This window comes from Hevea brasiliensis, chromosome 17 (assembly GCF_030052815.1).
Source record: "Hevea brasiliensis isolate MT/VB/25A 57/8 chromosome 17, ASM3005281v1, whole genome shotgun sequence".
Taxonomy (NCBI): domain Eukaryota; kingdom Viridiplantae; phylum Streptophyta; class Magnoliopsida; order Malpighiales; family Euphorbiaceae; genus Hevea; species Hevea brasiliensis.
Window position 1 is genome coordinate 11,749,423 of NC_079509.1, and position 71,381 is coordinate 11,820,803.

At 35.9% G+C, this 71,381-nt stretch overlaps 5 protein-coding genes across 10 annotated transcripts; 4 read left to right on the plus strand and 1 right to left on the minus strand.

The window, feature by feature from the left end:
- The first annotated feature begins 4,387 nt into the window (after window positions 1–4,387).
- LOC110659300 (agamous-like MADS-box protein MADS2) lies at window positions 4,388–9,345 on the plus strand. 2 transcript variants are annotated; one of them, XM_021817184.2, is made up of 8 exons: window positions 4,388–4,732; window positions 6,460–6,538; window positions 6,738–6,799; window positions 6,953–7,052; window positions 8,061–8,102; window positions 8,199–8,240; window positions 8,756–8,916; window positions 9,024–9,345. In XM_021817184.2, exons 1-8 carry the CDS (start codon window positions 4,548–4,550, stop codon window positions 9,103–9,105), a joined length of 753 nt encoding a protein of 250 aa, XP_021672876.2. In that variant the 5' UTR covers window positions 4,388–4,547; the 3' UTR covers window positions 9,106–9,345. The 2 variants fall into 2 exon arrangements, with proteins under 2 accessions (XP_021672876.2, XP_021672877.2); XM_021817185.2 differs by having other exon boundaries at window positions 4,392–4,732; window positions 8,780–8,916.
- Window positions 9,346–17,497: 8,152 nt separating this feature from the next.
- LOC110659332 (truncated transcription factor CAULIFLOWER A) lies at window positions 17,498–25,477 on the plus strand. The gene is made up of 8 exons (XM_021817209.2): window positions 17,498–18,090; window positions 23,867–23,945; window positions 24,245–24,309; window positions 24,415–24,514; window positions 24,609–24,650; window positions 24,751–24,792; window positions 24,872–24,972; window positions 25,131–25,477. Exons 1-8 carry the CDS (start codon window positions 17,906–17,908, stop codon window positions 25,219–25,221), a joined length of 705 nt encoding a protein of 234 aa, XP_021672901.2. The 5' UTR covers window positions 17,498–17,905; the 3' UTR covers window positions 25,222–25,477.
- Window positions 25,478–25,622: 145 nt separating this feature from the next.
- LOC110659333 (uncharacterized) lies at window positions 25,623–27,771 on the plus strand. The gene is made up of 3 exons (XM_021817211.2): window positions 25,623–26,624; window positions 26,723–26,808; window positions 27,310–27,771. Exons 1-3 carry the CDS (start codon window positions 26,309–26,311, stop codon window positions 27,595–27,597), a joined length of 690 nt encoding a protein of 229 aa, XP_021672903.2. The 5' UTR covers window positions 25,623–26,308; the 3' UTR covers window positions 27,598–27,771.
- A 454-nt stretch (window positions 27,772–28,225) lies between these two features.
- On the plus strand, window positions 28,226–33,703 carry LOC110659334 (hexosyltransferase GAUT11). 2 transcript variants are annotated; one of them, XM_021817214.2, is made up of 3 exons: window positions 28,869–29,007; window positions 31,008–31,117; window positions 31,822–33,703. In XM_021817214.2, the coding sequence occupies exon 3, from the start codon at window positions 31,921–31,923 to the stop codon at window positions 33,271–33,273; it is 1,353 nt and encodes a 450-aa protein (XP_021672906.2). In that variant the 5' UTR covers window positions 28,869–29,007; window positions 31,008–31,117; window positions 31,822–31,920; the 3' UTR covers window positions 33,274–33,703. The 2 variants fall into 2 exon arrangements, with proteins under 2 accessions (XP_057995593.1, XP_021672906.2); XM_058139610.1 differs by lacking the exon at window positions 31,008–31,117 and having other exon boundaries at window positions 28,226–29,007.
- A 150-nt stretch (window positions 33,704–33,853) lies between these two features.
- On the minus strand, window positions 33,854–47,098 carry LOC110659335 (uncharacterized). Of its 4 annotated transcripts, XM_058139612.1 has the most exons (6): window positions 46,868–47,098; window positions 44,663–45,967; window positions 42,660–42,773; window positions 42,319–42,468; window positions 34,244–34,328; window positions 33,854–34,154 (listed from the first exon to the last, which is right to left on the minus strand). In XM_058139612.1, the coding sequence occupies exons 2-5, from the start codon at window positions 45,656–45,658 to the stop codon at window positions 34,284–34,286; spliced, it is 1,305 nt and encodes a 434-aa protein (XP_057995595.1). In that variant the 5' UTR covers window positions 45,659–45,967; window positions 46,868–47,098; the 3' UTR covers window positions 33,854–34,154; window positions 34,244–34,283. The 4 variants fall into 4 exon arrangements, with proteins under 4 accessions (XP_057995595.1, XP_021672909.2, XP_021672908.2 ...); XM_021817217.2 differs by having other exon boundaries at window positions 33,854–34,328; XM_021817216.2 differs by lacking the exons at window positions 33,854–34,154; window positions 34,244–34,328 and adding an exon at window positions 34,353–34,705 and having other exon boundaries at window positions 44,663–45,673; window positions 46,868–47,096.
- Between the last annotated feature and the right edge of the window lie 24,283 nt (window positions 47,099–71,381).

Below are 71,381 nucleotides of genomic sequence, written 5' to 3' on the forward strand. Positions count from 1 at the left end.
ATTCAATTTTACTAAGTCAGGAATATTTTACAGATTTAACTAGCTAACTTAATCAAAGTACAAACTACCAAACTTGAGTTAGGGAATACCTTTGCAAATTCTGCTACTTGAAACGTGTCCGAAATTTGAAAATGCTAGAAATGATTGTAAACATGACCTCTTTCTGGGATAGCCCGTCGAGCACCCGAGACCGACCCAAAAACTTGGTCCCAAATGCTAGTGAGCTATCGGTGATTCAATTACATCTAAACGAAGCCTAAAAATTGTTAATAATTATCATAAAATCATATTTAATTTACTAGCATCAAAAAACTCAAAAATCTTATCAAGCGATCTGAACTGTCCGATTATCTCCTTTTTCATAAGGTGTCCGATTGGAGCAGGGTCAGCCTCATCTCAAAGGTTTCGTCATCCTGAGTTCAACGGTGGTCTCGGATCATTGATCCGACGGTCAGATTGGCCGAAATTTAACTGAAAAGCTCTAAATCATCCCATTTTCGCTCTCCTTGGTTCTCTCTCTTCCGGCCACCATTGGAGGTGTGGCTAGTCTCAAAAGAAACCTCTTATCAAGGGGAGTCCAACACAACTTGAATCACTAGAATCAGCTGAAATGGCTGCCTAAAAATTCTGCTTCGCAAGTCTCCCTTGCTCGCGTCCCTTAGCCGAATTTGGTGTCTTCATCACCTATCTATAGCTACTGGAAGGGTTGTCGAAGTCGCTGGTGTTGGTAAAGTGTCTCACCAACCAGGTGTTCAAGTTGCCGGAGCCTGAACAGAGAGAAACAGGAAGAGAGAGTTATGGGGAGAGAGAAGGCTGTGAGGGAGAGGGGTGCTGCACTGCGTTTTGAGATTTTGAGTTTTTATTTTAACTTTTAATTTCATATTAAGCCTTAAACTTTTATAAGCTTTTCAATTAGGTCCAAAATTCTTCAAAGGGGTCCAAATATACTTTAATTATTTTAAATCAAATTTTTTATATAAAATGCAACAACAACAACAACAACAACAACAACAACAACAACAACAACAACAACAACAACAACAATAATAATAATAATAATAATAATAATAAATCTCATTTAACAATGCTATTACTTTAATACTTGAAGTATTATTAAACTTTAAAATACTTCCATAAAATATGTTTGAATGAAATAACAATTAAAATATCAAATTTTGTAATTATAAATAAATTTTAAAATTTTTTAGGGCATTACAATATATGGAGAAAAGTTAATATATATGTGTGTAAATTGACCTTAAACTATTTTAACTATAAGCTAAAGTCTGTTAAGTTGTAATTAACTTAAGTCCTAATTAAAAATAATATTATAAAGTAATATATAATCATAAAGATAAAGTTGGTTTCCTTCTAGGCAAAAGAAAAAGTACACGCTTTTATTTACTTATTTATTTTAACATCAGATGATGCAGATGAGAATTGAAACTTTTGTTCTTTTTCTATAGGGTTTAATCATGTAACTTATAACGAACTTTTAGTCAAATTAGGGTTTCTTCACTTGTTTCCTCGGGAGACAATGCCTTGCCTCGTACACACGTGTCAATCAAATAACAATGCATCATCAATTTCCCCATAGGTTTTTTTAAGCTTTATCCCATCTTGTCACGTTTCCTTCCAGACGTTATTGCAGGTAAGAAACTCGTCCATAGTTTTTTATTTTCCTTCTCATTCACTTTCGATTTGACACAAATTCTCTCTCCATCTCCTGCAGTTTCACCAGAATTTGTCCATCCATCCACTTGTCTGCTGACACGTCATAGCCTGTACTGTTTCAAACTGAACTTTGGGTTTAATTGCCATCCTTAGCGGTGATCTTAGTAAAGCGATAAAAATGCCTATTTTGCTCACGAGTTTTTCACTGCTAAAGATTATGTTTGTTTAAATAATAATAATAATAATAATAATGTGTGAGGATAAATATATGGTTAGTTTATTAAAGTTGATAATTAAATTTTAATGAACGAATGAAATTTGATGAGAGAGATAAATTGAGGAGAGTAATTGAAGGGGCCTTCAAATAAAAATGGAAAAAGAAAATGATATGATCCATAAAAAAAAGAGAAACAAGAAGCAATACTAAGAAGGATAGAAACATACCCACAAGAAGGAAACGGAAGGATACGAAGAAGAGATGACTAATGAGTTACCAATGTTGGATAATACAGTGTTTCGTCCAATTTTCACTCCACACATGTCCTTCCGGATCGCTTTTAAGGTTAACGCCGACATCCATTAGACATATGGAGGTAACATAGACATTTCATAGAAAAAAAATATATAAAAAACTATGTATTTTTTTTAAATTAAATCATATATTATTTTTTAAATCAAAGATAATCGAATTTCATTTATTAAAAAAAAAAAACTTAAAGTCCAGTACAGATGGCGTCTCACCTAATAAAATAGAAAATAAACTGGCCTTAAACCTAGGTAATATTTAAATTCTCAACTAGTACACTCACTCTAGGACCCATGGATCCAAATAGAGAAAACCCTAGCAGAGGCGAGTTAGGGATTCTAACTTGCAGGCTAGTTGAAGAAGCAACTGTTGTAACATCGCCAAATTCTAAGGCACACCCAAAATCATTGTTGCGCCAGACATCCACCACCAGTAGGGAGAAGAAACAAACTAAAGAACATAGGCCCTTTCATGGCACATCATCTAAGGAAGGAGGACCATAAAATAGCAAACCCATACAGCGACAACGAAGTCGCAAGTTTCAAATAGATTTAGCACACAACTATGGCTCCAGGAATCGCATGACCCAAAGGAGCAGAAAAAGAGAAGGAAGAGAGAGAGAACCCTTATGGCATTTCATTATTTTTTAGTTGGAGAGAAGGCATTAGTATAGGACTGATCACCAAGCACTTGAGTTCTCGGGTTATCTCTTCCTTTGAACCACCTAAGAAAGTTAGGCTTCCTTGCGATTCAAATGGCTTACACATTACTTAAAAAAAAACCGTGACTCATCTTCGGCCATGCAGAACGAAGATCGAGCTGACTATGATCGAGCCTGAATATTCCCTCAAAATGCACTGTCGAGTACTCAACCAAAATAGACCAAAAATATATACAATCCAACCTAGCTGGAGGGAGGGAAACCCGCAAGCCGAGTAGGGACAGAGGAGCCTTCTTCTACTTGAAGGGGTAAATAAAGTCGATAAGGCGGCAATAACAAAAGCCTAGAGTTCTAGATTAAAGGGATCGAGAAGGAGAGAGTTTCTTTCTCTAAAAATAGAGAGAGTTTTTCAGAATGTGAAGTTAGAGATGATCAAATCATATATTATTTACTCACACCAATAAATTAATTTAGCAATATTCCAATAAATACCTGACAATACTCCTAAAATTTAAAAACTCAAACTCCTATTCTAACTTAAGATTTAATGCTATAAACATACTTTTTCTTTTAATTATGGATTTTTTTATTCAAATCATAATTTAATTAAAATTATGTGTTGTTTAGCGAGTCTGAAGAGGCTCCCAACATTCAATTTATATATTCAGCTATTAAATGCTGGCTATAGGAATTAAATCATATAATTAATTAAGGTGCTTCATAAATTTAATTATTAATATGTAATTAAGGTATGTTTCTTCCGTCTATCAGCAGCTAGGAGCATGCAGCATTTTGTGGGTGGGTTATATTGTTTCTGTGTTGTAGCCTGTGTGTTTTGAACCTCTTTATTGGCCTGTTTTTTGGTTGAGTTGTACCTTTGTATTTCTCTCTTCTTTTATTTAAAATTTTGCTTTGCTTGAAAAAAATTGTAATTTTTATTGAATGTAGATTTGGCTGGTGGTTTGATTCAAACTGGTTTTGAGTTAAAATTATTGTATCTGATTTAAGGGTTAGAGTTAGTTAGAATCAGACCAAAGGTTCAACTCATGCTTTAATTTTAATTTGGTTTCAATCATTCTAATTTTGATTAAATTAAATGGTTGAAGTTTTTAAAATTTTTCCTTTTTTAAATGAAAAAAAAAAACTGATTTTGATCCCAGTTGGATCAAGTAATTCTGATTTGATTCAAAGTCAAATTTAATCAATATAAACTTGACTGATTTTAATTATTAGTGAAATTGAATTCTGATTTCAAATCAGACTGACCAATGTAATCAAATATGCAGTTAATTTTGGTTAAATTAAAATTAAAAATTATATATTATTTGCAGAACACATAGAAAGAGAGAGATTAACAAAAATGTCAGTGTGGTAGCAGAGACTGTGTGGATCTAACAGTGAAAAACTTGGTTATGTTACAGCGTAACTGAGCAAAAGGACCTAAAAAGGGCAGATAGAGAGTTATAGAAACAGTACTATATACATAAAAATAAAATTATATATTCCAAAAAATTTAATACATCCCATTGCCAGGTTTCCCATTTATCTCTTTTATATCTTTGAGGAGTACCCTTAAAAATCCAGGCCCTTGAAAAGTTTTCTATCTCTTAACCCAGACTAGAAAAAGCAGCTCAGGTGAGAGAAACTGTTTGCGCTTCTTCAGTTGTTTTAGGAGAAAGAGAGAATATGGGGAGAGGGAAAGTGGAGTTGAAGAGAATAGAGAACAAAATTAATAGGCAGGTCACATTTGCTAAGAGGAGAAACGGATTGCTCAAAAAAGCTTATGAACTCTCAGTTCTCTGTGATGCTGAGGTTGCTCTCATTATCTTCTCCAATCGTGGCAAGCTCTATGAGTTCTGTAGCACCTCTAGGTATACCTGCACCATCTCTCTCTCTCTCTCTCTCTCTCTCTCTCTCTCCGTATACACACATATATTTAATACACAGATATAGTATGCATACATATAGTATGCTTCATGGGGTTTTATTTGTGTGCAAGATCTGTGCTTCTTAAGATCCCAGTTCTTGTTTTGACCTACTTCTAGGGTTTCAGATGTTTTCATTTTCAAGAACATGTCCTTTTCATCATCTTCAATCGACTTGTTCTGGTTCTGATTTGTTCAATTGTGTCTGGTTTTGATGATTTAGGCTAGCATTTGAAAGAAAAAGTGGTGGTTTGTGTTTGTGATCTTTATTCTCTCTCTCTCTCTCTCTCTTTTTTTTTTTTTATCACATTTAATTACTTTCCAAATTTGGGAACAAAGTACAAGATTTAGTTATAATCTAATTGCTGTGTTTTCAGTGATCATCTTTTAACCTGCGGATTACATCTTTCTGCGCTTTTGTTGTTTATCGATGTTTGATTTCGATTCGGCATTTTCTCTTCTTATGGGTTAGAATTGAATTTAGATTGATTAATGGAATATCACTTGATTTGTGTTGTAAATCCTACCTTGTGAACCAGTAAGATCCTAGCTAATTAATTACTATTATCCTAGATTAAAAAAAAGCCAAAGCACTGGATCATCGCTGTTTAGATTTAGTGCAGGCGATGTGATGTTTTGCAGTGTGGAAGTCTGCTGGACTTTGTTCCGCAGCAATAAAAAGTGTTTCAGAGATATATATATAGAGAGAGAGAGGTTTTATTTGTTCTAAAGCTGTAAATATATGAAAAAGAAGCTGCTTAATCATAATTATCTCTGGTTAAGGACAAATTTAATTTTCTTTTCTGCAAAATCTTTAATTCCGATGATAATTTATTTTTAATCAACATGTTTATAGAGGTAGCGTTAATGTAGTGTGAAATCCCTTGATTATGCATGCCATACTGGAAATATTAAATCTGCAAATATATGAGCAGTCAAAACCTTCAAAATTGGTTCAGAATAACTTGGAAGACATTTTCTTGAAGAAGAAGAAGAATATATAATATATTTTGTTTCTTGATTCTTTCTTTCTTCTTCTATAGCAGCATATTCTTACATTTGAGAGGTGCAGGTCTTCGACCTGCCAGCTAAAGCTATATGTATATATATATATCTGACAGAAACCCTAATATAATACAACAAAAACTGAAATAGCATACCAAGGCAAGACCTTTTTTTTTCACAGTTTAGGCTAGCTACCTACACCTTCTTCTTTTATTAATATTTGTGGCCTTATTATAAATCTTTGTATCCCAGATAAATTTTATTAAATTATTTTTTTTGTTATGAAATTATTATTATAAGGAGAAGGTTTTTATATATATATACACGACTCCGACTGAAAAGTTCGATATATATATATATATATATATATATATATATATATACATATATGAAATTATAAATTGGAGATATATTAGGGTTTAAAGCCCCAAGTTCATAGCGAAATACATTCATTAGGAAACATGAAAATATTACACTTGAGAAATTCTCCAAACTTAAGCCTAGAAATTGAATTGAGGTCGTTTGTTTTTATCAATGTGCATAATCAAACACTTTATTCACCTTTTGGTTTGGAATATAATATTCAAAACGTTTGGTTTAATAAATTATAAATATTAATTCAGTTAATTTGGCTTAATAATTTTTCTCATGATAATTCTCTCTCTCAGCATGATGAGAACTCTTGAAAGGTACCAGAAGTGCAGTTATGGTGCATTGGAAGCCAGCCAACCAGGCCACGAGACACAGGTACGTATACATCTTGACGGTTCTTTTATTGTGATATTTCATTGAATCAAGTAGCATGAATCATAACCATGGAAGAAATTAAGAAAAATCTGAATAGTAATGAATCATAACCATAGAAGAAATTAAAGAAAAATCTGAATAATAATTAGGAAAATTGTAATGCTTAGAATGTTTGATTGAGCTTGATGCCATTGTGTAGAGCAACTACCAGGAGTATCTGAAGCTGCAAGCTAGAGTTGAGGTCTTACAGCGATCTCAGAGGTGATTATTTACTACTTGTCCCAAACTAATAGTTTCCTCTTAGCTAAATTAGATTAATATATAGTTAATTGATGACCATGAACGTGTATGTATATATATATATATATATATATATATATATATATATATATATATATATATGTATGTATACAGGCACCTTCTTGGGGAAGATTTGGGCCCGCTAAATACTAAGGAGCTTGAGCAGCTTGAGCATCAGCTGGAAACATCCCTCAATCAAATCAGGTCAAAAAAGGTAATTATTATATAATTTTCCTAAAAAACATACTTCAAATGTCATGCATGTTGTTGATAACCAACTTGTTTGATAGATTTCATCGCTGTTTGTAGAGATGGCAATGGGATGGATCAGGGCCGGATTATTCCTCCCTTTTTCTCTCCATAGCCAATCAAAGTTGGGCATAGGAATTTTTTAGCCGGAAATGAGTGGATTTCTTCATGGAATTTTTTTTTAATTTTAATTTATTATTATATAATATAAATTTATTTTTTAAAAAATAAATTATAAGTTAGAAAAATCTTAATAATATATTTTTATTTAAATTAAAATATTTAATTATTTAAATTGATACAGCATACACACAAATTTAAAGTACAAACAATTACACAATTATATAATATAAATAAGAGAAAAAAATAAATATAATGAAAAAAATAATATATAATTATTCAAAACTCTTAAATCTTAATTTCAGAATTTCTCAAATATCTCATCTACTGCAAAGGACGAAAAATACAATATTTACCACTTCAATCCTCACTGTCGGATTGAGTCACAATTTCAATACATAAATAAATTTTTAAAATTGAAGTCATATCAAACAACAGAAATACATGAAAATAAATTAATTTATTTAATAATAATAATAATAATAATATATAATTATTGGGATGAATTTGATGGTTTGAACCGGAGAAATCTTCTTCCTGCCTCGTGTAGTATCGAGGACAATATAAAAGCGGACAAAAAATTAGTTGAATACAGAACGAATCGCATCAGGGTCAGATAGAATTGCCATAACTAGCTATTTGGCCAAGTTAAGCTAATTAATTAAGTGTGGAAGCCTTGTTAAACTTTACCCCTTTTTTTTCTTTTTTTTTTCTGTGACCAATGATAAGACCATTTTGGCCATTCGTTTCATCAAGAGCTGTGGTTTCATCCAGCTTTTTTATAATTTATTGCTATCTTAATCTGGCTATATAAAGTTATTTTTATTATTATTTTTTTTTCCTTGCTTTTCAGACTCAGTTCATGCTTGATCAACTTGCTGATCTTCAAAACAGGGTACACATAACCTCCATTTATATGTTATTAAGTATGATCTAAGAGCTTTAAAATTATAATAATTTCTTGATATGCTGTGGCATTCTTCTTATGCAGGAACATCTGCTACTTGAAACCAACAAAGCGTTGAAAAGGAAGGTATGTAGGTGGCTAGCTAACCGTATAAGTATTAGAGTTACATCTAAGTGTTTGTTTGGCATTACGTTTAGATGGCTGAAACTATTTTTCTGAATAAAAGTATCATTTTAGATGCTATTGAAAAAAACAGTTTGAGAAAAACCATTTTTTTATTTTAGTGTTCTTATGACTAAAACTTATCAAATTTAATTTTACATTATTTTTTAATACTCTCTAACTAGCATATTTAAAAAAGTGATTTTCTTAACAATAATTTCAACAGTAATATCAAACAGACTCTAAAATTGAGATAATAATAATAATAATAATAATAATAATAATAATAATAATAATAATAAAATTCTCCATCCATATGGGCTTAATTTCCTCTACAAATTAACAATCAATTGCTTAGCAAGAAGTTGTCCTTTTTTTTGGTTATTGATAAATTTCCAGCTCCACAGCTAAGTTTTGGGCATTTATGGAAAATTTAAGTATAGAGGTTGTTGAACAACTTTCCATTTCTGCTGACTTAGTTACTCCTGCACACTAATTATCAGCTGGAAGAAGGTAGTGGGCAAGTTCCACTTCTACTGGCATGGGAAGATGGAGGACAAACCATTCCATATAGCCGCCTACCAGCTCATTCAGAAGGGTTCTTCCATCCCCTCGGAGGAAATTCCACCCTGCAAATTGGGTACTTAATTAATTTTAACTACCCTTTAAATTCTACTCTTGTACTTCAGCATTTGCCAATGACCCAACATTAATCAATACTAATATTGCATTTTTCATTGGTTACAGATACAATCCTGTGGGTGCAGATGAGATTAATGTTGCCCACACTCAACATGTCAATGGATTCATTCCTGGGTGGATGCTTTGACTTGGGTCATTAATTCATAATATAATATCAAAATATTAATTTCCATGATTGTGTTTGGCTTTTTTTTTCCCTTCTAATAATATTATACTTTATATCTGATAGTGATGCAGTATTATGTAACCTGTAATTATCATTATTGAAGACAATAATTAGGTAAATGGTAATTGTAATGTTTCAAAACATCAAAGACAGATGCTATATTTATATATATGATGCATTATGGCTTGTATTTTCATAACACCTACTTTCTCGACTCAACTAAACTAAGTTTTTATCCCAAAAATTTGGAGTCGGTTATATGGATTCTCTTTTTTCACTCTAAATGATTTTGGATTAAACCCTCAGAAATGTGTAATACTTCTAGGTCATGTTGTACTGTTCTCCTCCAAATCAGTTTAGGTCTACCCCTTCTTTTTTTCTATCCTCTAACCTAATGTGCTCTACTTGTCTAACTGGAGCCTCCGTATGTCTATGCTTTACATGACCAAACCACCTCAATCTCCTTTCTCTCAACTTATCCTCAATTAGCATTACTCCTATCTTTTTTCTAATACTCTCATTACGGACTTTATCTAGTCTAGTATGGCCACTTGTTTATCTTAACATTCTCATCTCCGCAACTCTTATCTTGGACACATACGACTCCTTCAGTGTCCAACACTCACTACCATATAATATAGTTGGTCATATGGCTATACGGTAAATTTTCCTTTCAACTTATTGAAAATCTTGCGATCACATAAAACTCCCGTGGCATGTCTCCACTTCAACCATCCGGCTTAAATCCTATGACTAACATCCTCCTCATATCTCCCATCTATTTGAAGGACTGAGCCGAGATATTTAAAGTGATTACTTTGGGACAGTACCACTTCATCCAAACTAACTCCTTTCCTATCACCAGTTCAGCCTTCACTGAACTTGCAATGCATGTATTCTGTTTTCGTTCTACTTAATTTAAAGCCCTTTGACTCTAGGGTACTTCTCCAAAGCCCTAACTTTCTATTTACTCCTCGCGTCTCATCTGTCAGAACTATATCATCTGCAAACATCATACACCAAGGGATACTCTCTTGTATATGTTTTGTCAATTCATCTAAAACTAATGTAAAAAGGTAAGGACTTACAGCTAAATCTTGGTATAATCCAACTGAGATAGGAAAATCTCTCGTGTCTCCTCCCACTGTGCGCACAATAGTAGTTGTTCCTTCATACATATCTTTCAATATTTATATGTACCTAATAGATACCCTCTTTTGTTCCAACACTCTCCATAAGACATCTCTTGGAACACTATCATAAGCCTTATCCAAATCAATAAAAATCATATGTAGATCTTTCTTCACATCTCTATATTTCTCCATTAAACTTCTAATGAGAAAGATCGCTTTTATAGTTGAACGACCGGGCATGAAGCCAAATTGGTTGGGAGAGATAGAAGTATCATGACGTAATCGGTGTTCCACAACTCTCTCCCATAACTTCATAGTATGCCTCATGAGTTTAATTTTCTTATATTTTGAGCAACTCTATATATCTTTCTTATTTTTAAAAATACGTAATAAAATACTCATCCTCCATTCATCAGGCATTTTCTTTGAGTTTAGAATTTTATTAAACAATTTAGTTAATCATGCCACTCCCGTATCTCCCAAACACTTTCACACTTTAATTGGTATTCCATCAGGTCCATAGGCTTTACCCACTTTTATTCTCTTAAGTACTTCCATTACTTCTAAAGATCTAATCCTTCTAGTATAATTCACATTCTTTTCTATTGCTCTGTAGTCTATATTCACGCTATTATCATTTTGACTATTATTAAAGATATCATCAAAATAATTTCTCCATCTTTTTTTAATATTCTCATCTTTCAGTAACACTTTTCCTTTTTTATCCTTAATGCACCTAACTTGATTGAGATATTGACATTTATTTTCTCTCCTCCTTGCTAATCTATAAATATCTTTCTCCCTTTCTTTAGTTTCAAGTTTCTCATATAACTTGTCAAAGGCATGCGCTCTTGCTTGACTAACTGCCTTTTTTGACTCTTTCTTTGCTATCTTGTACTGTTCATATGCCTCATTATTATCACACTTAGGTAATTTCTTATACCATTCATTCTTTCTCTTCACTGCCTTTTGTACTTCCTCATTCCACTACCATCTCTCTTTTGAGGGTGGTCCATGTTCTCTAGACTCTCCAAGTACTTTTTTAGCTATTTCTCTAATATTTGATGTTATCTTTATCCACATATTATTGGCCTCCATATCCAGCTTCCATACTTCGGACTCGAGAAATTTATTTTTGAACTTCACTTGCTTTACTCTTTTGAACTCCCACCACTTTGTTTGAGCTACACTATTTCTTCTGACTTTACTTAAATTGTTCTTAAACTTAACATTCAAGACCACTAATCGATGTTGACTTGTTAAAGCCTCTCATAGAATGACCTTACAATCCTTGCATAGAGCTCTATTTGTCTTCTTGGTTAAGAGAAAGTCAATTTGGCCTCTATGTTGCCCACTTTTCAAAGTCACTAAATGTGACTATCTTTTTATAAAGTAGGTATTTGCTAGTATTAGGTCGTATGCCATAGCAAAATCCGGGTTACTTTTTCCCTCCTCATTTCAGCTGCTAAAACCAAAACCTCTATGAACATTCTCATAACCTTGCCTATCACTTCCTACATGTCCATTCAAATCTCCATCAATGAATACATTCTCTTCATTCGGTATGCTTTGCATTAGATCATCCATATCTTCCCAAAACCTTTATCTAATCTCACTATCTAGTCCTATTTATGGGGCATAAGCACTAACTACATTTATTGTTTCTCCTTCTAGCACTAGTTTTACTAGTATAATTCTATCTTGTACTCTTTTCGCAGCTATTACAACATCTTTCAATGTTCTGTTTATGATTATGCCCATTTTGTTCTTGTTTCTCTCATTTCTGATAAATCACAGTTTGTATCCCAAATTATCCACTTCCTTGCTTTTCTCTCCTACCCATTTAGTCTCTTGAATGCAAGCAATATTCACCATTTTCCTTTCCAAAGTATTCACAAGCTCCATTAATTTTCCTGTAAGTGATCTAACATTCCAAGTACCAATTCTTATTCTCCTCCTATCCTATCCTATCCTTCCTATTTGACCTCCTTATATGATATTTTCTATCATTCTCTATGCTTATATTGTGTTCTGTTTTACTATCTGTTCTATGGATTAACTTCTTTACCTACACCGTCCATGATGTGGGAACCCTTGCTCATTTAACACCACACTCGGGCACTGGCATGGTGCGTCGCTTTCGGTGAACGCCCTACACCCTTGCAAAGGATACATGACTTCATCCAAAAGTTGCCTAAAAGACATAACTATTAACAAATGTGGCCTTATCTTCTATGCAATATACCAAGAGTTGTAATATAACCAAGAGTTGCAACACAAAACTATATAAGATCAATCGGTTTATTCTCTCGATACATTTTTCTTTTTAGTAAATTACAAGAAAGAAACGTGTAGGATATGCACCATTTTCCAAAGAGAAAATAATGGCTATAGGAGGGAAGACTGCAAGTATTTTGATTTCTTGGTTCTTAACTTGTTAGAGACTCTTCTATTCAATATTCAATTAGAGCATTTAAACTGTGAACTAATCTATATAGTTAATATTAATTATATAATTATATAGTAGACTAGTGAAATAAATATGATGTAGATTTTAAGGTCTTATGAATTTGAATCCATATATTGGATCTTTATTTTTTCTTCACATCCTAAAAGGGTTTTTTTTTTTTTGGGGGGGGGAGCGGGGGGAGATTATTTGTGGCAACTCGAACTTGGCACTTACTAAGTGAGTAACATATTGTTATCTACTGAATCAAGTCAAATTGGACAAATTTTTTTTTTAATTATATATGTATGTTTACAAACGAACAGGTAAATCAGCCATCTGACCTAGGCCTAGTAGGACTAAATATAAGTCGCCCTCAATTTAAATCTCAAGGTGAATATTACTATTGGAATGTCTTTTTTGTCGGCACAGAAAAAAAAAAAAAAAATATATATATATATAATCATGGCTACCATTGGGCTAATAAAGAGGATGAACCATTGGGCTCACGATGACTTGTATATGGACTTCTACCATCAGCCAGAACAGATTTTAACTATGAAGTAGGGGTGAGCATTCGGTTCGAACCGAACTGAACCGAACTGAACTGAATTAAATTATCAAAACAGAATTTTAAATTTTAGAAATTGAACCGATTTAAAATGGGTGAAAAATCGAATCAAGTCAAACCACTTTATTTTGGTTTGGTTCGATTTAAATTGATCGATTTTAATTTTTGATTGATTTTTTAATTTAGACTTGATTTTCAAGTTATTTGGTCTAATTTTGACTTTGGTTTGAACCTAATAACCATTAATAAATGAAATTAAACAATTAAATATAATTCATAAATTTCCCATAAAAATAAATAAATTCAAAAATTGATTCAGTTCGATTTGAATATATAAATTACTATTTGCTTCAGTTTAACCGATTTTTTTCTCTTCAAAACCGAACCGAACCGAAATAACCGAAATTTTTATAATGTAAAATCGAACCGAATCGATTGAATTTTAAAATCAAACAAATTAAACCTAATTGACTCGATTCGATTCGATTTTTCATTTGAACCGAATTCTGCTCAGTCGTACTGTGAAGCACTAGCCCTTTTTGACTTAATATAGCAAAGAATTTCCTCACCAGTCGCCAACTCACTATGGAGGCCCTTTGTTGGGGTGCCCAAAATTTGATTTCAATTAAAATTTTTTTAGTTTATTTTATTTTAAAATTTAATTCAATTTTTTAATAATTCGATTTCATTCAATTTTCACTTTAAAAATTTTTAGTCTCTTCATTTTGGTTAATTTTTTTTAAAATAATAGAATAGAATTGAATAATTTATTTATTTTTTAATTAACTGTTATTAAATTTTAAATTAAAATTAAAAATAAAAAATATAACTAAAATAAGATGAATTCTTTCCAAATTAAATTAAAAAAAAACCAATAAATCAAATTGAATGAATTTGATTCGATTTAATCTGTTCAAAATTTTAATTTATTCAATTTATTTTAATTTAATTTTTTTAATTCAATTATGTTGGATTTAATTTACTAAAAATTTTATTATGGAGTAAACGTTGCGTGTTGGAAAGCTCCTTTTAAAAAATTTTATTAATTTTTTTATTGATAAAAAAAATTCTTTACTTATAATTTTTTTATTACTTAAAATAGTTTAAAGTGCATAGATCTAAAATAAGCCTATAATGAGATATTTATTTACCACCTTAATTAATAATTACTCCATCAACTTTTTTTTCCCCCTTTAAGAAAGTTTGTTTACTTGTCCACATGCAAATTCATAATCCAATTTCAAACCATTCCACATACAAAGAATCTTATCTAAAAAGTCAAAAATGTTAACCCTAAGTTGATCAATTAAGTAATCATCTCTTTCTTCTAATCTCACCTAATTCATCAATCGATATTCTGACCCCATCTCCTAAACAACTTCCTTTCCTTAATCAATGGGCTTCTGTCAAATCCTTTCCTTAATTTATCCTGCTCCTTATTACAAGGGCTACGCTAACAAAGGATTCATCATTTGCCTTTGTCTGCCCTAGATTATCTAGAACAAAAATGCTTTGTTTAGAGAGTTTAAAAATGAATACCCCATTTAATGATATTAATTAAACACTAATTAAAAAGGTAATCCGTCGATATAATTGTGGGAGTGAAAAGAAAAAGTGAAGCATCATTATACAGTGAAATAGAAGAAAGACAAAGAGCAAGAGCGAATTGAATCGTGGATGCATTACAAGTAGTTATCACCAAACGGAGAAGAACCTTAGAATTGAATCACATAAAGGGAAAGAAAATATGACTCAACAATTAAGACAAGCTTTTGTTTTCAAGAATTCCAGAATCGGGCAACCAAACGGAGAAGAACCTTAGAATTGAATCACATAAAGGGAAATAAAATATGCCTCAACAATTAAGACAAGCTTTCGTTTTCAAGAATTCTAGAATCGGACAATCAAATGGGTCTAGGGTTTCATGAAAAGACAATGTACCTAACCTATTTATTTGCTATTTGGGTTTGGGCCAAGCAGCCCACGTGAAATTAACGCTTCCATCATATTGATGCCTTCACCGATGCAAAATATACACAAAACTGTGTTTCGCTCTTCTTATTATGTTTTTTTTCTTTGTCTTTCCTTCTACTATTTGGTCTTTTTCCTTGTTAAGTGTTTCCCATTTTAGAAATTCTGCATTTGCCTTCCATTTCTTCTCCTTTTTTCCTTTATTTTGTTTCTTTTTTTCACTACCCATTCCATTATCACAACCAACGTATATCTTTTCCAGTATAATCCAAAGACCTGAGTGGAACAACTCCTCCGAGTATTAAACATTGGTTTTCTGACTCTTGCTAAAAGGATAACTTGGGGGCAACTTCTGCAAAAATATGCAGCTTTGCCTCCGACACAATTATGGCAACTTGACTCTAGTCTCGTCACGGTTCAAATTGAGTTCTGAATTAATTCCATTAAATTTAAAATTAAATTGAGTTCTGAAATAATCCCGATTAGATTCTTTTGAAGTATAAAGAATTTCAACCATTGAATTATAAGTTTTTTTTTTAAATATATATTTAAGCCTATGAAATTATTAATTTTAATATATGACATTCTCTCCATCTTTTCTCTATAAAAGCTTTCTCTACTCTCTGTATTCTCTTTCGGTTCCTGCCATAATTGACTTACCTCCCCTGTTTTATTCCTTTCTTTTACTTTCTTTCCCCACTCATATTATATGGGTTTGGTCTAGTTTTGTCCCACTAATCTCAGTTTCAAATCTGGATCTATTTTGTCTTTGTTTTCTATCAATGCCCTTAGATCAACTGATGATCCATGAATTTGGTCTCAATTGCTCTGCAAAGTTCAAAGCTTTCTTGGTGCAGATCTAAGGCATATTTGTACAAGATGAATTTGGTGTGGATTTAAACATTTGTTCAAAGTTCAATTGATTTATTTTTAATTAACTCTCAGCATTTAGAATAAAAGAATTATATATATATATATATTTTTTTTTAATTTAGAAAATTTTTTTCAATTTACAAAAAAATAAAAATAAAAATAATAGTACAAAAATTCAATTGAATTCTTTTTTTTAGAAATGATATATTCCCAAAGAATATGATAAAAATATGTTTACAAAATAGAAGAAACGAATCCTTATAACTCAACATCCTGTATGCAATTAAGTGAAAAGTTTGAGTTAATATTGATATATGAACATGTGAAAATCAAAATTAAGGGCAAATAAGCATGTTAATTCAAAAAGGACAAATTTTAAAATACATCAAGAGTATATATATGTGTTTTCTTACTCTCAAATTTTAACCTTATTTTTTTTTAAGCTTTAATTTACCTGGTTTTAGACCTTCTTATTTAGCACTCTAGTTTCAAATTCATGCAATGAATACTTGTACTGTGTCTAAAAATTCAATTATATTTATATTGAATCATTTTCTTTCAATTAATTAAGTTTATATTCCATACTTTTCTGACTAATATATTCAAAATTAATTTTATTTTTATTATATCTTGTGCTTTGGAATCTCTTGATCATGCGGTGGACCGATGTTGGTTGGACTTTCTGATCAAGACTTTGCGCAAAATCGCATGGTGTATATCGAGTTATCAAGATTTTTTTTGTTATATAATTTGTGACTTGTATAAAAATATATTTTAAAAATGAAAAAAAAAAATGCAAGTGGCTGAGAGGGTGTCCACATTAGATAGATGATGTGGCGCAAGGTCTACCATTTCCATGTTCATTTTTAATGAGTATCGTGTCCATAAGGACAACGCTCATTAATTTCTATTCCTGCTAATTGATGTCTAAGCATTGGGGACTAGTTATGCTCTATTCTTAATATATAATAAATTTTACATTAACAATTAATTTTTAACATTTAAATATAATTTATATATTTTTTTATGATAAAAATTATTATTATTTTTTTAACTTCAAAAGTTAAAAATAGAGAATGAAATTAAAATTAAAATTAAATTAAAATTATACTAAAAAATTTAATTTAATTCAGTTTGATTGCTGTATAGAAGGGAAAGCGGTACCACACAGAATTTGGCAATCCCAAATGGGCAAGATGGCGCCGTCAGGCACTGACTAGCGTCCACAGTCCTCCACACTAATCCAGGGCAGTGCAGTGTTATTTTATTTCCATTTTCCGGGGAAAAAAAAAGTATTAATTGATAATAATTTAATATTGAAAGGCGAACGGATAAGGTGTCTGTCCCTACCCTCAAAATGCGTACGGCCGATTGTAAGATATGGGGGTAAAAAGCAGTCCTCTCCAGCCAATCATAGATCGACAACGTATTCGATGAAACCACCTGGTTTTCCAATCCAACTTATTTTGAACGTCATCCCTCTCTCCTCCCCTCCCCTCCTCCCTTCTATTGTAGTTTTCAAAGCTTCAATTTATGTCTTTCTCTTTCTCACTCTCTCTTCTTTTTTCTCTGTTCTTACATATACATTGATTGATTTCTGCTCCCCACTGTACAGAGAGCGACGGAACCGATCCTGTAACGTATAAGACCCGTCTTTCTTCCGTATTTTTTTTTGGCTCTGGGTGGTTGGGTCCTGCTGCGGTCAACTCTGGGTGGATCCATATTGTATATCGTCAAGAAGAAGAAGAAGAACAGAAGGGTAGAGATATGGGTAGGGGTAGGGTTCAGCTCAAGAGAATTGAGAACAAGATCAATAGGCAAGTGACTTTTTCCAAGAGAAGGTCTGGCTTGTTGAAGAAAGCCCATGAGATCTCTGTGCTTTGTGATGCTGAGGTTGCTTTGATCGTCTTCTCCACCAAAGGGAAGCTTTTTGAATACTCTACTGATTCCAGGTACGATCTTTCTTTTCTTTTATTTGCTTGTTTTCGTTTATTTGGCTCTGCGTACGTATCAATTATCTTTCTCGCATCTGTTTGGGATTTGATTTTGAATTTGGAAGCTGATTCTTGTTTTCTATAGTGTTCTCTTTTTACTCTTTCTTGTTGTCTCTTTGGTTGGTTGTAGTGTGCAAGTAAGCTTAAAAAATGAAGAATTTTAATGTTTTCTTCTTGTTTCCATTTCTTGAATGGTTAAGAGGATGAATTGTCCTGGAAAAAAAATATGTGACAAATGGTAAACGCAAGCTCTCTATTTGGAAGCTTTAAAGAAAATTTCATGCAGGAGATGGAAAACCAGAACCCTCAGAGAGAGGAATAGCGAATTAGTGAGTACAGTGTGGAGGATTAGAATATTAGGAAAGAAATAGATTTTTACTTGGATGCAAAGCAGGCATACCCCTGTGTGGCCTTTTCTTCCCCTACGTACAGAAGAAACGACCACAGATGGGGTCTCAGGTCAGATGAGTCCTCTAGGAAAACAAAAACTGGTTATAATAATACCCATTAGGACATTTTGATAAATATATATCTTCTGGCCAAAGTAATGCCTGCTAGCTGCCTCGAAGACTGAGGAAGACACTGCAGCTAACCAGCCAATGATGTTACTACCTTTTGGATAGTTAAAATATTTTTCACGTTTGTCTTTGTCTGACTAAGAGCAGTTGTATAGTAATATACTAATACTAATGTTAGTGGACGTGTAAATATCCAAATTTCAATTGGTTCTTTTGTATGCCCAATTAGATAATTCAGTTTTGTTGCCTGCCTTTTATGTGATTTTTATGGTACCTTTCTACATGAGCAGCCGAATTTGCAAGCTGCAAAATGTATTAGTCATTATTTCCTTTAACTCAGGATTGTTAAATTCAAGTCATTTCCATCAGACTCACCGATTTACCTATGACGGTACAAAAATAAATATTGTCACACACTGTTGCATATATCTTTTCAAAGTCAAATAGTCATTTTGTCCCCTTTTTTCCAAATGATGGATTTTTATTTTTCTTTGTTTGAATCATTTGTTATTTAAAAATCCTTGTAGGGCTATAGTCTGAGTTCACCTTAGAACTTCACTTATAATAACGGCTTCCAAACAGTAATTTGAAGGATATGTAATTAATAGCTGTTAGCATCTAAATCTTACCTGCCAGTAGGTTGGCCTGAATATAAATGATTCATTCATTTTTACGTGCATACGTCTATTTTATGGCTAACAAACTTAATGATGCTTAAACTTCAATTTGTTTCTTATTTAATATTCAACCCATGATTTTAGTTAAATCTCTATTGCTTTCAACATAGTCGACTGGTTTGGACATGAATTTTTTTCTAAAGCATTGTGATCGAATGTTTCTGTTGCTCTCAGACGGGTAGAAGCAAACCTCTCCCTTTTTAATATATTACCAGTTTAGATTTGAGATTAAATAGTGATGGAGATAGCATTTAAATCTAAGAGAGTTAGGGATTGATGTAATATTTAAATTTAGATGTCTTGCATAAATGTTTCGAGTTTAAATTTATGAGAATCAATGATGAACATAACACTTACATTTTGGTGTTTTTAATATATTTCACTTATAATTTGAGTCTTTTTTTAATTTTATTTTTTTATTATTGTTAAAAGAAAATTTTAAAAATATAGACTATTAATGTTTTAATTTAGGAGGATCAATAAAAAAAAACCTTAAATTTTTTAAAATATTAACTCATTAAATATATTATTTAATTAAATTAATAATAAAAAAATTAGTAATCTAAACTTTTACTAGAAAAAAATTTTAAAAGTTAAATGTAAGTCTTTATTAAAGCCTGATTATATTTAACATACTTTCAATTAAAAATTAAAATTTTAAGTAACCGTGACTTACATCCCTCCTTGATTTGATATAATTGTTTGATAAGAAGGGCATCAAGGTATCTATAGGATTATTATTCTTGTCGGTAGCAAAAAATGGCCCATCTGGTCATGCTTAATTAAAGTGTTAAGGCTTCCTAAATCCCATTTGCCATATATCCCATTCAAAATTTCTACCCCATAACATAATTGTTCCTAAATCTCATATTTCATTGTCCCTTAACCAACAACCCACACACAACACCCCACGCCCCGCCCCCCCACCACCACAAAACAAGCAAAAGTTCTTCTTTAGCCAATAGTTTTTTTTTTTTTAATAGTTTACCACGACTATAGCAACAAAATTGCTCCAAAACAACCAAATGTCGTATATACACGGTTTCAATTTAAAAATAAAGATTCAAGTTTGAGGGTTTTTTTTTTTTTTGATAAATAAATTAAGTAATGTATCTTCTCTTCATCATGCACACATTGGTCTGTTACGTTGCTGTTAATACTCATTTCTCTTTGGCTGGACAACACCTTTGCTGCCCCCAATCAAATGTGTTTCTTTCTTATGGGGACGAGGCCTATAATCTATAACCTCCTTTTAGTAACTTGCGCATTTATGTATAGAGGTGACGTGCGCATATTCCCTTGTCTACTGTGATGGGGATGTTTTCTCTCCGTAGTTGACGCTTGTACGATTAAATGCAGTTGAATATAATAGAATATAAATGAATAAATTTTGAATAAATTGTAAATTATTTTTCAAAATATGTAAATAAAAATGAATGAGTTTTATAATTTCATAAGGAATGTTTTAATATTTGAAATTTTCTATCCAAATTTATAGTTAATTTCCTTTTCTTTTTTAATTTAAAACAATTACTTTCAGATGTTTTCTATTGTGTCTTTTACATTTAAATTTTATATTTATGTAATTATCTAATTTTATTTATTTAAATATAAAAATATTCTTATCAATATTTAATTATTTATATTTAAAAATATAAAAATTATTTATTGGATAAAAACTTTTTATATAAGTATTTAATATATATTTTGTTATTCTAAAAAAAATATATATTTTGTTAAATACAAATAATTATTATACTAATTATTATTAATAATTTAATAAATACAAAATGATGAAATTATTTTTTTTTGAAAATGTTTACAATAATTTTAGACAATTTATTTATAATTATTTTTTTAAAATAAATTACATTAAATCACATAAAAGTGTATTATTTAGATATAACAGAATAAAATTTGGGAAAATAGATTTTAAAGTTGGTGAAAGAAAGAAAAAGATTATTAGGACAGAAATTATCAAAAGAATTCAAAATATTAAAAATTATAGGATGAGTTACTATTTATTAACGGGATAAATAAATAAAGAGAGCTTTTTGATAGTTAATAGCATACTATGCTAAAATAAGTTGAATAAATATTATTATATTCCAAACCATAACTTTATTTAAGCTGAAATAAAATTATATGATAACAAATATTGTTGAAATATCATAAAATTTTAATGTTCACTCACTCATATTATACTTTCTATAAATACTGTTGGCGTAATAAAATAAAAATGTTAGCAGCCTAGAAGTAATTTTGGCATTTTGAATATAGTGATGATGTTCTCTGCTCAAGAGTAAGAAAAATGCCAATCATACTCATGCATAGACCTACCTCCATCACAAGTAATTATCTGATATACATTCTTGAAGTTCTGGGTATATCAAATATTGTCCCAAAGATAGTTTAAATATATAATGTGTTGAAAAATAAATCATTGGCCATCATAGTGTTATCTATTTAGTATATTTATAAAAAGTATATTCAAACCATTTAAATTATATCGTCTAAATCTCATTTTATTTATTTGAAGAGTACATAACTGTCATTATCAGTTATTAATTTATCTGATAAAAATAATATATAAAAATATATATTTAATAAAATATTTAGTCTTATATGTTTATCTATTCACTTGTGCTGGAGACGCAACGATGAGTTAAATCTTCTCCTGTAACTCGAAGGGGGAAAAATGGATCTACACAAGAATAAATGTCCAAAAATTCTAAGAAAAATTTGATAGTATTTTAATATATATCTGATAGTTTCTCAAAATATCAATGGCTCTAATGAGCACTCAATAGTAACAACAATCACAAAACAATTATAGTGAATTATTATGATTATAATTCATTAGGGTAAATTTTAACACCCGTTCTTGAACTTATATAGTTGTAACACTATAATATTTAAATTTAAAAATGTAATATAAAATCCCCTCAACTTTTAAATTTTACACAATAAAATTCCTCTAATCTCCAATCACCATTTTTCAATTAAACGTTGTCCTAAACAGTTTCAGCCTAATACTTAGTTATCATTTATGTTTCTCCTCTCAAGTCATATGTAAATTAAATCTTTCTATTCTTTATAGGGAAAATAAATTTTTATGTGTAGTGAGAATAATTTTATACTTTGCATAAAAAAGGAAAGAAAAATACGGACTAAGTGCCACGCTGGATCTATTCACATGAGCATCTAACTGAAAAATCAGTAATTGAAAATCAGAAAGATTTTACAGTACAAAATTTGAAAGTTAAGGGGATTTTATGTTAAATTTTAAAGTTAAAGAACTTTACTGTTACAACCATATAAGTTCAGGGATAGTTGTTAAAATTTATCCTAATTCATTATGATGTTTAGAACATGTAATACCATTTTTAACTCAAAATTTAAGAAGTTGAATTACTATCTCATACGAAAAAAAAATTGCAAGACTAGTGTATAATATGGCTACCTTGTAAGAGAATGAACTATCGTATTAGCTCGGCTACTAATCCATAAACAGCCAATCCATTCCCTTGGCTAATAAGCTTCTTACAATCCATAATGTGAAAAGCATAATTTCTGCAAATCCTTTTGTATTATAAATCAGAAAAAAAGTTTCAATACCAAGCTTTTTTGAACTGTAAATTTGTAATGCATTAGAAGGTATCCTGGGGAAACAAAAATATTTAATTAAGGTGTTGTATAATAAATTAGAGAAAAAGTTTCCTACTGTTAATTAGAAAATGAAATGAAAGTTACGATTGGGATTTGAATGATAGTTGCACCGACTTAAATATAGTTTGTTGAATTATCTTATTATTAGGCTAGAAAAACTAAAGAAAAAAGGAGAGAGATTTTGAAACTTACATGCCAAAGTCTCTCATAAATGAAATATCTGTGTTGATGGGTGCTAAGACCAATAATGTTTTTAAAACTGATAAGAATTTCAGCTGAATTTTCTTTGAGATTAGGAAGAAGTTTTGAAGTAGAAGTTTGTTTTGCTGAGAAAGGCAAGTGGTTTCAATCAAATGATCAAGATAATCAACTTGGTTTTTTTCAATCTAGGAGTGTAGTCAAGATCTTGTTACCCTTTTGAGATTGTTCCTTGATAGTGTTTTTTGGTTTTGCTAGTGGCCTTAGACCATTTTCTCTGTTTTTTGGCAGCTTTTTCATCTCAGGGGAGTTGCGATTGCTTTCTCTTATTTGGCCAGCATGTTATTGAATTTGTAATCTGCTTGTTTTTCTTTTTTGTTGGCTTGTGTTCTCTGTTTTCAGGGAAGTTATTGCTCTTTAGGTGGTTGTGTTGGGGATTGACAACTGGTCTTTGTGCTATCCTCCTTCTCTGTATCTTTTCATTTTTATTAAATTTCTTTTTCTTATATATATATAAAAAAAAAGCTACCAACTTCTCGGGAGACTGCAACTAAAATTTCTTTGGCCGAACTTTAAATTATCGTATGAGAATCAACTTCATTTTATTTCTGACTTTCAAGGTCTTCATTCAAGTAGCTGAGTGCTTGAATTTTACTTTTTTTTTGGTAGCAGCATGGAAAGGATCCTGGAACGTTATGAGAGATATTCATATGCAGAGAGGCAGCTTGTTGCAACTGATACCGAAACAAATGTACGCTCCCATCTACTAGCTACATGAGTTCCCAAGTAAAAGATCAGTCCTGTATATGATGCAGAATCGTGCCTCCAACTGTCTTTGCTCACCAAGCATGCCTTTTATTTCAAATAAAATTGATTATTATACTGGAATCAGAAACAAGGGTAGTGTTGCCATGGTTAGAACACAATTATTTGGTTTCGATCCATATCAGAAAGAATATCATCTCCTCTTTTGTTAATCGACTTTTGCATCTTTTCTTGTATTATTGAAATTATCAAGAAAATATCAGATGATGTGATCTATATTTTCAGGGTAGCTGGACTCTGGAATATGCGAAGTTGAAGGCTAGACTGGAGGTTTTACAAAGAAACCAAAGGCATGGACATAAAATCTGATAAAAGATTAATTGCTGCAAGTTTCTTGTGCAGGAACAACTGGAAAAACAAGATAGAATATTTCACTTTCAACTTTACGTTTGCAGGCATTTCATGGGGAGAGATCTCGATACCTTGAGCCTCAAAGAGCTTCAGAGTTTGGAGCAACAAATTGATTCTGCTCTTAAACACATAAGGTCAAGAAAGGTAATTAAAAGAGTGCACTTCAGGAAAGTTTTTGTTGATGGAGTTTGCGCCATAGATAGAATGTGCAACTGATTGCATCTTTTTTCATTTACAGAACCAATTGATGTATGAATCCATTGCAGAACTGCAGAAGAAGGTGACCACCAGCTCTCTTTATTTTCACAGAACCTGAAAATCTAAGCTATTATTATTAATGCAGTTCAATTCTATGGACACTCATCTGTTTTCCCTTACAGGATAAGGCATTACAGGAGCAAAACAACCAGCTAGCGAAGAAGGTGATATTTCTACACTTTCTCCAAAATGTGCATATTCCTCCTATCATAGAAGTAATATGATGCTTTGAACCAAAACCAGGTCAAGGAGAAAGAGAAGGAAATGGCTCAGCAGACACAAATGGAGCAACAAAATCATGGTGTAGATTCATCTACTGTTACGGCGCAGTCCTTGAACATTAGGTTTCCTCTCTCTCTCTCCCTCTCTCTCAGCAGATGGATTAATGGGTGCAACCGCATTTGCTCTTACATGCCATGCCTGAACTAAAGGAAATTTGTAAATTACAGAATCATGCATATTTTTATTTGAGTGAGAAGTAATGAATTTTTATGGAATGCAGAGGCAATAGAGGTGAAGATGAAACAACTCCAATCCAACATCGAGGTAATGCAGTTCTGCCTGCTTGGATGCTTCCCCACCTGAACGAGTAATGAAAATTTTGATGGCCTATACGCAGTAAGATGTGGGCAGGTGGGTTCGATTGGTAAGGGACTCCTATTTATAACGTAGGCAAGTTTAAAATATTTTCAGTTTGTTGATAGAGCATTTGCCATATATTAAGTTTCGATTATGTATTTTGAAGCTTCAATCGGATGGCATTTTCCATATATCACTCTGTATATGTATTCCTCTTTTTATATATTGTACTAACATAAATATGTATAACCAATGAGTTTTAGTTGTTTAGGCTCCCTCTTGGAGGCCCCCCACGCACACACACCATATATATATTTTGCATGTACCTAAAAGGTGTAAATCTAGCATTTGATATTGAATGGTAAATAAATAATCATTAAATATATATGTAAATATAATTATTATTAAAAAAAATTGCAAGGTAATTATAACTTTTTAGATCTACTCATATATAAATATTTATTTATTAGGACTCACATCAATATGTATGTCCACTCACTATTAGATTGTCATCCCATATAAAATATCACTACTATTTATATAATTTCTTGGTAAATAAGAAAAAAAAAATTGAATATGATATTGACGTGGATTTGTGAGATTTAATATTTTCTCTTGAGAATTTAATAGTTAAAAAAAAAAAAAGAGTTGACCATACTATCCACGTGTGATGGCACAGGAATGAATCATAAGAGAAAAAAATATTAATTATCCAAATTCTTATCTCCTTATGCAAAGGATATAAATTTCTGCTCTCTATATTCTCTTTCTTTAAATTTTGTATTTTATTAGTTAGTTGAAGAATAATATATACACAGAACATATCACTGAAGTCAATGATTGCAGGCATGAGAGCCATGTCTCATGCCTGCAATAGTTTGATTAACCATTTAAGAAATTGTGTCAAATGGTCCATAACAACATGGTAAGCACGTTGAAGAAGAGGCCGCCCACATAGAATTCTCAAGAAGCACAACGCCAATTGATTAACAAGCTAGACTTTGATATCGAAGCAACCAACCGCCGGGACGCCACCACTGCTGCTTTACAACTTGTACATATATTGCTCAGTTTCCCACCAAAACTATTGTGCTCAAAATTATGGCTTTATCACTAACCAGATCGCCCAAGCTTTCCATCAGCAGGTCCGTGGCTCGTATTCGGGTTCGTTCCCCGTCTGTTCGTGGCAAACCCACTTCAAATTCTGTGGACAATGATCAAAAGATTGAATTTTTGGGAAGTGGAATGGAGGAATTTGGTGGTGAGGATGGGTATAGAAATGGCAACAAGGTTATGGTGCTGGTAGATTTTAGCCTTGAAGCCAAGGGAGCTCTTGAATGGGCACTGTCTCACACAGTTCAAAGCCAAGATACCATTGTTCTTCTGTACGTTGGCAAACCACCCAGTTCCAAGCAGGGTCAGATTACCATATTCTTTCTGATAGTGGAAATTAATGAGGTTGATAAATGATAACTAGCTACAGGATAATCATTTTAAGGAAAACTTTCAATGCAGGTCCTGAGTGCAAATTAAAGGTTAATTTAAGGGCTTATGAACTTCTTCACTCTATGAAAAATGTGTGTCAAAGGAAAAGGCCTGGGGTAAGTTTGCCTTTGCTTTACTTCTCATTCTCATTTTCATTTGGAAAATGCTACTTAACCCAACAAGCAAATAAATAAATAAATTCTATATTGCACTTAGATATTGTACACTGATCATGTGGGATCATTTTATTCCTAATAATTCATATTTAGCCTATAATCCTAGCATTGCATAAATAAAATACATCACATTAGACGAGATTAATATGATAATTAGATGAGATAATTCATATTTAGGGCCACTGGGCTTTGAATTTTAACAAAAAATCGCGGATTCTGAGACGAGAGGATAGCAAAGTCAACGAGGCCTAAGGTTACAAGAAGCACCACCCTTGCATAATGCTGCTAGCTATCGATCAATAATTGCATTATTAAACTTAAATTTAGTTCATAATAGAGATTGAAGAAGCCATTTACTCCATTGTTTGGTAGAAGGTAAACAAAATTATTCCCATTTGGAAATTCTTTCCTAAGAATTAAATTTCTCTGCACATGTTGTAGGTGCAAGTAGAGGTAGCTATCCGTGAAGGGAAAGAAAAGGGTCCGATCGTAGTGGAAGAAGCAAAGCAACAAAGGGTGTCGCTGCTGGTTTTAGGGCAGAGAAAACGGCCGATAATGTGGCGGCTAATGAAGCGGTGGGCTGGGAAGAGGAATGGTGGCGGAGCAGTGGAGTACTACTGTATCCAAAATTCTTCATGCATGACAATTGCAGTGAGGAGGAAGGGCAAAAAGCTTGGAGGCTATTTGATCACCACCAAGAGGCACAAAAATTTCTGGCTTTTGGCTTAGGATTTATTATTATTATTATTATTATTATTATTTTATTTTTTTTATGAATATGTAAAGACAATATTACGTGGGTTATGTTTTATATTAAAGTTTTAAATTAAGTCAAAATTGCAAAAAAAATTTAAAAGCATTAACTATAATTGATAAATTACATAAAATTTTAGCTTTTTGTAATTATTTGGCCTCTCTATTAACGCTATGTTTGGATTATGATTTGTGATGATTTTGTATCATATAGCATGATTATTTTACATGTTGAAAAGATTATTCCTAAAAATGATGATTAAGATTGTAATTTATCATTTTATCACAGTTATTTAAATCACTAAACATCATTTAATTTTTTTTTTAATTTTCTCCTTATATAATATATAAAATTTTCATTATATACCTCCATTGACAAAACATATTTAGTGATTAATTAAAAATATAAAATGTCTTTAATTATTATTATAATATTATTATTTATAATTTATTTTACCACATCATATTATCCAAACAAGAATAAGTTTTCAAACAAACTTTTAATATATTAGCAGTAACCACCATAATCAATTTAAACCTCACATTCACAGATATATAGACCAAAATTGATCCATATGCTCAGGAACATTCGCCTTTGAAATCAAAACAAGATTAGTCAAGTTCAACTCTTTCAGCAAATCCCCTGTAGTAAAAGTCTCCATAAAACATCTCATCATATGAGCAGACACAGACACAGTATCCCACAAACACAGAAAAAAAAAAGGTAAGAAAAGAAGGTTAAAAATAAAATAAATTTGCTTTCATAATTTCAAAGATGAAGTAATTTTGATGGCATTGTATATAATAGTAGTAATTGCAATATTCAGATGTAATGGCCATAAGCAAAGCAATCACATCACATGGTCTCGTACTCTTGGTCATTTCCTTTTTGTTGCTTGCTACTTTCCCTAAATCTTCCCCTTCACGCAGAGCTCCTCAACACCCCACACCACATTCAAAAACAAAAAGAGCCCATCTTTGATTGCAATCCTCTTTGTATCTTCCTCTACTGTTCAAACCTGGATCACCGTCAGATTACTGTCTCCTTTTTCAATTGTTTATTGTGGGGCGGTACGTGTATATCCTATGTGATGCTGGTGAAGAGTTTGTCATTCGTATTATAGCTCTGGCGACGTTTTGATTGTTTTTTTATTGTATTGTTGATCTGGGGTATGCGCGAATTTGAAATCTTGATTCACTGGTGGTGAATTTTGGAGAGCGGATCGGGGAAAGATGCGGAGGCGGGCGGCCGACTACCGGCGCCCGGTTAGAAGAAGGTTATCGCAGTGGATCTGTGCGCTTCTTGGGATGTTCCTGATTGCGGGGCTAGTTTTGTTTGTGTTTCACCACCATCACCATGAAGATCAGGTTACGCAGCCCATACAGGTAAGGGTACCGATAATTTTGTTCTTTTATTTCTATTTGATATATTTTCATCTTGTGGAGCTAGGATTTATATATTTAGTTTGGTAAGTGATTTTGAAAATACTCATTTGATCTTTCAGCATAGGGAGTTCATCTAATTGATAAGACAAGTTGATTAATATCAACTTTAGTACTTCGGATGCTTTATTTCAACACGAACTACTTCCTTTATGTTTGTTATGATTAAAGTTTTAGAAAGTTTGATATTGTATGTTAACGTACAAGCTGACTGGCTGAAACATGTAGGCAGTTTTGTATGTGTATCAGTAATTCAGTATATGCTTATTTATATACTTTCTCATGTTTTATTCAACTACGTGGCATTGAGATTCTATAGATTTCTGTTTGGTTGAGTTCAGTAAGGTAATACCAGGTCTTTTCCTGGTGTTGATGGTTGGGAGGCATGTATATTCTTCTGAAGTTCTATTGGATTTTAGTGTGTGGTATGGAGGGAGAAGAGCAAAAGGATCAGTGGAGGCTTAATCACACAGGCCTAATGTGTTTTTCAGCCTGGATGGTATTTGTGAGCCTGTTTCTGGATTGCTATGTTATGGAAACGAAACTATTTCTGTTACTTGACTTGCCATAGTTCAGGCAATTAAGGGTTCAAATTCAAACCTTTGCTTCCCATCTTTCTCCCTCCCTTGAACCAAAAAATAAGCCCTCAAATTGGGACTTGTTTCAACAACTATATTATTTCAGTTACTACCTGGCATTTCAATAAACTCTTCATTTAAATCATGAAATGGCATTTCGTATAACATGCGGTCATATTATTCATATAATTGAGTAAACTTTAATTGTTTTAAATGCTAAAGTTCTACAAATGTAGGATGTCAATTAGTTGATGAACCTCTTTTTCCACCAACTATATCTGAAATAGCAAAAATTTTTTTTTCCATCTTTCATACTGTTTAATGGTGAAGTCCATTTTCCTTCAGTTTTGTCCTAACTAAGCACCATAATTTTGAGATTGAATTGAGTAACTTGTACTATGATTTTGAGCTTTTAGCATGTGATATGTGAGTGTTCCTTTCCCATTACTCATCTATTCATTTTGTAGCACTGCATTATCTAAATAATTGGACTTCTGATGTCATTAGTTTAATATATAGCTGGTTTTCAAGCTGAATAATGGAGGAATGTTAATGGAGGAATGTTTCATTCTTTCATTCCATAATAATAATTGATGTAAATGGAATGTAAAGATATTGGATTCACAAAACGAGGGAGCACAGGTCCTATGGTGTCTGCATGGATTTTTTCACAATTAGTATTTTTTTTTAAGCAGAGGTTAAAAACCCATGTCTTGTGCATGTAATTTTATTACCATATTCACAGGTTGTTCTGGTAGATTAAAGTGGGGGATAATCACTTGGTTTACTTACAGTTGCAGTGTCAAGATATTTTCTATTTTCCTTGTTTTGGGAGATTGAGATTCAAATACCTTTTTGCTGTTGTATTTTTCTGCTGCAGAAAGCAAGGAGCTCAAGAACATTCAAGTTTAGGGACTCAAGAAATTAGAATTATGGTCTAGATTTCGTACGGGGCTTGTTTGGGATATTATTGCATATTTTTCATTTATATAATATTGTATCTACGCTCACTTAAATTAATTAGCTGCTGGTCCAGAATATATGGCATTAGGATTCAAGTGTAAATTTCGAGTTTTGATTTGGAAAAAATCAATCCTCCTAGTTCTTTTTGGAAATCCAAATCCTTACCAAACACACACACATACACACAAAAGTAGACTGTTTTGCCCAGTTAAGACTTAAGATAAGTAAGTACCCTATAAATGATACTTCTGGCGAGAAGGAATCCATAATTGCTTTTTATCGTCTCTTGCACCTTCACAGACTGTCATACATAGCTGGTTCTTTTATCTGAAAAGCCTTTAATATTCAAAATTATTCCATTTTTCCACCTCCATAATGCATCTTGTTACCTTTTCAATTCAGGCTAATAATGGTGACTATCCTAATAATGGTGAGAGCTTTATGTCAAAGTGAGGCACTATAGTCCTGTATAACTTGGTTTCTTTTAATAGTTGACATTTCTGCTATGTTGGGTAAGTGAAGCTACTGGAATTCCGTTATTCCAAATTTTTCATCATCTTGATGCAAGAAATATTGTCGTGTATATTTTATCACTTTATTGAATGATTGAATAGCTTTTGTGCACTTCTCTAACCGGTATACTGTAAGGGGCTTCTTGTCATGCTTCACAGTTTGGTTATGTTAAGAACCATTTCTCAGTTGAATACTTCTAAATCTTACATGACATTCATCAGGGCTATGGACAATGCCCCTGTGTTATCTCGTGAGACAGTTGCATATGAATTTGAATTTGACTGTGGTGTTTTCCAAATGCATTGTTTAAAATCAAGATGCAAATATTAAATTCCGTTAGGATAAGCTCAAATTTATTGTAAGCATTTCTTTGGTTCATAGAATTGGGTGAGGACATCTAGGTGATGTGTAAGCCGTTGTTTACCTAGCGGGATCAATACTGTTGTATGGTACTCTGGGAAATCAAATATTGTTCCAATAACAAATATCTCATTTTACCTGCATAACTATGCATATTAACTTTTTGATAGCTAGCATGTCCTACATATTACCATTTAGATAATCAGTTTATTGATGTAATCTAAAGATTATTTTTCTTATGAAAGTTGTATGCAATATATTCAGAATGATATTAACATGTAATTGTACATTATAGGCACAGTTTTATGTTAAATATGGACTTATTCTGGCCATCTTTTTCCAGGAGAACCATGCAAGACCAAAGCCAGTTAACCATGAAGGTTTAAACTTCACTAAGGAAATATTAAGTGCTACCTCATTTGCGCGGCGGGTGGCTGAGCAAATGACACTTGCCAAGGCTTATGTCGTTATTGCAAAGGAGCACAATAACCTTCACCTTGCATGGGAGCTGAGCAATAAGATCCGAAGTTGCCAACTTCTGCTTTCAAAAACTGCCATGAGAGGGGAGCCCATAACAAAAGAAGAAGCAGAGCCAATAATCAGTAGCCTATCATATCTAATCTTCAAGGCGCAAGATGCGCATTATGATGTAGCAACTACCATAATGACAATGAAATCTCATATTCAAGCCCTTGAAGGACGTGCAAATGCAGCAACAGTTCAGAACACAGTATTTGGGCAATTGGTGGCTGAAGCTTTGCCCAAGAGCCTGCATTGCCTAAAAGTAAAGCTCACAACTGATTGGCTTAAGAAGCTGCCCCTTCAAGATCTTGCAGAGGAGAAAAGAAATTCCCCAAGAGTTGTGGATAACAATCTCTATCACTTCTGCATATTTTCAGACAATGTGCTGGCTACCTCTGTGGTTGTCAACTCCACGATCTCCAACGCTGACCATCCAAAACAGCTAGTCTTCCATATAGTCACAAATGGAATCAGCTACGGAGCTATGCAGGCTTGGTTCCTAAGCAAAGACTTCAAAGGGGCCACCATAGAAGTGCAGAATGTAGAAGAGTTCTCTTGGTTGAATGCTTCTTATGCTCCTGCTGTCAAACAGCTTCATGATGAAGATTCACGTTATTATTTTTCAGGTTATCAAGATGTGAAGGAAGAGCCAAAACTGTGGAATCCCAAATACCTGTCTTTGCTGAATCATCTTCGCTTTTACATCCCTGAGATCTATCCGCTACTGGAAAAGATAGTTTTTCTTGAAGATGATGTTGCTGTCCAAAAGGATCTTACGCAACTTTTTTCATTAGATTTGCATGGAAATGTCAATGGAGCTGTGGAAACTTGCCTTGTAGCATTTCATCGCTATTACAAGTATCTCAATTTCTCAAACCCTATTATCAGCTCAAAGTTTGACCCACAGGCATGTGGATGGGCTTTTGGTATGAATGTTTTTGATTTGATTGCATGGAGAAAGGCAAATGTGACTGCGCAGTATCATTACTGGCAGGAACAGAATGCTGATCAAACTCTGTGGAAGCTGGGAACACTTCCTCCTGCTCTTCTAGCATTTTATGGACTGACAGAGCCACTTGATCGAAGGTGGCATGTGTTAGGATTGGGATATGATATGAACATTGACAGTCGTCTGATTGAGAGTGCTGCGGTTATTCATTTTAATGGGAACATGAAGCCATGGCTGAAGTTGGCCATTGGCAGGTACAAGCCTCTGTGGGAAAGGTACATAAATCAAAGTCACCCATATTACCAAGATTGCGTCACAAGTTGAAATATGCTACTTCTTGATTATCAATAATTTATGAGATCTTCAATATTTTTGTCCTCAAATGGTGATCACATTATTGTAGAGTCAGAAGTAGGAAATTTTGACTTCATTAGGAGTTTTCGTTTCTTTTATTCATCCCCTTTTTCTTCATAGTTTCTTAAAGGGAAAAGAAAAAGTTCTATAGATTAGAGAATCTAGATTTACCAGGTGAAGAGGTGTGAAGAATTCATTTTTGGCCTATGGGGTTCTTTTTTTCCCTTCTGCAACCTGTAGAATTATTTATTCCTTGGCAATTCTTGTAATAATTTTTCTAATATTTCGGATTGTAATGTAATTGAACATCAACCGGATTCTTCATAGAACTGTAAGACTTCTTAAAATGCAATTTTCACAGTTTCTTCTGTGAGCATCAAATTCTATAGTTCCTTTTGCAGTGTTGGTTACCATGTCCAAAGTTCAGACTCGGAATGGTAGGGACTCTTGTTTACTTTTGGTAAAGCTTCTTGCAATGCAATGATCCAGCTTGTTAGCTGCTTAATTCATATCACCGCATTAATTAGAATTCTTACAAAAGAAAGGAATATAATCATTAATAACTGTTCTATAAATTCATTACCCATACTCTGGAAGGAGAATATGACAAGGTTTTCATCTTGCAAAGGCAAGCCAAAAGTAAGAGCAGGCTACAAAAGCAAAAACATGTCTAAGAAAATGATCCAAATCCGCATATCTTTCCAACTCTTTACAGACGGTTCTGTTATAAGACACATCGCTGGGAATGACGCTCAAATCCAAGTGCACTAAGCATCCAGGGTACTGACTTTACAGCCTTAGATTCCAAGCTAGTGTGTTAAATTGCTGATAAAAGCAAGCTTTACTCCAACCTGCCAACATTTTTTATCCTAAGAATAAGACAACAGGGAAAAGGGTTCAAATCTTTTAAGGAATTCAACACAACAGAACTCGAGTATACAGCATCAATAGTATTCAACACAACTTTCATTCCCTTCACCTCACCCGCCCCCGCCCCTTTTCTTCCTGCTATCGAGCTTCTTAGACTGCTATGAGCAAACAGGAAAAAATAAGTATATGAAATCTGCGTCATACAATTATTCAGCTAAATGATGTATGAAAGATTATAAACATGGTTATTACAATGATATTATTAACAGGCAAAGGAAAACCTAATGGCTTAGGTATGACAAGATTTTGACAACATATGCTCAACCTATGTAACAAAAATGATTGGCTAGAATGATCAAAATTTGGAACTGATCTTAATCATATTTTATTCATAATGTCACAACATAAATTTCTCTTTTGCACGAGAAATCAGCTTAAATTTTTCCTCAGCTTCAATTTGTTGGCGAATGTCACTTCTTGATGCTCGATCTGGATGGAACCTAAGAAGAGCTTGTTTATAAGCAGCACATACCTGGAATGACAATTTAAAATATTAGGAAACAAAAATCACAATGAAGAACCAAAATAGCCCGAGAGGGAGAGCATGTCAGGAGAAAAAAGGAATATAAATGTACCACTTTTGTAACACCCCTATATGCATAGCTATGTACAATTTACTGTTTCGGTGACCAGTGTCGGTCCGGACAATTAAGGGAATTAGAATAACAATTAAGACACCTAGAAAAACTTTGAATGAAAATTTATAGTGATTACCAGTTAGTTAAGTATAAACAAGAAAAACAAAGCACAAAAAGTAAAATGAGCCAATGGTCACAGCGATGGGTGACCTTACTAGGAAGTGACTGCGAGGTCCTTCCCAACTCAAATTTTGAATGGGAAATTGTGACACCGCGGTCCTAAGGACTATTGCAAATCTAGTGAAAAAGAGAAAATCACAGAAAAGAGCTGATAAGTAGGTCAAATAATTAGGTCAGGATTCCGGAAGAAATACCGGATTATTGGTAAACCGGATCAATCCGGCGAGAGGCAAATTGGTCAATTCACCCCTAGAGGTGATTCCTGACCTAACTGTCCAATAAAATAGGAGAAATTAAAATTTCGAAATATATAATTAAATTGAAAAAGTTATGAAAAAACAAAAGAAAAGAAGTAAAAATTTAAAACAATTTATGACATCACCCTAATGACCTAAGCATGAGGTCATAATTAATTTCAATTTAATTAATTATTTGACTAAGTCAAAGTAAGGGATAAATACACATAAAATAGAAAAAAAAAATTTTCCCATTCTCTTCTTCACCTAGCCAAATGGTCTCTCTCTCCTCTCTCTCTCTCTTTTTATTTCTCCTCCATTAAAGCTCATTTTGAGCTTGATAAAACCCTAAAATTTCCATAAATTTCCCCAAATTTCTTACTTAAATTTCATCCTTGCTACTTGAGAAGAAGAATTAAAGGAAGAAAAGTGAAGAAATTGAAAGAAATTGTAACACCCCTAATTTTTAAATTTATTATTTTATGAATAAATATTAATATTTTACTTTATTTAAATTTTAGGAAATTATTTGAAATTTTTCGGATTTTAGAAATCGGGTTCGATTTTTCAAAAATATAAACTTTGATGATTTTTAAAAATTAATTTAAAGACCATGTGGTAAAATTAAAAATATATTTGGAGTCCATGAATTTTTCTGAGTTTTCTAGAATTTTTTCGAAATTTTTGGGCCTCATTTTCGGTCCCAAGGTAGAGTAAAAATTCAAAATTTTGTATCTTGAATCGGACCGGCCAAATCGAACCAGCTTCTTCTTCTTTTTTCTTTCTCCCCGCGCGCTCCCGTCCTCTCTTTCTCTCTCTCCCGTTTTCTCTCTCCTCCCTCCTTTCCTTGCTTGCCAGCCGCCATCTAGCCCTCCCCACCTCGCCGGCGCGCCACCCCAGCCTCCCCCCATCGCCGGCCGCCGCCTGGAACGCCGGAAAACCGCTCGCAAAGCCACGCGACGTGCAGCGCACCGCTTCTTCTTCCCGGTCAAAATCCGACCGATCCGACCACTGATTGGGCCGGCTCTTATGTCAAACACCATCTACACATCGAGAGCTTTCCATAGACACTAAGAACACCAAAATCCATCAAGCGGTTTGTCCAATTTTTGTCAGGGAAGTTTTAGCCCATTTTGACTTTTGGGCTAGATTTCTCGCAAACCATGAACCCCACGAGAAAACCGAGAGTACCAGAGCGCTCCACTCGTCGAGAGCTTCGCGGCAATATAAATTTTAAAATTTTTCGACACCGTTTTTCTGTGGGTCCCATGGAACTTCGTAGTGTTTTTCCGAGCATTAAATGAGTTTAGAAAATTCCTTAAAATTTATGTATTAACCCCTGTGTTGTGGGCTTCGTGTAGGTATCTTCAATTCGCGGAAATTCAACAGCTTGTGCTGGTCGTGAATTTCCGCTGAACCGACTCTGAAAAATCTTGGAATCAGATCGAGATTTTGGCTACCTCACCATTGTCAGATGTCCCGAGCGCGTCCCCAGATTCGGAATCTGCATAGGTAAACCCGAACCTTGCTTTTTCGTAATTTTATAGTGCTTAAATGGGATTAAAAATCCATAAAATACTCGTGGTAGCTCAGAAAAATTATGATTCTTTTTGCATTAGCCTAGTAATATTGCTAAGGCCCGCAGGGCAAAGTTTTAGAATTTTTAGAGTTTATTTGGGTGGTTTTTGCAAAAAGGGTCAATTATAAGGACTAAACTGTAATTTTACATATTGTGATTGATGACTGTTTGGATGGGCCAAGGAGGGGCTGTGTAATATGATTGAGTTGTAGGTGTATGGTTGGTGGATATAGAAGTGTGTTTTAAACCCATTTGCAGGTTGGGTAGGTCCTAGGTATAGGGGAGACTCTGTCGGATTTTCGTTACGACTTAGAACGTATTTGGTCTTTTCTTGGGTTGTATTGAGTTAATTGTATTAAACAATTGTAATAAAATTGTCAGGTGAGCTGGGACAACCTTCTTCCTCTGCCTAGCCGCCACAGTTACTGCTGTCAAGTCTATGAGTAAAATATTAATTTTAATTGTAATTTCGATATTATTATACGTTCAAGCATGCCCATGCATCACTTATATGTAAATATCTATGTAGTTAAACTCTAGGCACGTTTTATGTTGCATTCACAACTGTTAAAGTGTCATGGATATTGTTGTGGTAATTTGAAGCAGTGTGCGTGCGTTGGTGTGCGTGTGGTATAGTGTTGGCTATGGACAGGACGGGTAGACACGGCTTGAGATCTTTGCTGGGACCCGGTCCTTCGGGGTAGACACGACTTGAGTTTTTCGCTGGGACCCCGATTTGGTTTATTAAGTAAAAGTCTGACTTGAGTTCTTTGCTGGCACAGGTTGGATTTAAGAGAGCTGTATAGGGGATCAACTCCCATATATTTATGATTTAACATTACTGGGTGTGTGAGTGCTCCAAATTACCTTTTTGCTGTTATGATGTGAAAATATTGCTGATGTTGCATTTCACTCTACAGGGTGCATTAGGTTTAGATAGTTATAAAGATTATGGTTAAAATTGATATTTTACTCTCTAAGTCGAACGCTCACTCCTATTTAATATTTTTCCAGGCCACAGGAGGATATTTTTGAGGTTAACCTGCTTTTCTCCCTCGCAGGTCGTTTATTAATGTTTGTATAAACCTGTTAACTCTTAGAATTTCCGCATGTGTTAAAAGTATTTATTTGATTTGGGTCTGTAATATAATTATCATGTTGGACCTGTAAACGTATTATTATATGCATGTTTGATGGACTGGATGAGGGAGCTGAGCTCCCATTTATTTTTATGACATTGAGTATGTGGACGGTGAGCTGAGCTCCCCAATGGATTATATATTGTGTTTACAGGTCGGGTGAGTCAAAAACTCCCCGTTGAAAGGTCCACTCTATGGCCAGACTCTGTCCGATTGAATTCTTGAAATTGGGCCCAAATGGGCCTTAGAGTTGGGTTAAGGAATATTTAGGCTTACTACGGGCCTCGGGAGCTTTAGGCTGGCCTAGGTCCTAGTGTCGGTTCGACCCATAGGTTGGGTCGTGACAGAAATAGTGAGGATCCAAAAGCTCCATTCAAGGTTAGTGGTTTAGCTTTTAATTTTATGTTTAAGTTCATGGTTAGTATAGAAATACATTAGAATTGAAGGAATTGAAACAAAATCATGCACGTCCACACCATTAGGAATTTCGGCCACCATTAGCTCAACTAGGGTTTGCATGAGATTGATGCAATTAAGAGTGTAATTAAGTTGAATTAAGTGTGTAGAGAATGTTTAGACACTTAAATTGCATAAGTTGAATAAGTTACAAAATTAAGGTTCTTGACCCTTAGTGTTTTGGAGGAGAAAATTTGAGAATTTGGGAAATTAATGTACTTGACCTAAATGAGGTTTAAAGTGGTCAATTGGGACCATTTGTGATGTGTTTGAATGAGTAGAAATGAAATGCAATTCAGATTGGTTAGGGGTCCCAATCTGACAGTTTGACCTAGGTCCCTTTCAGGGACCAAAACTGAAATTCTGCTAACCCAATTGGTGTGAGGCCAATTGGGAATGAAATTAGACACATAAAGACACAATTTTCATTTAGAGACCATGCCCAGAAAATGATATTAACATAGTGAACAATTAGGTCAAATCCGGATATTGTGCACTGTCACTGTACAAAAATGACCAAATGAACAATTTGGCCATAACTTGGGCTAGACAGGTCCAAATAACCTGATTTTTATGGCATTGAAAAGGTATGATATAACACTACAACTTTCATGAAGAACACCAACCCAAATTCTGTCCATAACTAAGTCATTTTACCACCAAAAGTTAGTTGTTCAAAACTGTCAAAACTAATAAAGTGCCCAGAAATTCTGGGTAACACCAATCCAGCCAGCCTTAGGAAAATGGCCATATCTTAGGCTACATAACTCCAAATGGAGTGATTCAAAAGGGAAATTAAATTTAAGACAATAAGGAACAACGTTTATGAATAATACTTAGCCAAATTACCAAAGTAACTAGACCAATGGAACAGTGCAAAACATGGCACCAAAATTGAAATTTTGAAATGTCACTTAGGGAGTTTGAAATTTCAATTTGGTAATCAATGCCAACAAAACTAAGACTCAAAATGTGATATGTGGGTGTAATTAGAATTCACATACCTATTAAGCACAAGAAAGTCATCATTTTGACCCAATGGTCAAATAAATGGTAACCACCATAATTAAGAACACAAAGAATTCAATTTATGAGAGTATATGAGTAAAGTTTAAATGTAAATTTCAATTGTTAAAATTATGGTTAAACATAATTTGAATAAATATTGAAACACCTTAATTGTGTGCTTCAGTGGAAAAATGGCCTTCCGAGAAAAGGAATCGACAGAAGTGAAATAAAGAAAGACTAATTACGAGGTTTGTGCATAATAAACTTATTTAAGTATTTCTTATTGAAATTTGATTTAGTATGTAATATGAATAATTTTTAATTGTTTTGGCTTTGAAAATTTTATTTGGAAATTATTGTGTTGCCTACTTTGTAAATGGAAATTTTGAGATAAAATATAATTTGTTGTTTGTATGAAATATTTAAATGTTGTGATTTGAAATTGTTTTTTATTAACATTTGGCATAACAGTCCCTTACTATGTTCCTCCCCCACTTGTGGAGTTGAATTTGATATTTGATCATTTTCCTCCCTCTCTAGCTTGTCAGTCTGAGGTGAGTTTGGATGAGTACTCATTAGCTAGCTAGCCACCTCCCTCATTGATTTCGATTAGTGGGGTGAGTTTGTATTATCGTAGTGTACAATACAGCAAAGTTTGAAAATTTTGTGTCATGACCTAAGTAGTATTATTAATTGGCAACACTGTGTTTATTAAACTGTTTGACCAAATTTGTGTTATATGAGTTTTGAAAATTGTTAAAAGAAATTGTGAATTATTTGAATTGTGATTTGTCAATAAATGTTTTATATACAGCATCTTAAATTTTTATTGTGCACTACTGAGTAAAATTTACTCAGCGATAGCTTAATTTTGCTGTCACAGATAGGGAAAAGGACATAGCAGCAGAGTGAGCTGTTACAGTAAGAGAGAAGCACAGTTTGGAGATTTTTGTACGGGTATATGTTGATACCCTTGTAGTTTATTTTGATGTAAATAGTTTAATGTCATATGTATTAATGTAAAATTGAGCAGTTGTACAGTAAATTGTAATAATATTATCTTTTAAATTTTTATGTCTGTAAATTAAACTGTGAATGTAAATTAATTATTTTAAATGCAATGTGCATGAATTTATGAAATGCTTTGTGATGAAAATCTTGATTTGGAATTGTGGACTTGGAATTGAATTGTTGCTAATGATGTTGGGTTAAGATATTTGGAGGTTGGGGTGTGATTGAAACTTAATTGGAAGTGCTTTTTTATAGGTTTAAATTTTTAATTTTTCTCAATTACAGCTGGCACTCTGCCGAAATTTTTACAAAAATTACAAAAAACAGCATTTGTCAAACATTTTACTTAGTTTTTAAACTTCAGTTAAAAGTTTTTAATTCCTACCAAAAATGCTCGCCACCTTAAAAAAGAGATAAAATTGTTTTAAAATCCCTTGTGGTGTATTTAATGGGTTATCGGTAGGCGAAGTTTGGTAATTCATTAAGTATACTACGGGATTATGTTATGCCTTACAGAGGGGTAAGGTGTGACAACTTTTCTAAGATCTGAACACCATGTGAAAGATTAAAAAAAAAAAAAAGAAAAAAAGAAAGAAGGAAAGAAGAAGAAGAAGAAAGATATATTAATAAGCAATTGGAAAAGAAAATGCCAGCCAGGATTCAACCTTTAATACTATGCTTGTTTCACCAAATGGAATTATAATTCATAGATCAAGTATTGTTGTCTACAAAAATTGAATATGTAGATGATTCTTTCTGTTAAATAAGAATGTTCCTTAGCCTCATGTTCAAAGCCTCAAGTTCAAGATTTCATAAAGAAATGGGGGAAAATAAATCAAGAAAGAAAAATTATTAGGTTTTTAATTGTAATGGTTTGTAAAGTTCATGGTTGGCAATGTTAGGCTTTAAAGTATGGTGTTAAATTTGTAATAACCTTCAAAGTTTAAGGAGTTTAGTGTAATTATCCATTAATTTTAATTGATAATATCCTGAAAGCAAAATATAGCAACAAGCGAGGCAATCAAATACCCACATCAATTATTTGCTTTGTATATTTCTTCCTCTACAAACACAAAAGAAAAACAATCTCAATACTGTGAATGGAAACTAATGTCTAAAATCTCATTTCATGATTTCCATAATAATTATTTTTAAAACGTTTGGCATAGCTTAACACTAACTTTGAAAATTATTATTCAAAAAATAGATTTCATTTCCACCTAATTTTAGAATGATTCAAAACACAAATTATCACTAAAGAAAAAAAAAATGAATTCCTTATATACCAAACAACATAAGACTCGTACTTCAAAATTTGTATTCAATTTCCACTTTGGAAAAAGGAAAAAAAAAGCCCTTAGAGCATAAGAAAGACATGATTTTGGACCATGAATTTTTGTTTTTGGAACAAGAATTGAGACGGAACAAGGAAAAACTAATGAATCATAAAGCATGACATAGGTTTGGCAAGAAGGAAAAAATTTAACAACAAAGGAACTATAGGTTCTGATATGGAGGTTTTACAATTCATGCATTTTAGGATTGATAATTCAATTAAGAAATATAAAAACTCTAATTAGCAGAAGATGAGAGAAAGTACTAAGATGATGAAACATACAAGAAATGTTTGCAGCTCAAAAAAAAAAAAGTGAGAATTGTTTGTTGATTATGCCAGAAAGTTGGTAAAGGGGAATATTTTGGGAAAGGAGATGTGATCGTGTGAATAAGACAGGGGTGGTCAATTGTATCCATATTAATTGAACCTATTCCGCTTGGAAAGAAATATTTCATCAATTACTAAAAGTAGTGCATTCCATAGCAATTCTTAATATTAGTGCACCAACCAATGGAATGAGTCCTGATGGAATAGCTATTTTTAGAAATAGGGCACTGCTCACCTCAGAAGACAAAGGGTAAAGACCACCTCCAGTATTGATTCCAAGGCCACGAAGAAGTGAAGCCATATCTCTACAGTTAGCTTCCAGTTTATCCAATTCTCTCCTTACCTCAATGCGAAGCTGCTCTTTCAAATTCAGAGTTTCCTCATCCTGAAGTCAGTGTCATCAATCATAAAATATATTAAATTTTAAAAGCATAATAGAAAACTAGAAGTACTAATGAGAATACCAAGACTATAGAATAAATTATGAAAGTTGGGAAAATGAAGCAATATTAAAAGATGTTGCAAACATATAGGTGAAAAGTGAGAGAGAGAGAGAGAGAGGGTAAAAACCCAAACCTTTTTCTGTGCCTCTCGAACCTCCTCCACCCGCTGTTTTTGCCTTCTCTCTGTTTCCAATAGACGTAGAGTTTCAGCTTTTCTTCTTTTGCGCAAACGCTGGGCTTCTTCTGCCTGTAAAAGCATAAGATGATCTTTCATATGCAGGGCATTTCTCTCCAATTTTTATTAGTGGTGTTAGTTTTTTTTTTTATATATATTTTTTTGAGAAACCTCAGGCTAAATACAAGAAATGATATCTAATTACATTTTTTTTTTTTTTTGGAAAAAAGAAAACCTAATGGAACTAGGAAGGCACAACTCAATACTCATGGCATGAATATACCCTGACACTCTTCAATTATCCCTCCATTAAATGTATCCCACAATCTTATTTCAGAATCTGATTAGTGCACTTTTGCTTTTATAGGATGGTACTCCATGAGACGTCTTTGAAGAATTAATATATCAAATTCCTGTAAGCTAACACTTGTATGTCAGACCCCCAAGAAATATTTTACAGTAACAACCAACACTGGTAAGCTCAACCTTTTCTAGCTGATTTCAACTTGAACGTGACCATAAGCATGAAGTGTGAAGTTAAGTCATCCTAGATTCAGATGCCTCATCAAACAATTACCAGAGTTTGAATGTCATTGCCAATCTCTTTGGAGGCAACCTTCATATTCTGGTACTTGCTGGTCCAAAAGAAATGGGCACACTAATGTCTGGGATCAATTGGCTGCTTAAAGAACTCCAGAGTCTGGACAACTAATAGAAAAGGTAAATTCAACCACAAAGTTTTTGAATTAAAAAACATAAGGAGGATGTGATTAAAAGGCTAAAGAAACAAGGCCTGGAAATTTTTTGGGGGAGTTCTGAAAATTTATGTGAATTTATTTAATTACATTGATTGAATTTCCTTTATAATAATGTGAACTTGATGTAAGCAAAATGGACAAACCAGACTTGAGAACAAATATTTTCATACATTGATGAAACCCAACATTTTCAACGTTGCTAGGATCCTCTTACCCCAAAGAGAAAACAAGTCCAATCAATTTCATTAAAATTGCACCTCTAAAGGTGACAACTCTATTCCTTCAGAATCCCTATTCCATAAAGGTCATGTGTATCCAGGAAAAAATTGCAAAGTTCACAGGGCAATTAAGATCAATCCCTGCAAGAAGAGGAGTTAGAAAATAAAAGCTAATCCTATTTTTTCCGAGTCAGTCCTCTACAAGGATAAGCAGAAAATTTATAAAAAGATTTGTCTACCCTGCCAAGAAAAGCTAGAACTAAGGCTGTTCATGGGTTGGTGCACGTGATTTTTGGGGCTTACCGGACATCATGGGATTCATATTTCCTCTCATCGACACCAAACAATGAAGCAAAGAAACAGAGCATGTCAGTTTCATTGAAATGTCAGTTCTGGCAAATGTTTACACTAATTTACCCAATCACCAAACAACAATCTCATCCCAAGCCAATTATAGAAGAAAAAAGAGAAATAAGATAAAATCTAATGTGGAACAAGAACAAATATCTCCGGGAAGCCAAAAAAGGGCAAAGAACACAAGATTCAATTAGACTTAACTTTACATTTGTAGAGAACAGCCAACACCATGAAGAACATGGAATACACCCTGCTATTGCTTTTCCTTGAGGTGCATTTGTGTTTAGACAAAAGAATGAGACAGATGATGAGATAAAAGATGCACAGAATATGTCTCAGTCTATCACAAATGGCAGCTTACTTTATAAAAAAAATATATATTAAAAATCGGTTCATGTCTGTTTTATTTGAAATTTTTACACTTCCAACAGAACCCTGACCAATTATTATTGGTTTTCAGTATAACACGTCAACTTCCAGCTGAATTAGCTCAGTTTGATCGATGCCAGTGGTTTGATCAGTTACACAAACACCATTAACAATAATTTCAGAACAATAAAAGTTAAAAAGTAATTTTAATAAAAAAACATGCTGAAGTCTAATTCAAGACATTTATGAGAAAATATACCTGACTTTTTAACTCTCTTTGTCTGGATGTCCATTCTTCTTCTTGAGCAAGTTTATAAGCCTCAGTTTTCTTGAGCATTTCTCTATCACCAATAATATAGTTTTGGACGTCAGCTGGATCATCTCTATTTGAAATAAATAGAAGAGGATTATCTTCCACCTGTAGTTGAGTATTTGCCAAAAGTTTGAAAGTGGTCTCTTTTTCTACTTGAGTGCTGCGAACAGGAGATCTTTTACACATCTCACTCCAGATGGTCTCTTCCAAATCTGCATGCTGATTCTTTCCATTTGACTTATTAGAAGTACCACCTGCATCTTCATCAATACGTGCTGATGGATTGAAGTTACCACTTTCATGATTTCCATAGGTTGAACAAGGAGTTGGCACTTCAGCTGTTTTATCCATGTCCACATTAGTTTGAGAATTGATGTTAATCCCAGCAGGACCCATCTCATCCCAAAAAACAGATTGACGTTTTGGGGCATTCTCAAACATCTTCTTCCTCAATGAAGCCTCTTCCCACAGCTGACGAATATTTCCTTGATTATCTTCCACGATGTCACAATCAGAATCATCATCCTCAGAATCATCATCCTCAAGTGAAATACTAGAGGAAAATTTTTGGTGATAAAGAGATGACTTTGAGGATAGTTTCCTTCCCCGATTACAAGAAAGCAGACATCCCTTACTTGAGGTGAAATAAGCATTTTGACTTCCACCCCCTTCAAAACCATCCAGAGAACAGCCACAATGACCACTTTCAAAATCATCATCAGCAATACAAATAACGTTCCTATATGCATGTACTTTGTCCTTTCCAGATATGCTAGTATCAGGAGAGTTCCCTTCTGAAGTTTCTGGGACATCAATAATGATAAAATTAGGGCTTTTGTCAGTGTCAATATCAATAACATTATTGGCTTTTCCCTTTGATTTGCACCTTTCTAAAGCTCTCTTCTGAGAATCAGTTCTTCGCTGAGACGGCCTCCTTGACATTCTTTCTGCTGTTATCTATTTCACAATTTACCACAGATGAAAACGTACATGAGTTACAAAATTTATGGCATTTTACTATCAGTTGGAAATAGTCCTTCCTTGTCATTTTATATAGCCATCATGATTTCGATAATTGGACAAGGATTCCATCTTCCCAGAACAGTCCAGCAAATTTTTATTATTTATGGTTTTGGATACATTAAAGAAAATACCACATATAAGAATAACAAGTGCCACCAAGTCTTGCAAGTTCTTTCACAGACATGGGTTCAATCTCCACCCCAAATGGAACATCTTTTGATTGTTTACCTAATATCAGAAAACAGTGACATTAATAAGAAAAATTCTCTATTACAGCAAGCACCATCTCACCAACTACCCCCATTATTGTGATATATTGCTGCATTAATCCATAAGTCCTTTTCAAGACGTATAACATTTAAAACTTCCTTAATTTCAAGTTACTTCAAGTTACTTGAGTTATAGTTACATATTATGTTTGAATTTTGCAAGTTCACATCAGGTTTACAACAATATCAATAATTTCACAGAAAAAGCATAGAAATGATAACATAATAAAATCAATGTCAATTACAAGGTTTACTTGTATTTGAAATGCAATGCAATTCAACAAAGAAGGTTTACTTGTATAATGTATCATGACAATGAAGCTACAATAGAAATAAAAATCAAAAACAAAATTGATACTCTTTTACTTTCCAGTAATTACACAAAAGAACCTTCTTTCTATTTCTCATCACCACATTAACATTCGCATGAGTGTAGACTGTAGAGCACAGAAAATATTCATTTCCAAACTTTGAAGAAGCGATTGTCAGTCCTTTCAATCACAATTTATCTATGGCACTTTCATTCCCCATATAAATGACAAATTGCACTTATTTATCATACCACAAACAGAAAACATTATCTTCAACATATCAGCTCAAGAAATGCATATTGACGGCATATTAAATTAAACCCATTATTAAACAGTTCCCAACTAAAAACAAAACATCCTACTTCTCTACCATATTACACATTCATCACATAAACATGCAAATTTCTAGGAATTTGGTTTCAATTTAACTGTATCGTAAAATTTCCGTATCTTATATCCATAACTATCCTGTTTGGTTCCCAAGGAAAATCAACTTCTCTAATCTCAGAAACCAAGCAGAGGAATTGAGATGAAGAACAGGAACATACCAGGGGAAGATAGAAATGAAGGAAAGTCGTGGAGCTGAAATTTTATTTTGAAATCTGATTAGGGTTTGATAAGGAATCAAATCTGTAAATATAGGGGTTTAAGTGGTCGACCATCCATGAAAAGTCAAGCACTGTGCTACAAGAATTTTGCCCCGTTGCTTCTTTCTCTTTTCGCTTTCTTGACAATTTTATGGCTTCTTCCTAATTTTATACCTTTCCCCTATCCTAAAAAGAGAATAATATATATATATATATATATATATTAACCCTTGCGCTTTTTCTAAAAAATAAACAAAATACTTTGCTCATGGTTTTTTGGGTTCATTGAAAATTCATATATCAAATTAAGAACCTTTTTGTATTTTTTTTATAATTTTTTAAGATATATTATATATTTTTAATATAATTATTTATAATTAAAATTATAATAAATATATATATATATATATTATAATTATAAATAATGTTTAATTTTACTTTAAGAAAACTCAATTTAATTATTTTTAACTTTTTATTTATATTAATTTAAAAATTTCAACTTATGATTTTTAGTTTATTAAAACGAAAAACTGATTTTAGATTTTAGTTTTAGATTTTTATTAAACTCATATTTCCTTTATCAACTATCCCTTTTTTTTTTCTCTCTTTCTCTTTACACCAAACCTTACCTATCAACTTAATTCTGTTACACCATCGAAGAAGAAGAAGAACGTATATTCAACTCCAAAAACCACCAAAGGCTAGCACGTTGGAAATAGAGAAGAAAGGATAAATCATTTTCAAAAGCCACTACTGATGCGAAATTAGAATTTAACTAATAAATTGAAATTTCAAAGAAAAGATCATGAAGAAATTAAAAAATTAAAAAGCCCATTACTGATGCGAAGTTGGAATTTAACTAATAAATTGAAATTTCAAAGAAAAGATCATGAAGAGATTAAAAAAAAAAAAAGCCATTACTGATGCGAAGTTGAAATTTAACTAATAAATTGAAATTTCAAAGAAAAGACTATGAAAAAATTTTTAAAAAAAATAGTTAAATAGGAATTGAAATTACATGGTTAGAATTAAAGAGAATAAGAGATTGGCGATTACAGAGAAACAATATGAAATCAACATTATCTTTGACAACAGATTGATTAAGCTTTATTTCTCAACCAATAAGCTTTATTGGAAAGCGTATAAGAATAAGAAAATTAAAACAATGAAACCAAAATCAAGATTTGTGGTTTTCTCATTTATGCCACGTGTTTTCAAAGTGTTTATTAAGAAGAGTTTAAAAAAAATGAAAATAAAGATGATTAACGAACATATTCGTTTTTTTTTTTTCCTAACATTAAAAGAAACGTAAAACGAAAACAATAGAGATATCGAATACAATTTGAGCTTCTTAATTTTTTTTATTAAATTAAAAAATCAAAAAATTTAATAAAAAATTAAATTCCTTAACTTTTATCTAAATTTAAAAATTTAATTGAGTTTAAATTAAAAATTTTAACTTAATTTAAATAAAAAGTTAAAAATAAAACTACATTAAATATCACAATAAGCAACTTTTAACTAATTATAAACCATATACAATTTAATATTATATTATATTTTTTTAATAATTTTAATTTTTAAATAACAATTTTAATTACAAATACAATAAATTACTTTATAATTTAATTTTTAATTATAAAAATTATATAATTAACAAAAATTTAAAAATATATTATATAATATATTTAATTATTATATTATATAATATACTATATTTTATTAATTACATCCAAGAAATAGCTAAAGGCTATCCGTTCGACAGCCTGTAGAGATGTGCAAATGGTCTATTAAATTAATAACTAAAAAACAAGAATTTTAAAAATCGAATTAAATTAATTGAATATCAAAGAAAATTGAATCAAATTAAATTGACAAATGTTTATTAGATTCAATTTTAAATCGATAAAATTGAGTTTACAAGATTTTAAGGGGTGTTTAGTTCATTTATTGAATAGAACTGATAGCTGATAAACACTTAAACACGTAAATTAAAGTGTTTAATAAATTTTAAAAAATAAAATTAATAATTAATAAATAACTGATATAATATCCATCATCTGTAATTTATATCAACTCTATTTTTAAAATTATTTCTCATCGGTCAATAACTGATTTTATTTTATTTTTTATTTTAACTATATTATTATTTTTATTTAACACAAAAATTAATATTATTAATACGTTTATATTTTTAATTTATAATTTTAACATTTTAATTAATACATTTCAATTTTATTAAAATATTTTTTATTAATAATATAAAATATAAAATATTTATTTATATCTAAAATTTTAAAATTAATCATAAATTTTTTTATAAATAATAATAATTATTTTATTTATATTTTTTAAATTATTTAATTATTTAAAAAAATAATTATTTTTTATTTTAATAATAAAATAAATAATATAATATATTAATTTAATAATTATATATTTATTTTAATAATAAAATAAATTATATAATAAATATCCTTATTAACCATTATTAATATTTTATATGCCAATAATAATAACTAAATATAATTTTACTTATCGCTTAACATAAAACTGTTAGCCTCCAATTATTCACTAATATTAATTAATTATTAATTATATTTAATAATTATTAACTATATTCAACTGTTAATCCAAACAGCTATTCATATTTTCAGCATTAACATACGAGTAACTTAATAGATCAGAGATGAAACCCAACAATGGTGGATGAACCGAAAATAACAAATCATAACATAAATCTCTACCAACCAATAAACACTATACAAACAAATAAGAAATAACCATCAAAACAAAAATCTCTAATAAATCAATAATCAATATACAAACAAATGACAAATCAGAAATCATAACTCAAAAGATTTCACAATTCATATCACAAAATTTCAACTCTGTGTGATATGCATGTGGTTATCTGCAAAATAATTGAACAAATCAAAGAATCAAAAAAGAAGAAGAAGAAGAAGAAGAAGAAGAGAAGACCAGCTACAGTTCATCAGAGATGTGGCAATTTGTGAGTTGCGAGAGGAGACTATTCTTGGGGCACGAGGGACGACGGTAAGCAACGAACAGATGGGACACGAAGAAAGGTTATGACTGTTTATGGGTCTTAGGTCTATCCCTAGGTCTTGGATCTGTTTTTAGGTCTGGGTCTAAGGCTATGGAGGAGACTATTTGTCGACACCATATTTTGGCCGATCCCCAAAATCAATAAAACTTTGAAACCGATCCCCGGTACTAAGTCTCCTTTGGACAGCTAATCATATTTCCGATCCCTCTTTGATAGGCAGTCACGATTCCGATCTCTCCTCACAAAGAATTAAATCAAATTGTTAAGTTCTTGCATCAGTCAAAGCTTTACCAGTCTATCGCTCACCGATCTCTCAAACCCATTGTCGAAACTCAGGACCCGTCAAGTATATTCCTGATAAACGAAATGAACTGGCACTAGATCTTTTCTTACCAGTTTTATTGCCGATCTCCCTTTCGAAAGTTTAAGAGCTAAGGTTTTGGTTCGGTTTAATGAGGATTCCGATCTTAAGTGTTCGAGTTAAATTTTCAATTTTAATCAAGTCCCATTCAGCGTTTCTTCCCCACCGATCTCATGCTTATTGTGCTCTCCGATCTCTTATACTTAGATTAATAATTGCATTTAGTTCTTGTCTCGCTATGCTCATACAATCAAATACTTAGGCAATTCAGAGATTTTCCAATCACATCCATTCATTGAACAAAAGAGACATTCCATTTCATTTCATTTTTTTTTGTACAAGTTATTCAGCTGGAGGATCACCCCCAGCCTGATTTACATTTTGCTCACTCTCTCTCTCACCCTCGGCTTCCTCCTCACTGTCCTCATCGTCGCCCCCAGGAGCCAGGTCGGCCATCCAAGAGAAGTCCTCCTCTGGGTAACGCTTCTGGAGTTCGACCAAGAGGTCCTTGTGAGCATTCACATAGGCTCCGGCTATTCCCGTCACCATCTCTTCATCTTTCTCCTTAAGCTCCTCGTCTTTCTCCTTAAGCTCCTCGATGAGTTGAGCAACCTGAGCAGCTTCGTTGGCCTGTAGCGCCTGGACTTCTCCGAGAACCCGATTCCTTTCAGCCAGGACATGAGACTGTTCGGCCAGCTTGTCTTCATAAAACTTCGCCCGCCCCTCAACTTGAGATATATAATCCTGAGCGGATGAGAGTTGGGATCGGAGGGAAGCCACTTCCTGATTTTTCTTCCCGATCTCCTTACCCAGACGCTGAACCTTTTCCCGAACCATGGTCTGATTCACCAGGCACTCCACGTTCAGGCTCATGGATTGAGTCAAGATATCATCAAGGCTGTTCGGGGATAGCCTGTCCCGATCCTCCCGAAGGAAGATGGAAGACCCCAAGACTTTGGCAAAACCGGGGTTCTCCCGAACAGTCCGGTTATTCTTCAGGGAGTCGATCAGTACCTGAGCGCCACGAGAAGAGGCCCTCGCAGAAGATTGAGAAGGACCCCTTTCTGGGCTTGGAACAATTGGAAGAGGTGGAGGCTGCTCTTCCGATCTAGGAGGAGATCGGACAGCTTCTGCGGTCGGCGGACCCGAGGGTTGAGGCAGGTCCCCTTGTACTTCCCCAGGTTCATGACCAGGCGTTCGAAGCATTTCCGAACGCTTCATCTCCTTTATTTTCCGGGAGATCTCTTTGTCCTTCTTCCGCTTCCTAGAACCCTCACCACCCGCCATACCTGCACAAAGAAAAGGTCAGTGAGATCGCTAAGGTCCTGAGATCTGAGATATAGAAAATACCAATGCCGAGGTCAGAGAGCGGAAGTTCGCGGTCTTGGCCGGTGAGCAGTTGAATAGTCCAATGGTGCAGCTCGGCAGTCACCGCATCCAAACAAGAATACTTTTGAGTGGCAGCCTGACTCTTCAGATCCATCACTATTAAGCTATCCTCCTGGTTTAGGGTAATGCGCTTCGGAAGCAAGGGCCCCTGGTGCCACCAGCTACGGGGGAAGTCCTCAAAGCAGCTCGGATCTTTGCTCCTCAGAATGAAGAAACGGTTCTTCCAATTCTTAAGGGACGAGGGCAGATCTGAAAAGAGCCCGCAATGAGGCTTCGCCTGAAAGAACCAGTGTTCGTCATCCTTTCGGCGAGTGAGCCTATGCAGTTCGGCGAACACCTTAGCCGTAGGTCTGATTCCCTTAGCTCGGCACAGGCCTCGGAAGGCTACTAAGATCCTCCACGAGTTAGGGTGAACTTGAGCAATGCACACTCGGTGAAGTTTTAGGACCTCCTTGTAGAAGTCATCTAGAGGGAACCGAAGACCGGCCTTTAACTGTTCCTCGTATACCATAACTCTGTCATTCTCCTCAAAAAAGTAATCGGCTCGGTGATAGCCGTGACATCGGATAAGTTCATACGAATCAGGACGAATACTGTACTCCTGGCCAAATGATTGCAGATCGGATTCTCGAAGAACCGACGGTAGCTCGTCTATAGGGAGAGTCTCCTCCTCAAGAAGGTGCACGCCTTGATGGTGCGATCCGCCCGAGCCGGCGAGACCCTAGGGGTTTAGGTTGCGTGCTTGGCCCGACCACCTCTTCTTCATCGAGCGACCACGGCCCGAATGGAAGGAGGGCTCGCCGCTCTCTGACCTTCGGCGCCGCTCATTTTCAAAAGAAACAAAGAACTTAAACTAAAAAGAAGATCAAAGCCCTTACCGGAGTCTGATCGGCGTTGGAAGAAACTTGAGAAAATGAGAGAACTTCGGAGTTGTGAGCAAGAGTCTGTAAATGGAATGAAAGAACAAGCGCTAACCCTTCACCCCTATTTATACTAGTCCGAGCATTTAATGCTCACGAGGTTCGAGCGATGCATCGGTTAACGGATTCGCTCATTGTTCGACACGCCTCTCGAACATTCCGAGATCGGTTAATTGGAGATCGGCATAATAAGTTGAATATTTTGAATAAAGGATCAGTTAAGAGTCGTTTTGTTAGGAACCAGATCGGACAAATATATCAGAGATCGGAAAATAATCAATAAGATAATAATTGGAGAAACAAGATTTTTATTTCCAAAAGATCGGATTACATCATTAGGGCGATCTCTAGGGATCGGATTACAATAAAGGTCTAACTACATCATTTGGGCGATCTCTAGAGATCTGATTACATTGACAGATTACATCATTTGGGCGATCTCTAAGGATCGGAATACACTAGAGATCTGATTATATCAAAAGGCTGATCTAAGGATCAGTTTGTAACTGATCCCAAGGATATTACCGACCGGATGCTTCATCCGCTGTCGGAACACCCAATGTGATGAGAAGCCGAATGAACTCAGTTGAGCGACTCGAGATCGGTACAACCGAGGTCCGCAATACAGATCGGTCAAATCCAGTTCTCTCACCATCATCAGTTAAGGTCATTCGATCACCGGGATCGTAAATTTTCAGTCGGTGAGTAAAGAAGTCCATCGGAAAAAGGTCAAAGCCACAGTTGTAGCCGGAACTTCCACCGGAGCAGCTAGAACAGGAAAAGTAAGAAGGAAGAGAGGAAAATCAGATGAAGGAAATGTCTCTGTCGACAGGGGTATATATAGGGGAAAATGAGCATTTATTGGCCATAATAAATAACTTAAAAGAGATCGGAGGAGAGTTCTTATCCGATTCTCACACCAAATCTTAACCTGTACGTAAAATAATCCCAAAACCAAGATGATTCGCGACACCAACTCACTAAGGTTGTCTCATTTACTTATGTATCTGGGTAATCCGAATTTAGTGAAAGATCAAATATTCCTTTTACTAAAAGGACTAACATTCCTATTCAAGCCCTCCTAACCAATTTATAAAGAACACCAAAATTAAATCTACTTACCCTTATTAAGGGACGAGGTGGGGTGCCTAACACCTTCCCCACCCGTTTACGGACCCCGAACCTAGAATCTCTGTCTTGAAGTGGTTTCATTTTTCCTCCAAATGGTTTTCTTTAGTTTCCCTCAAAACTAAGGTGGCGACTCCTCACTCCTTCCCACTTCGGTGAGTGATCGTCCAGGCGACCGCAAAATCCCTTGCGATAGCTTGGCGACTCCGCTGGGGAACTTCTGATAGAAGACTGACTTAACCCCGGTCTAGTGGTCCAAAAGTAGATTTAATTTTGTCAGATCAAATTATAGTTAGGTGGGCTCATTCGGCGATGTTTTATACGTTAATTATTATTGCTACTAACTATTTTGTTTGTTTTGCCTGTTCTATTTCCTACAGTGCTCTTCATTTCAAAAAAAAGAGGAAGAAAAAGGAAAAATGGAAAAATAAATCCCCCTGAATTGGGAAGAGGTAAAGGTGTCCCTTCACACATTGAGCACTCACACAATGTCCTCACACACTTTGGTCCTAACCCGGGCTTTCTTACCCTTTTAGGAAAGTAGGAGGGGGCCATGTAGCGGTACCCGTGGGTTTTACCCCGTTAGTATCCGTGAAGGCTTCTGCTCAAATTGAAACACGTTCTATTCACCGTGATACCAGTGGAATTTTCCCGACAATATCATGGGGGTAGAATGGAGCTCTACTGTTTACAGTAGGGGCAATTTGGGAACCTGTGGCTTTTAGAAAATTAGATCCTGAGCTAAACTATCACAATAGCTGAAAGCCATAGTAAACTACCTTATAAGATAGAACTATCCAGATAGGTAGCGCTCATCCGGTATTAGGAGTCTCCCTACTATAGGACAAAAGGGGCATACTTACTCTTATCCTGTTCTGCTTTAATTTCCTTTTGTTCATTTTTTTTTAGGGTAATTTTGAATCCTACTAAAACACCTACACATTTTCCTACTTTGATAAATGTGTACGTGTCACCCTGTCAACAGTATGATTCAAAATTACCCTAATTTATCTTGCTAACGAATTTTCCATGAGCGTTACCAAACCAAGAGTCCGTAAAGGATAGGCATCATTTTTATCATGGCATCCTCGAGTCAGTCGGCAGAAAAGGTTCAGAATGCTAAACTTTGGTCCAAATCAGCTCATAGTCCGGTACCCTCGCAAAATGATGTTTCCAAGGCACATGCTAGCTTACTACCTTCACTAGATCTGAATAAAATAGAGGTCAGAATGAACGACCTCGAGGGTCTGTCTAATGGATGGAGGTCGCTTCCCGATCAGGTCAAGGCACGATTTGAAGAGAAGTACGGGAGGATTGCAACCTTAATGCGAGTCAAGGTCCAAATCCCGGCATTAAAAGCCATGTTGTCGGTTTGGAATTCTAAGTACGGGGTATTCTCTTTCAATGACATTGATACGGTTCCCACTATGGAAGAATATCAGGCATTGCTAGGGATTCCTTACTCATTGCAGAACCGGATCTACCTACACCTCGAGCATAGGCAGACCTGGAAACGACTGGCACATATGTTGGGTACTCCCCCAGAAGAAGTGAAGTCAAAAGAAACCGCCAAAGGAGACACGCATGGTTGGTATTGGACATATCTCCAGAAATGGTTAGATCAATGCCTCCGAGAGAAACAGTGGGATCAAGCTTCGGTAGCACTCGCCTTGGGAATCTATGGTCTGATTTTGTTCCCGGGACCATTGGGAATCATAACTTGCAACGCGGTGGAAGTGTTCTGGACAGTAGAAAGGCAAGAGATCAATCTAATACCGGCGATCCTTGCGGAGACTTTATTAACCCTTACCTACTGCAGACAACAGGGCAAAGGGTCCCTTAAGTGTTGTTCTCAACTGTTATACCTCTGGATTGTCAGTCACGTGTGTCCCGTGGAGACAAAGGGATTGACTTGGTACCTTGACCAGCCTCCCATCGAGAGAATGACCCGGTTAGTAATCAGTCTGAAGAATGAACAGCAGTGGCGGGAACGGATTTTGAGTTTCAATGGCCATAATTACTGTTGGAGGAAGCTGTGGACGTCAGGCCAATCCGTTCTGATCGGTACAGGGGGTAATCAGTCGGTGTCCCTAATTGGAATAACCGGATACACAAGTTACACTCCGGCATTGGTAATGAGGCAGTTTGGCTCAACACAGTCCGTGATCAACATTGAAGAATACCACCAAGGTCACTTCTACCATGAGCTCAAGGAAGAGGAAGGGCTGAAAATGGCTCGCAAGTCTTGGGAAAACATCACTCTGATGGAGAGATCACCTAAAGGCCCAAGTGCCTCGGGCGATTATCTCAAATGGAGAGCTGACAGGGACCGAGAACACTCTACTGTAGAATTCGAGGACAGTAACCCTCGCCAAAGCGTCCTATTAGAAGAAGCTGATGATTGCCTGGATGACTCGCTACAGAAGGCAAATACCGAGAACTCACAACTGCAAGAACGAATGAAACAGTTGGAGGACCAACAGCAAAAGCTTAAAAGAAGAGTGAGAAGACTCAAGGAAGAGGCAAGAGCCGAAAGGATGGGGTTCGAAAAGCTAGAGGTACAGTGGGAAGAGGAAAAAGACTCTCTTCAAGCTGAGGTCAAAGAGATGAAAGGGCAGAATAGTAAGCTTCAGGAAAGGATGAAATACCAAGAGGTACTCGTTGAAGAGTATAAGTAAGAAAACAAAAAGAAGAAGCTCGAAACAAAAGAACAGGCACTACTCATTAACGATATCCTGAAAGAGTGTGCTAAGGAAAGGAAAGAGAAAGAAAAACAAGCTGCCCTCTATCAAGAACTGAAAGAGAATGTTGACCAGCTGGAGAGAATAATAGCACAGGGAAAACAAGAACTATTACCTGAATCCGAGTATGCTCTGAAAGCATTCGATCCTGCCAAACAAGAAGAAAGGTTATATGAGTATCTCAGAAAATGTCATCTCATTATAAAGAACCTCCCAGAGCCTAGGCCGATGTAAAGAATATGGTGTACAAATTATTCAGTTAATGAAATGATTTTTGGACCATTGTTTAGTAAATTTGTGAATGAATAATATGACTCCCGTAGGAACTCCCTCGCTAGGGTTATGTGAAAAATTGAATGCGCTATATGGACAGGTATCATAAATGCGCATTCAATCCCGTCATTCACGGTCAGACCATCGAACGATGCCATGATAAAGTTGATGCGATTATCCTTTTACAGATGACAACTTGGCTCTCAAATGCCACTGTATCTTTCGTCCAGACCAGGACTTTTAGTTTCTTTGCAAAATTCGAAGTTTATTTAAAATTTTCTTTTTTCTTTACCCCTACAGGAAATCAATATTGCTTCAAACAAGGCAAGTCTCACCAAGCACACGGTTCAACCCAAGCAAGTGTACTTAACAAGATCTCGAACAAAGAAGATAATGGAAGATCAGGAACAAGTACAGAACCTACAAGGGCAGGTTTCCGAGCTGAAAGATTAGCTTTCTGAACTTATGAGACTAATGAAGGAAATGTCTCAGAACAAGCCGGCTTCAGACCTTAATCAACCATTACCTCCCCCACCTTCTACAATGGTTGATTCTCACTACGCTTCAACCTCTTTCACTTTCCAGCCACCAATCCCGGATCCGACGGTCACTGTTCCACTAAATAATGAGCCTCCTTGTTCTTATTATCCAACCGTCCCGAATGCCGAACCCTCCCTTTCGGTCCCGAACCCTCCAATTCATCCTACCCCTCATTTCCCAGTTGGGGGAATACCTCACACAATAGGAGGAGAAAATAAGGTGAGAGAAAATGAGAAGCTGTCTGCTTTGGAAGAGAGATTGAGAGCTATAGAGGGCCTGAATATGTATGGCTCAGTTGACATGGCATCACTGAGATTAGTGCCGGATGTGGTGGTGCCACCCAAATTCAAGGTCCCCGATTTTGACAAGTATACTGGGAATTCAGACCCTTGAATCCATTTGGCTATCTATATTGCCAAGATGTCCTCTATGACAGATGATGATAGACTGCTAATCCACTTCTTTCATGAGAGCCTCTCTGGAGCAGCCCTGAGGTGGTGCGTCCAGTTAGACAGGAGCAGGCTGCGCTCCTGGAAAGATTTAGCCGAGGCCTTTTTGAAGCAGTACAAATTTAACTGCGACGTAGCCCCCACCAGAAGGGATCTTCAGAACCTGGTGCAGAAAGACCGGGAAAGCTTCAAGGAATATGCCCAAAAATGGAGAGAAAAGGCGGCGGAAGTACATCCCCCGGTAACCGATAATGAGCTATGCTCTCTGTTTATCGAGACTTTGAAGGCTCCTTACTTCAACTTGATGATTGGGAACACTTCCAACAGCTTCTCTGACATCATACAGGCCGGTGAAAGAATAGAGGCCAATCTAAGAATGGGACGGTTGCAGGAGTTGGCTGAGAACCCTGCAAAGAAGACTGCCAGCTTTGGCAAGAAAAAGGAGGGTGATGTGCATTCAGTCACCCGTCAAAACAATTATTCCCCATTCCCTCAAAACAACTACCGGCCATATCCTCCCTCTTATGGCCAAACCATCGCAAATATTCCACCTCTTTTCCCTAATTATCCGCAACCACGCCCACAATATCCCCCACCTACAAATTTCCAACCGAGATCACCTCCTCCTCCTGCTCAACCAAGACCGCCACAAAACAACCCAAGACCTCCAAGGAACCCTGATCCACCTCTTCCCCTTCCACTCAGCGAAATATATCGATACCTCGTCGGTATAAACCAGATTGTACCAGTCCCCTTAGACCCAATCCAGCCGCCATATCCCAGGTGGTATGATGCCACTGCCCGTTGTGAGTACCATGGAGGGGCACAAGGGCATTCAACTGATAACTGCGGGGCACTCAGAGGGAGAGTGCACGCTTTAATTCGAAATGGGTGGTTGAAGATCGAGGGAAATGGTTCCCTCCCCAATGTTACCTCAAACCCACTGCCTAACCATAATACGGGCAGTGGTGTAAGTATGATAGAGTCTGAGGAAGAAGGATCAACACCAGAAGTAGACAAGCTGGTTCCTTACTTTGAGGAGATTTTTGCTGTAGCAATGAGGGAAGGCTACCTTTGCCCTCAGGTAGCGGGATTCGAAGAGAGTACGGGGTGTCCTTACCATGGAGGGGCAGCTGACCATGAGCTGTGAGATTGTGAGGGGTTCAAACGGGAGGTCCAGAACTTGCTATCCCTCAAAGTTCTGAGATATCAGACAAGGTCGAAGACGGAAGAGGAAGTGAACACCACCAGATTCAGCCAAACGGCTTCTACCTCCAAACCCAGAATCACCTTCTCACCCCCGGTAGCCTCACCGCCAGTAACGGTTATCCGAACTCCGCCTCAGCTCCCCGTCACCAATACTCACGCTGTCCCATGGAATTATAATTTCCAAGTTTTCACTCAGGGAGCGTCAAGCAGTACATCCGCTCCTAGTCTTGCCTCACCTCCGGCACCACCAAAACCATGTTTCGCTCCTCACGAGCATTTCAGAATGACTTATGCTGGACCTACCAGCGACATTACTCCCCAAACTAGTCCTCAGCCCGTTATCGCAACAAAGCCCTCTCCACCTGAGCAAGAAGTCGAGTTTATAACTCGAAGTGGGAGGTGTTACGGAAACGAAGAAAGAGAAAAGAGGAAAGGGAAAGTAAAGATGGGAGAGTCATCAAGAAATACAGAAGAGGAGGTTGAGAAAGCAGGGGAAGTAGACCCGGCCGAACATAAGGAAGAGGAAGAACTGCTGCTCCAAATAATGAAACAGAGCGAGTATGATGTGGTGGAGCAGTTGAGAAAAACACCCGCCAATTTCATCAAGTATCACCGATCCCGAGCTCGAAGTCCACCGACAAGCCTTACAAAGAATCCTGGTTCAAGCCTTTTTAAACCCCGACATTTCTCCGGGGCATTTTGAGAAGATAGTTTAACAAATCCGTGCATCGGCTTTGTAGCCTTTTCTCAAGAGGAGGTAGACCGCAGCTTAGGGCACAATAAAGCTCTACATGTAAGTGTTAAGTTTAAGGGTTGTATAGTGGCCAAGGTCCTCATCGATAACGGTCGACCCTCAATGTACGCTAGCGCTACCTTAGCCAGCCGCGGCCGACCAAGCGTATATACGTCAGAGTGCAATGCTGGTCAGAGCCTTTGACGGTACCAAGAGAGAAGAGATGGGAGACATTGACTTGCCAATCAAAGTCGGTGAATGTACTTTCAACGTCACGTTTCAGGTGATGAACATGGAGCCGGCTGACACTATCTCGTTGGGAAGGCCATGGATCCATTCTGCGAATCTTGTTCCTTCAACTTTGCACCGTAAAAATAAAATACCTTAAGGAAGGAATAATCATCACTGTAAGGGGTGAAGAGGCCATATTGGTCACCAAGCCGCAATCACTTCCTTATGTGGAAGCGGCCGAGGAGTCGTTGGAGAGTTCTTTCCAGACCCTTGAATTGCAAGATACCGGAAAGGAGGGGGCTATGGCTATGGTGGCCAAAGTGATGTCGAGGAACGGGTATCAAGAGGGGAAAGGCTTGGGCACCACACTGCAAGGAATCATGGAACCCATACCGGCTATTCAGAAAATAGGCCGTTGTGGTTTGGGATATGAGGAGGATGCCCTCGTGGATGGGCGATTCTGGATGAGGAAAATACTTCGGGATCAGAGGTTTGACCAGAAGATGGGAAAGATGAAAGTAGTCCCGAGAATCACGGAGATCTTCACTAAGCCGATCATTCAACATCCGGCAAATACAGAAGAATCACCCGATGATCCATCCATAGATGTCATCCAACTGGACTCCTTGTATGAGGCCCTAGTCTCGCCAATGGCTGAGGGGCAGGAGCTTGACAACTGGACAACAAAGGATATCCCTGTACTCAATTTCGAGTAAAGTACCTTTGGTTATCTACACTTGATCATTTTGTCCATGGTGACAAGTGTAATACTGTAAATGGACCTTTTCTTATGGCATTAATATTAATGAATTGATAGCGCATTTTAAATCCAATACTCTCTTTCTTTCCTTTTTAATTCCATCCTTATAACACGTTCTATTCTTTATTCATTCAGGACTATTCATCAATTAACACCTAATAATCCGATTGACTCAGAAATTCCTCTGGTTAATTTTAAAATCCCCATAACTGCCATTACTTCAAGTGATTCTGAGAAAGACCTTACACAAGAAGACAGTGATAAGGATGAGCCCTCCCTCGTGCCTTGTGGAGACGAAACGCGCACCGTAAACTTAGGCACGGAAGAAGTAAAAAGGGAACTTAAGGTAGTGGAAAGTGAAGAATTGGGAGATATGATCAGTCTGCTTAAAGAATTCCTTGATGTATTTTCCTGGAGCTATGATGATATGGTGGGTTTGGACCCTCAGATAGTAACACACAAAATTCCCTTAATTCCAGGAACGATTCCGGTGAAGCAGAAACTAAGGAGAATGAATCCCGACACACTGCTCAAGGTTCGAGATGAAGTCAAGAAACAGTATGACGCCGGGTTCTTGGAAGTAGTCAAATATCCCCAATGGGTGGCTAACGTCGTCCCGGTAATGAAGAAGGACGGGAGAGTCAGGGTGTGTGTTGACTACAGGGATCTTAATAAACCTAGCTTGAAAGATGATTTCCCTCTCCCCCACATTGATGTGTTGGTTGACAATGCTGCGGGATTGGGCAGGTGTTCGTGTATTGATGGGGCATCAGGGTACAATCAGATCCCAATGGACGAGGAAGACAAGGATAAAACTGCTTTCATCACTCAATGGGGAGTATTTTGCTATCGGGTCATGCCCTTCGGGTTGAAGAATGCCGGGGCTACTTACTAGCGCGCAATGGTCACATTATTCCACGATATGATGCATAAAGAAGTGGAGGTGTACGTGGATGATATGATCATTAAATCCAGGGGAGAAGAGAGCCACGTTCAGGTGATGAGAAGGGTATTCGAAAGGCTCAGGAAATACCAGTTGAAACTGAACCCTGCCAAATGCATATTCGGAGCTAGATCGGGAAAGTTGTTGGGATTCATAGTAAGCGAGAAAGGGATAGAAGTAGATCCAGACAAAGTTCGAGCTATTCAAGAAATGCCATCCCCAAAAACAGAAAGGGAGGTGCGCAGTTTTCTGGGAAAGTTGAACTACATTTCGAGATTTATTTCTAATCTCACTGCCAAAGCTGAGCCTATTTTTAGACTACTCCGGAAGAACAACCCTACCCAATGGGATTCAGTTTGTCAAGCGGTTTTCGAGACAATCAAGCAGTATCTGTCAAATCCACCAGTATTGGTTCCACCTGTGGCGGGCAGGCCTTTGATCCTGTATATGGCAGTCCAGCAGAACTCGATGGGATGTGTTTTGGGACAACATGATGATACCGGCCAAAAAGAGAGGGCCATTTATTACCTGAGCAAGAAGTTCAATGATTGTGAATCAAGGTACTCTTTCTTAGAAAAGACTTGCTGCGCGTTAGCTCGACAAAGAAATCGCCTCAAGCACTACATGTTGAATCACAAGACATGGCTCATCTCCAGGATGGATCCTATCAGATATGTATTCAAAAGCCCATTCGTGCCAGGAAGGATAGCCAAGTGGCAGGTTATACTCTCCCAGTACGACATAGTCTACGTGACCCGGAAAGCGGTAAAAGGTAGCGTGATCACTGACCTCCTAGCGGAAAATCCTATCCAGGATTATGAAGCTCTGGATTTTGAGTTCCCTGATGAGCATATTTATGAGGTAGATCATAAGAAGACGCCACCGACGTATGGGAAATGTATTTTGATGGAGCAACAATTTATCCGGAATGGAATCTGAGTCGTACTAGTATCCCGAACGGAAAACACTTCCGATAGTCAAGTTGAGATTTGACGTACCAACAATGTCGCAGAAAATGAAGCTTGTGTAATGGGTCTACAAGTCGCTATCGAGATGAAAATCGAGAAAGTTGGAGGTGTACGGAGACTCGGCTCGATAATTTATCAAGTCAAGGGAGAATGGCAAACCAAAGATCCCAAGTCGATCCCATATCGTAAGTACCTATCGGAGCTAATCAAGGAATTCAAGAAATCTCTTTCACCCATCTTAGCAGAGACAAGAATCAATTTGTCGATGCCTTAGCTACTCTAGCTGTTATGGCTCAAATCGAAGAAGGGCAGACGACTCAAGCATTGAAGATTAAAGCAAGGGATGAGCCAGCTTACTGCTTCATGGTTGAAGAAGAGCCCGATGGAAAGCCTTGGTATCATGATATCTGGTCTCATCGCAGAACAGAGAATTCCTCGGGCAAGCAAAAATGAAAAGAAGATGATTCGGAGATTAGCGTTGGGATACTTCCCTAGTGGAGAAACCCTATACAAGAGGAGCTCCAACGGCAAATTATTGAGATGTGTAGATGCAAAAGAGGCAAAGAGAATCCTTTTTGAGACTCATGAGGGAAATTGTGCAACTCACGCCAATGGACACATGATGGCTAAGCAAATCATGCGACGTGGGTATTTTTGGACCACAATGGAGAAGGTTAGCGTCGAGTATTTCCGGAAGTGCCATAAGTGTCAGATCTATGCCGATCCGATAAACGTGCCACCTCATAAGCTGTTCAACCTCGTCTCACCATGGCCTTTCGCAATGTGGGGCATCGATGTGATTGGTCCCATCAATCCCAAGGCATCCAATGGACACAGACTTATCCTAGTGGCCATCGACTATTTCTCCAAATGGGTCGAAGCAACGTCGTATGCTCACATCACGCAGAACACGTTTCTTAAATTCTTCAAAAGCAATATCATCTGCCGGCATGGTCTCCCGAATGAAATCGTCACTGATAATGCCAAGAACTTGAATGGTCCGAAGATTCAGGAATTATGTGATCAATACAAAATCCGGCATCTCAATTCCTCCCCGTACCGTCCCCAGATGAATGGAGCGGTGGAAGCCGCGAACAAAAATCTAAAGAGAATAATCCGGAAAATGACGGTCACATATAGGGATTGGCATGATATGCTTCCCTACGCTCTTCATGCATACCGGACTTCCGTAAGAACCTCAACCGGGGCAACTCCATACTCACTGGTCTACGGGATGGAAGCAGTTTTACCTATTGAGGTTGAAATTCCTTCCCTAAGGATTCTGAAGGAATCAGGGATTGATGAATCAGAATGGATCCAGTCAAGGTTGGATCAGTTAAACCTGCTGGACGAGAAAAGATTAACAGCAGCATGTCATGGGCAATTATACCAGAGGAGAATGGCTAGGGCATTTGATAAAGGTGTCCGCCCACGCGAATTCCAACCCGGGGACCTAGTTTTGAAGAAAGTGCTGTCGAACCAAAACGATCCCCGGGGCAAATGGTCACCAACCTACGAGGGACCCTATGTGGTTAAAAAGGCATTTTCTGGAGGAGCCTTGATCTTAACCCACATGGACGGTGAAGAATTCCCGAGACCTGTGAATGCCGACACTGTCAAGAGATACTATGCATAAAATGGGTAAAGGATGAAAACCCGAAAGGGCGTCCAAAAAAAAAAAAAAAAAAAAAAAAAAAAAACTAGGGGTGAAAACCCGAAAGGGCGCTTCTGGTCGAATGGACGAAAAGAAAGTGAAAACCCGCAAGGGTGCTTTCCGTAAAATAGGAAGAAAGTCGGGAACAGAAAAGGGGCATCCGAAGGAATGGGATCATAGGTCAAGTCTTGCAACTCCTCTTCCATTAATCATCGGCCTTCGGTATCTTGTTAAGTACACTTCGTCAGGAAAGTACTTCATGTGTCAGGTTTAGACTTGCTTTGTAAGTTGATTTTAATTTGTTGCAATTTAAATTTCTGTCATCAACCTCTGGTTCCTTGATCTAAGTTGATTTTAATTTCATGCAATTTAAATTTATGTCATCAACCTCTGGTTCCTTGATCTAAGTTGATTTTAATTTCTTGCAATTTACATTCCTGCTATCAACCTCTGGTTCCTTGATCTAAGTTGATTTTAATTTTCCTGTTATCAACCTCTGGTTCCTTGATCTAAGTTGATTTTAATTTCTTGCAATTTACATTCCTGCTATCAACCTCTGGTTCCTTGATCTAAGTTGATTTTAATTTCCTGCAATTTTAAATTTCCTGTTATCAACCTCTGGTTCCTTGATCTAAGTTGATTTTAATTTCATGCAATTTACATTTCTGTCATCAACCTCTGGTTCCTTGATCTAAGTTGATTTTAATTTCTTGCAATTTACATTCCTGCTATCAACCTCTGGTTCCTTGATCTAAGTTGATTTTAATTTCCTGCAATTTTAAATTTCCTGTTATCAACCTCTGGTTCCTTGATCTAAGTTGATTTTAATTTCATGCAATTTACATTTCTGTCATCAACCTCTGGTTCCTTGATCTAAGTTGATTTTAATTTCTTGCAATTTAAATTTCTGTCATCAACCTCTGGTTCCTTGATCTAAGTTGATTTTAATTTCATACAATTTACATTTCTGTCATCAACCTCTGGTTCCTTGATCTAAGTTGATTTTAATTTCTTGCAATTTACATTCCTGCTATCAACCTCTGGTTCCTTGATCTAAGTTGATTTTAATTTCTTGCAATTTAAATTTCTGTCATCAACCTCTGGTTCCTTGATCTAAGTTGATTTTAATTTCATGCAATTTAAATTTATGTCATCAACCTCTGGTTCCTTGATCTAAGTTGATTTTAATTTCTTGCAATTTACATTCCTGCTATCAACCTCTGGTTCCTTGATCTAAGTTGATTTTAATTTTCCTGTTATCAACCTCTGGTTCCTTGATCTAAGTTGATTTTAATTTCTTGCAATTTACATTCCTGCTATCAACCTCTGGTTCCTTGATCTAAGTTCATTTTAATTTCCTGTTATCAACCTCTGGTTCCTTGATCTAAGTTAATTTTAATTTCATGCAATTTACATTTCTGTCATCAACCTCTGGTTCCTTGATCTAAGTTGATTTTAATTTCTTGCAATTTACATTCCTGCTATCAACCTCTGGTTCCTTGATCTAAGTTGATTTTAATTTCCTGCAATTTTAAATTTCCTGTTATCAACCTCTGGTTCCTTGATCTAAGTTGATTTTAATTTCATGCAATTTAAATTTCTGTCATCAACCTCTCGTTCCTTGATCTAAGTTGATTTTAATTTCTTGCAATTTAAATTTCTATCATCAACCTCTAGTTCCTTGATCTAAGTTGATTTTAATTTCATGCAATTTAAATTTATGTCATCAACCTCTGGTTCCTTGATCTAAGTTGATTTTAATTTCTTGCAATTTACATTCCTGCTATCAACCTCTGGTTCCTTGATCTAAGTTGATTTTAATTTTCCTGTTATCAACCTCTGGTTCCTTGATCCAAGTTGGTTTTAATTTTCTAGTATTCTAACTTCCGTTGCCAATTTCTAGGTCATTAACTTAGGTACACCTAATCGTCCAAAATATGTGTCTGAATCTTTACATAATTCCTACACGGAAATTTTTTTCCTTTAATAGAAATTATGTAAAGAGGGGCAGCTGTCGACACCATATTTTGGCCGATCCCCAAAATCAATAAAACTTTGAAATCGATCCCTGGTACTAAGTCTCCTTTGGACAGCTAATCACATTTCCGATCCCTCTTTGATAGGCAGTCACGATTCCGATCTCTCCTCACAAAGAATTAAATCAAATTGTTAAGTTCTCATCGATCGAAGCTTTACGATCTATCGCTCACCGATCTCTCAAACCCATTGTCGAAACTCAGGACCCGTCAAGTATATTCTCGATAAACGAAATGAACGGCACTAGATCTTTTCTTACCGCTTTATTGCGATCTCCTTTGAAAGTTTAAGAGCTAAGGTTTTGGTTCGGTTTAATGAGGATTCCGATCTTAAGTGTTCGAGTTAAATTTTCAATTTTAATCAAGTCCCATTCAGCGTTTCTTCCCCACCGATCTCATGCTTATTGTGCTCTCCGATCTCTTATACTTAGATTAATAATTGCATTTAGTTCTTGTCTCGCTATGCTCATACAATCAAATACTTAGGCAATTCAGAGATTTTCCAATCACATCCATTCATTGAACAAAAGAGACATTCCATTTCATTTCATTTTTTTTTTGTACAAGTTATTCAGCTGGAGGATCACCCCCAGCCTGATTTACATTTTGCTCACTCTCTCTCTCACCCTCGGCTTCCTCCTCACTGTCCTCATCGTCGCCCCCAGGAGTCAGGTCGGCCATCCAAGAGAAGTTCTCCTCAGGTAACGCTCGAGTTCGACCAAGAGGTCCTTGTGAGCATTCACATAGGCTCCGGCTATTCCGTCATCATCTCTTCATCTTTCTCCTTAAGCTCCTCGTCTTTCTCCTTAAGCTCCTCGATGAGTTGAGCAACTTCGAGCAGCCGTTGGCCTGTAGCGCCTGGACTTCTCCGAGAACCCAATTCCTTTCAGCCAGGACATGAGACTGCTCGGCCAGCTTGTCTTCATAAAACTTCGCCCGCCCCTCAACTTGAGATATATAATCCTGAGCGGATGAGAGTTGGGATCGGAGGGAAGCCACTTCCTGATTTTTCTTCCCGATCTCCTTACCTGCAGAACCTTTTCCCGAACCATGGTCCGATTCACTGTGCACTCCACGCTCGTGCTCATGGATTGAGTCAAGATATCATCAAGGCTGTTCTGGGATAGCCTGTCCCGATCCTCCCGAAGGAAGATGGAAGACCCCAAGACTTTGGCAACACCGGGGTTCTCCGAACGATCAGGTTATTCTTCGTGAGTCGATCAATGCACAGCGCCACAAGAAGAGGCCCTCGCAGAAGATTGAGAAGGACCCCTTTCTGGGCTTGGAACAATTGGAAGAGGTGGAGGCTGCTCTTCCGATCTAGGAGGAGATCGGACAGCTCTGCGTCGGCGGACCCGAGGGCGAGTCCCCTTGTACTTCCCGGTGTTCATGACTGAGCGTTCAAGCATTTCCGAACGCTTCATCTCCTTTATTTTCCGGGAGATCTCTTTGTCCTTCTTCCGCTTCCTAGAACCCTCACCACCCACCATACCTGCACAAAGAAAAGGTCAGTGGGATCGCTAAGGTCCTGAGATCTGAGATATAGAAAATACCAATGCTGAGGTCAGAGTGCGGAAGTTCGCGGTCTTGGCGGTGAGCGATTGAATAGTCCAATGGTGCATTTCGGCGATCACCGCATCCAAACAAGAATACTTTTGAGTGGCAGCATGACTCTTCAGATCCATCACTATTAAGCTATCCTCCTGGTTTAGGGTAATGCGCTTCGGAAGCAAGGGCCCCTGGTGCCACCAGCTACGGGGGAAGTCCTCAAAGCAGCTCGGATCTTTGCTCCTCAGAATGAAGAAACGGTTCTTCCAATTCTTAAGGGACGAGGGCAGATCTGAAAAGAGCCCGCAATGAGGCTTCGCCTGAAAGAACCAGTGTTCGTCATCCTTTCGGCGAGTGAGCCTATGCAGTTCGGCGAACACCTTAGCCGTAGGTCTGATTCCCTTAGCTCGGCACAGGCCTCGGAAGGCTACTAAGATCCTCCACGAGTTAGGGTGAACTTGAGCAATGCACACTCGGTGAAGTTTTAGGACCTCCTTGTAGAAGTCATCTAGAGGGAACCGAAGACCGGCCTTTAACTGTTCCTCGTATACCATAACTCTGTCATTCTCCTCAAAAAAGTAATCGGCTCGGTGATAGCCGTGACATCGGATAAGTTCATACGAATCAGGACGAATACTGTACTCCTGGCCAAACGATTGCAGATCGGATTCTCGAAGAACTGACGGTAGCTCGTCTATAGGGAGAGTCTCCCTCCCTGAAGAAGGTGCACGCCTTGATGGTGCGATCCGCCCCCGAGCTGGAACAGAGACCCTAGGGGGTTCAGGTTCCGTGCTTGGCCCGACCACCTCTTCTTCATCGGACGACCACGAGAACTGAATGGAAGGAGGGCTCGCCGCTCTCTGACCTTCGACGCCACTCATTTTCAAAAGAAACAAAGAACTTAAACTAAAAAGAAGATCAAAGCCCTTACCGGAGTCTGATCGGCGTCCGAAGAAACTTGAGAAAATGAGAGAACTTCGGAGTTGTGAGCAAGAGACTGAAAATGGAATGAAAGAACAACTGGCTAACCCTTCACCCCTATTTATACTAGTCCGAGCATTTAATGCTCACGAGGTTCCAGGCAGTGCATCGGTTAACGGGATTCGCCAGCTGTTCTGACACGCCTCTCGAACATTCCGAGATCGGTTAATTGGAGATCGGCATAATAAGTTGAATATTTTGAATAAAGGATCAGTTAAGAGTCGTTTTGTTAGGAACCAGATCGGACAAATATATCAGAGATCGTAAAATAATCAATAAGATAATAATTGGAGAAACAAGATTTTTATTTTCAAAAGATCGGATTACATCATTAGGGCGATCTCTAGGGATCGGATTACAATAAAGGTCTAACTACATCATTTGGGCGATCTCTAGAGATCTGATTACATTGACAGATTACATCATTTGGGCGATCTCTAAGGATCGGAATACACTAGAGATCTGATTATATCAAAAGGCTGATCTAAGGATCAGTTTGTAACTGATCCCAAGGATATTACCGACCGGATGCTTCATCCGCTGTCGGAACACCCAATGTGATGAGAAGCCGAATGAACTCAGTTGAGTGACTCGAGATCGGTACAACCGAGGTCCGCAATACAGATCGATCAAATCCAGTTCTCTCACCATCATCAGTTAAGGTCATTCGATCACCGGGATCTTAAATTTTCAGTCGGTGAGTAAAGAAGTCCATCGGAAAAAGATCAAAGCCACAGTTGTAGCCGGAACTTCCGCCGGAGCAGCTAGAACAGGAAAAGTAAGAAGGAAGAGAGGAAAATCAGATGAAGGAAATGTCTCTGTCGACAGGGGTATATATAGGGGAAAATGAGCATTTATTGCTGAGCAGAAAACGAAGCGAACGCTTCGGGAATCGAGGGGCAATTAATGCTTTGACCAGACCGGACCTGAGGAAGGGAAAGATCGGAATAATAGATCGGAAGATAGGAGACCAGCATGAAAGATCGGAAAAGAGCATGTGAAAGAGATCAGAAAGAGGAGGGATCGGAAGGCAAAAAGAATAAGACAAATCCCAATAACCGTCGCCGAATCGAGCCGAGGTAGTTAAAGCGTGTGGCACGAGATCTCCACCGCACGCCTAAGAATCGCCCACAATGCTGACAGGTGCCAGGGTATGTCATGACAGTCCTGTACACCCCAATCTCCACCGTTGATCTCACTTGTAAGGACAAACCCGGAACCCTTGGATCAAGAGAGAAGATGATAATACTACCGCCTTTCGCTCTTAGCCCTCAGATCGTTCCGGACAAGAAGATTTGGGACCGTTAGATCGAAAGAAGAAAAGGACAAATATTCTGAAGAGAGATCTCAGCCATTCATTTTGATTCTCTTTAGTTCCTGAACATCCGATCATGTCCTTCGAAATCTTGACCCTCCATCTCCCTCAAAATAAATCCTGACCCTTCATGGGGAGCACCCGATTCCTATAAATACCTGCATGAAAAACTGTTCAAAGGACGGAAAATATAAGCAAGAGGCAGTGACTATAGTGGAATAACTCTGAAACTTAATTCAGTTTGTTACTCTGCTATTTTGAGTTTTCGTAGAAAAAACTTTTGAAACTAGTTTTCTGAAGTGTTTTCTTGCAAAAGGGATTCTGGAATACTGAAACTTTTCATTTTCAGTTCGTTCATTATCCTGTGGCACTCCCACTTTCTGTCTCTGTTATCCTCTATTTCCATTCATATTATCTAAGCTCAACTCCACTCAAGCTTGGTTATTTTGACCTGTTTACATTTTAACAAAGAATACTTCATTTCGAGGCAAACCACAGTCCTCCGGCTGCCAACCTGCAATCTTGCTACTTTTTACGATTCTGTAGTTAGTTCAATAGACTCGACTCCCTACAGGTCAGTGTTAATATCGCCATTTTATTAAGTCTAGCTCTCGTTTCACGTATTTCCTTTGTTCTCTTTCTTATGCCTGTTGTTTTCTTTAAGTTTATGTCACGCTAAAAAAAACAAAGCAAAAATATGTTCTAGTTTACTCCCATGCTGGTTAACCCACACTTCCGTTAATCTTTATTATTTCTGAACGTAAGTCATCTAGTCCCGAGTTACGTAGAAACAGCTAGACAAAATGTAGGTAACTGTGTTTGAATCACTAGGCTGACGTAGAAGGCGATCCGGCATAATGCCATAAGGCGGAATAAAAATCAAAACTCAGGTAAGTAAAAGGGTACAGATAGGATACCGATAAAGTGACCTTAGGGGAGATCAGCAAAATCCCGCATGACGCCCCTTATTTAGTCACAAAATGCCAACGAGTTAAAAGAAGTCTTATTTCGACCTTTGGCACCTTTAAATACCAGAACTCTTAAACTTAGGCTTTTAAGATATACAGCTGCGATCAAATTTCGAAGAGATCGGAGGAGAGTTCTTATCCGGTCTCAACTCAAAATTTTAATAAACATTAAATAGGGATCGGAGGAGAGTTCTTATCCGGTCTCAACTCAAAATTTTAATAAACATTAAATAGGGATCGGAGGAGGGTTCTTATCCG

Coding starts and splice junctions, on each gene's coding strand:
- LOC110659300 (XM_021817184.2), top strand. CDS start 4,548: ATGGGGAGAGGGAAAGTGGAGTTGAAGAGAATAGAGAACAAAATTAAT. Junction 7,053..8,060: donor ATCAAATCAGGTCAAAAAAG/GTAATTATTATA, acceptor CTTGCTTTTCAG/ACTCAGTTCATGCTTGATCA. Junction 8,917..9,023: donor AATTCCACCCTGCAAATTGG/GTACTTAATTAA, acceptor CATTGGTTACAG/ATACAATCCTGTGGGTGCAG.
- LOC110659332 (XM_021817209.2), top strand. CDS start 17,906: ATGGGTAGGGGTAGGGTTCAGCTCAAGAGAATTGAGAACAAGATCAAT. Junction 24,310..24,414: donor GTTTTACAAAGAAACCAAAG/GCATGGACATAA, acceptor TTACGTTTGCAG/GCATTTCATGGGGAGAGATC. Junction 24,973..25,130: donor GCGCAGTCCTTGAACATTAG/GTTTCCTCTCTC, acceptor TATGGAATGCAG/AGGCAATAGAGGTGAAGATG.
- LOC110659333 (XM_021817211.2), top strand. CDS start 26,309: ATGGCTTTATCACTAACCAGATCGCCCAAGCTTTCCATCAGCAGGTCC. Junction 26,625..26,722: donor ACCACCCAGTTCCAAGCAGG/GTCAGATTACCA, acceptor CTTTCAATGCAG/GTCCTGAGTGCAAATTAAAG. Junction 26,809..27,309: donor GTCAAAGGAAAAGGCCTGGG/GTAAGTTTGCCT, acceptor CACATGTTGTAG/GTGCAAGTAGAGGTAGCTAT.
- LOC110659334 (XM_058139610.1), top strand. CDS start 28,855: ATGCGGAGGCGGGCGGCCGACTACCGGCGCCCGGTTAGAAGAAGGTTA. Junction 29,008..31,821: donor AGGTTACGCAGCCCATACAG/GTAAGGGTACCG, acceptor ATCTTTTTCCAG/GAGAACCATGCAAGACCAAA.
- LOC110659335 (XM_021817216.2), bottom strand. CDS start 45,658: ATGTCAAGGAGGCCGTCTCAGCGAAGAACTGATTCTCAGAAGAGAGCT. Junction 42,774..44,662: donor AAAGAGAGTTAAAAAGTCAG/GTATATTTTCTC, acceptor ATGCTTTTACAG/GCAGAAGAAGCCCAGCGTTT. Junction 34,706..42,318: donor TTTACCCTTTGTCTTCTGAG/GTGAGCAGTGCC, acceptor TTGTCATTCCAG/GTATGTGCTGCTTATAAACA.